Here is a 72,089-nt window from a genome sequence, read left to right as displayed (position 1 = left end):
TGTACAACATATGTTCAGTGTGTAGGAGCACGTTCACACTATGTTTATTTCACAAGAAAAAAACATGAAAAAAACAAAATTAGCATGTACCTTATAGGAAGAAAATGGTAATAGTACATGTAAATAACATAAGGAACTTGGTTAACGCTATTTTGATTAAAAAGTGTAAAAGCCTTCCAACCTTGATAAGGTGTGCCCAATCAGGACGGTCCTATTCTGTCTCTGGTATTAAAACCTCACCATGTGTCAGCCGACCTCATTGTGAATCATGGCAGAGATGGAAAGGGCCCAGACTGTTCAGCCACCTGTCTATAGGAAGCTACATAGGTGAAATCCCTAGCTCAAAAAGAGGAAGCTACACCCCTGTTTGTACAAAGTACAAGAAACTACATCAAAACCAAAGAAATGAGCCAGAACATAATTCGGTGTACGTGCAATGTAAAAGAGCGCGTTCACACTGTGGTCATTTCACAGAGAAAACTCAAGTGAAATAGCAAAATCAAAATATACTATGTAGTAAGTGAATAGTAATAGTGTGGCAACCTAGGAGTCCGGTTGCCACAGAAGCATTGCCTCCCTGACAGGGGGTGATGCCATACCTAGAAGCAAGAAAGGATTCCTCTAGCAGGTATGCTTGCATACAACATCTTTCCTGACTCCAGTCCAGAAGGGGGAGCTCTAAACCCAGTTTCAGGGTAGCTTCCCTATAAGTTCTGGCCTGGAGGTGGGGTTAGAGAGTTTAGTGTGAGACAGTGAAGGGAGAAGAAGCATGTGAGGAGAACCTGGGAGTGGAGCTGCGACTGAGCTCACCCCAGGATTAAGCGCAACTGGGAGCGAACATCGAAATCCGTGGTTGTGTGGGAACTACAGGCTCCGCAGCCAAATCCAGAGGACAGGAGATTGCAGGTCTCCTGGCCACAACTGACACCCGAAGGCAAAGCCGCATCAGAGCCCGGAGTCACCACGAGGGAGTGACACCTGCAAAAGGCTCAAGCTGCCTGCCATGCGGGTAACATTTCACTACAGTAAGTGGACAGGCAGAGAGAGACTTGAGGAGAACTACAAGCATCAGGAACTCAGAGAGGAGTGCAGTAGGGAGGCTTCCAACCCCACTTGGCTAGTGGAATTCTGAGCTGCTTCCTTGCTGCCCGGATCTCTAATACCACCTGTTACCTGTAAAGGTAAAGAAACTACAGTCCCTGTGTCCTCCAATTATTCTTGCACCCCAATGTCCACAATCCCTCACAGACTGTTCTGGTGGCCCTGGGGCACTGCTCCACCTGTGGGCAGTCAAACTATCTCAGCTGCAACACCACCGGCCCCAGCGGTCTGCTTAAGCAGCGCCGGCCATGTCTAGCTGAACACCACTAGGTGGGGTCACGAACAATCCCCTACAAACATTTCCCTCAGTCCTTTTATTGCACGCCCAGGGCCACGGGTTTTAAGAGCCGTCCGACCCGGTTCCGAGTACCCCACGGCCCTAGCGGCTGTTGCAATAGTACATCTAAATAATATAGGGTACTAGGTTAACACTATTGTTATAAAAAAGCATAAAAGCCATTCCACTGCAACAAGGTGTACCCATTGGTATGCTCCTATTTTCTAGTATGAAAATCTCATATTGTGTCAGCCCACCTCAATGTAGATAAGGGCAGAGCAGAACAAGAGCTCTACTGTACTACATTGGTGCTACCTGTGTATAGGGACTTGCTGAAATGTTACAGTATTTGTATATATCTAGAGTTAATTGTAGCTAAGCAAATTCATTTCAAATTTCCAGGAAAATTTGGATTCTCTAGTCAGCAATTTGTTTGACTACCTACTTTTTTCTTCAGGTCTCAAGCACTTCCATTCTTTGCTTGGCTCTATGTTGTCACATGGGGCACAGTGCATGTTAATAATTGAAGGATGTCTCTAAAAAGATAACAGCAAATATGACAGCAGAAATATGCCAGAAAAATAACCCCCTGCTATGGATGCTTCATTATTATTATTATTATTATTATTATTATTACTATGTTTCGTTATTGCTATCAATCTGACAATTGATCTACTTCATCCTCAGGTATGTCTGCTGGCTGCACCCCAATCCCATCACCATCACCCAACTTTCCTGATATTCCTCACCCTGCTATTCCTGGTATGTCCGCTGGCTGCGCCCCAATCCCATCAACATCACCCATCTTTCCTAATCTTCCTCACCCTGCTATTCCTGGTATGTCCGCTGGCTGCACCCCCAATCCCATCACCATCACCCAACTTTCCTGATCTTCCTCACACTGCTATTCCTGGTATGTCTGCTGGCTGCACCTCCAATCCCATCACCCAACTTTCCTGATCTTCCTCACCCTGCTATTCCTGGTATGTCCACTGGATGCACCCCCAATCCCATCACCATCACCCAACATTCCTGATCTTCCTCACCCTGCTATTCCTGGTATGTCCGCTGGCTGCACCCCCAATCCCATCACCATCACCCAACTTTCCTGATCTTCCTCACACTGCTATTCCTGGTATGTCCGCTGGCTGCACTTCCAATCCCATCACCCAACTTTCCTGATCTTCCTCACCCTGCTATTCCTGGTATGTCCACTGGATGCACCCCCAATCCCATCACCATCACCCAACATTCCTGATCTTCCTCACCCTGCTATTCCTGGTATGTCCGCTGGCTGCAACCCCAATCCCATCACCATCACCCAAATTTCCTGATCTTCCTCACCCTGCTATTCCTGGTAGGACTTCTGGCTGATACTACTATTTTTTTTTTCCTTCCCCTGCATGTTTTCTCATTTTAATTCCTTGATGCCAATACACAGTTGACTTTATCTTTCCATTTGTGTCTATTTCCCCTTGCATTTTCCCTTATGACTTCTAATTAATCCCCTCCTGTGTCTGTGACCAGTCTCCCTGCTGCTCCTCCTCCTGATCACACCTGGCCCATTTCATGTGCACTACTTAACTTGTTACAAATTCAGAGACACAGGTCTGTCTGGACCGTGGTCTGTCTCTAGAAGGATGTCTCTAAAAGGATAACAGCAAATATGACAGCAGAAATATGCCAGAAAGGATGGCTCTAAAAGGATGACAGCAAATATGACAGCAGAAATATGCCAGAAATGAACCAGAAGTGAACAGAAGGTAAGACCACTGTTAATAAATGTACTAAATTTCTTTCTCTTTCCAACACACTTACTCGTCATGCTGACATATGCTCTAACAGTTTTGGCTCCATTACTCCTCAGCCTCCTTCGCTATCCCAAAACCCAAGAACCCTCTAACCAAGTAATAATCTCTCCTTCCCTCTTGACTCCCCACCTGACCTGCTCTGCTGACCTGCTCCTCAACCTCAGATCTCTCCTAATAAAACACAAAACAAGCCGCCCACTCTCCTTCTCCCACCTGCTCTGTCTCTCTCTGTCACTCCTCACTGCTGGCGACATATCTCCCAATCCTGGACCCCCACAGCTGATACCTCCCATTACTACCCCCTCCTGCCACTCCCAACCCAATATAAATGCCCAAAATCTTCCCCACCTTAAATCCGGGCCCATGACGCCCACCCCCCTGCACCCTCTCTCTGGATCACTATGGAATGCCCACCCCATCTGCAATAAACTCCATGTGATTCACGACCTCTTTACCTCTCATAATCTTTTCATTCTGGGCATCACCAAAACATGGCTGACATCCTCTGACACAGCCTCCCCCGCTGCAAAATGTTCCGGTGGCCTCCACTTCACCCACACTCCTCGCCCTGGCAATAAACATGGTGGAGGAGTGGGCCTTCTCCTTTCTTCCAACTGTACCTTTAACCCAATCCCACCTCTACCCTCCCTTATCCTCCCTTCTTTTGAAGTCCACACTGTCTACTCCCCCTACAACCATCAAATGGCCATCATATAGCGACCTCCGGGCCCGATCACTGCCTTTTTTGACCAATTCTCCACCTGGCTCCTTCGCTTTCTCTCTGCTGACATTACCACCATCATCATGGGTGATTTCAACATCCCCATTGACACCCACCAGTCAGCAGGCTCCAAACTCCTGTTCCTTTTCTTCATCCTTTGGACTTACTCAGTGATCCTCCTCAGCCACCCACACAGACAGACACACATTAGACCTTGTCTTCACCTGTTTCTGTTCCCTATCTAAATTCACAACCTCACCTCTCCCTCTATCTGACCACCATCTACTCACTTTCTCATCCCTGTCCTCCTCACCTGTCACCCATGTCCAGCAACATGTTCACCCATGCAGGAACCTCACACACCTAGACACCCACACACTCTCTCACTCATCCTACCACTAGCATTCATATCCTTACTCCATGACACAGACACTGCCACTGCTTTCTACAATGCCACTCGTATCAGCTATTGACATGGTCGCCCCTGTCATGCATAGCAGAGTGCGACAAGCCAATAGACAACCATGGCACAATAACATCACTAAAAAGCTTCAGCAAGTATCCAGAATTGCAGAATGTCGTTGGAAGAAAACACATTCGCAAGATGATTTCACTGCACTCAAACAAGCAACACTCACATTCAAATCAGCTCTCACCTCTGCTAAACAGGCCTACTTCACAACCCTCGTATCTTCCTTATTCTACAACCCCAAACAGATGTTTAACACTTTTAACTCCCTCCTCCGCCCACCACTGCCCCCTCCGACTTCCCTAATTGTTGCCGAGGACTTTTCCACGCACTTCAAAAATAAGATCGACCAAACAAGGCAAATCTTTGTCGTCAAACTACCACAACCCTTTTGTATACCAGACCAATGCCCAAACCCCATAACTTCCCTCTCCAAAATCACTGAAGGGGAGCTTGCTCATCTTCTCTCCAAATCACACCTCACCACTTGTGCACTTGACCCCATCCCACCTCCTCCCCAACCTCACCACCACACTAATCCCATCCCTAACCCATCTCTTCAACCTATCACTAACTTCTGGTACCTTCCCCACTGCTTTCAAACATGCCACAATCACCCCTATCCTCAAAAAGCCATCCCTTAACCCAAGTGCTTTGTCCAGCTATCGCCCCATATCTTTGCTCCCATTTGCATCCAAACTCCTTGATCAGCACGTCCATGCTGAACTTTCCTCTCACTTTGCATCTAACTCTCTCTTGGACAACCTACAATCTGGCTTCTGTCCCCACCATTCCACTGAGACTGCCCTGACCAAAATTACTAATGACTTAGGGTACTGTCACACAGTGCCATTTTGATCGCTACGACGGTACGATTCATGACGTTCTAGCGATATCGTTACGATATCGCAGTGTCTGACACGCAGCAGCGATCAGGGACCCTGCTGAGAATCGTACGTCGTAGCAGATCGTATGGAACTTTCTTTCGTCGCTTGATCACCCGCTGACATCGCTGGATCGTTGTGTGTGACAGCGATCCAGCGATGTGTTCGCTTGTAACCACGGTAAACATCGGGTAACTAAGCGCAGGGCCGTGCTTAGTAACCCGATGTTTACCGTGGTTACCAGCGTAAACGTAAAAAAAACAAACAGTACATACTTACATTCCGGTGTCTGTCCTCCGGCGTCTCAGCTTCTCTGCACTGTCAGCGCCGGCCGGAAAGCGAGCACAGCGGTGACGTCTGACGTCACCGCTCTGCTTTCCGGACGCTGTGCTTACACAGTGCAGAGAAGCTGAGACGCCGGAGGACAGACACCGGAATGTGAGTATGTACTGTTTGTTTTTTTTACTTTTACGCTGGTAACCAGGGTAAACATCGGGTTACTAAGCGCGGCCCTGCGCTTAGTAACCCGATGTTTACCCTGGTTACCCGGGGACTTCGGCATCGCTCCAGCGCTGTGATTGCAACGTGTGACCGCAGTCTACGACGCTGGAGCGATAATCATACGATCGCTGCAACGTCACGGATCGTGCCGTCGTAGCGATCAAAATGGCACTGTGTGACAGTACCCTTACTTACAGCCAAAGCTAACAGACAATTCTCTATACTGCTCCTTCCAGACCTGTCCTCTGCCTTCAACACAGTTGACCACTCCCTCCTACTACAGATCCTCTCTTCCTTTGGGGTCAAAGACCTCGCCCTATCTTGGATCTCCTCATACCTTACCAACTGCACATTTAGCGTTTCCTACTCCCATACTACCTCTTCATCTCGCCCCCTCTCTGTTAGTGTCCCTCAAGGCTCTGTCCTTGGGCCCTTACTCTTCTCAATCTATATACTCGGCCTGGGACAACTCATAAGGTCCTATGGCTTCCAGTACCATCTATATGCTGATGACATGCAGATCTGCATCTCTGGCCCAGATGTCACCTGTCTGCTCTCCAGAATCCCATAGTGTCTTTCAGCCATATCCTCCTTCTCCTCTCTCTTCCTCAAGCTCAATGCGGACAAACCTGAACTAATTGTATTTCCTCCATCACGCATATCTTCCCTACCTGATCTATCTATCAAAATAAATGAAATCACACTTTCCCCTGTCCCCAAAATCCGCTGCCTCAGAGTAACCCTGGATTCTGCCCTGTCCTTCAAACTGCACATCCAAGCTCTCGCCACCTCCTTTCGCCTCCAGCTCAAAAATATTTCCAGAATCCGTCCTCAACCCTCACTCTACCAAAATGCTTGTACATGCCCTAATCATCTCCCACCTCGACTACTGCAACATCCTCCTCTGTGGCCTACCTTCTAACACTCTCACACCCCTCCAGTCCATCCTTAACTCTGATGCCTGACTAATTAATCTCTCTCCTCGCTACACTCCTGCTTCCCCTCTTTGAAAATCCCTTCACTGGCTCCCAATTTCCCAGCGTATCCAGTTTAAACTACTAACACTGACCTACAAAGCTATCCATAACCTTTCTCCTCCGTATATTTCCAAACTAATCTCTCAATATCTTCCCTCACATAATCTATGGTCCTCCCAAGACCTCCTTCTCTCCTCCACGCTTAATCGCTCCTACCCAAACGCCTCCAAGACTTCTCCTGAATATCCCCCATCCTCTGGAATTCTGTGCCCCAACAGGTCAGGTTATCCACCACATTTGGATCCTTCAAAAGAAACCTGAAAACTCACCTCTTCAAAGAAGCTTACAACCTGTAATGACCACACAGCCACCTCAACACTATCTGAGCTACTGCAACCCTGGACCTACTGTCTCCTTCCCCATAATCCTGTAGAATGTAAGCCCGCAAGGGCAGGGTCCTCTTCCCTCTGTACCAGTCTGTCATTGTTAGTTTTGTTTACTGTAAGTGATATTTGTATTTTGATGTAACCCCTTCTCATGTACAGCACCATGGAAATAATGGTGCTATATAAATATATAATAATAATATATCATGATTCACTGCGCACCACATGTCAATGAGATTAATTATAGGCATCAAGCCCTACATAATGCTGTGAGGCCTAAAGAAAGGTGGCCACTGGAGACCTAGAAAGAGAAGAAGAGAGAAAGCAAAGCAGAGCTGATCAGAGGAAAACAGCAGGGGAAAGCGGAGTATGAGAGGATATTTTTAACCGCATTTCAAAAAATCTACACTGATTTTATTAAACGAGTATTGAATTTCCTGACTGAATTTAAGTAAATCTTCCTAATTTAAATGTTGCCATATTTACTATTGATGAGTGAACGTGCTCGCCACTACTCGGTACTCGCCCGAGTATTACTGTGCTTGGTGTACTCGGCGAGCACCGAGCATTTCCAGGATTATTCGTCTGGAACTCGGGTCTCCTCCTTAATTTTTTTAGAGCGCCAATCAATATGCAAGGATTGTCTGCCATGCACTGTAATACCGCAAGCATCTTTGTTGTGATATTACAGTGATTGGCTGGCCGCACAGCGTCATCAGGTCTATAAGAGACCTGGCGCCACCCTGCTCGCTGCATTCTGCTCTGGACTCAGCTAGTGTAGGGAGAGCTGCTGCTGAGATAGGGTCAGATTCTTACTTTTATTAGCTAGTTTGGGTCTACTAGTGTTCTGTTACACCTGGTCCGGTCTCTGTACCTTTGCGGGGTCCCCGTCTTGACTCCCACTCTGTGCTGGCTCCACGCTGTCAGGATGCAGCTTCTGCCTCTCCTTCCTCTCCTCCTTCCTGGCATGCTGCCAGCAGGTTCTCAGGCAGAGTGCTTAGGCCACACGTGTGCTCGCTCCCGGTTCCGGTCTCATGTCATCTACTTTCGCCCAGGGTCACGCAATACCCTTGGTGATGCTCGCCAAACCTGTGACCGTTCGAGTGGTAAATGGGTCGACACTACCCTCACAGATTACACATCAGACCATTCCATTCACTGTTTCTATGTCTCCATCACATCAGGAGATTATCTCCCTATTAGTCATTCCTGAGGGAATTGATAAGGTCCTGTTGAAGATACCATGGCTTCGCTATCATTCTCCTCATATAGAGTGGTCCACAGGGAAAATTTTCGGATGGAGTAAATCATGTGAGGGTAGATAGCAGAGGGAGTGCTTTAAGGTTGCTTCTACAGAGGTACCCGCAGATCTTTCCTCTCTCCTCAAGCACTATTGGTCCTATGCGGACGTGTTCTCCAAAAGGGCTGCGGAGACCCTTCCGCCTCACCGCCCCTATGACTGTCCTATTGACCTCTTGCCTGGTGCTGAGCCTCCCCGGGGTTGAGTCCATCTGTTATCTCTCCTGGAGATGGAGGCAATGTCCCAGTACATTCAAGAGAATCTGGCAAGAAGATTCATTAGGAAGTCAGTGTCACCTGCAGGGGCTGGGTTCTTCTTCGTGCAGAAGAAGAATGGAGAACTACGTCCATGCATAGACTACAGGGGTCTTAACACCATCACCGTTAAGAATAAATACCCACTACCCCTGATATCTGAGCTTTCTGATAGGGTACGGGGAGCAAGGGTATTTACTAAGTTAGATCAGGGGGGTGCTTACAACCTGAATCGCATCTGTGGGGGGGATGAATGGAAGATGGCTTTTAACACCAGAGATGGGCTCTATAAATATCTGATGATGCCCTTCGGGCTCTGTAATGCCCCAGCCGTTTTCCAAGACTTTGCGAACGACATCTTCCGGGAGATGCTCACCAACTTGGTCGTAGTCTATCTGGATGATATTCTCATCTACTCTCCAGATATTGACTCTCATCGGAGAGATGTTCGCAAAGTCTTCGACCTCTTATGGGCAATCTCCCTCTACGCCAAATTGGAGAAGTGTGTGTTTGAGCAGGAGTCCTTGCCTTTCCTTGGCTATATCATCTCTGCCCAGGGATTGGCTATGGATCCTGCCAAGCTACAGGCTGGTATGGACTGGCAAGAACCCCATTCTCTTAAAGCGGTGCAGTGCTTTATGGGGTTCATTAATTACTATCACCAGTTCATTCCACACTTCTCAACTTTGGTAGCTCCCTTGGTTGCCCTCACCAGGAAGGGAGCAAATCCCAAGTTGTGGTCGGAGGAGGTCTCCAAGGCCTTTCTCTCGATTAAGTCACACTTCACTAGCGCTCCCATACTGCATCGCCCCGATGTAGATAAGCCATTTATTATGGAGGTGGATGCCTCATCCATTGGTGCTGGAGCAGTCCTCTTCCAAAAAGGATGCTCAAGGTCGGAAGTATCCTTGCTTCTTCTTCTCCAAGACCTTCACACCAGCGGAGAGGAATTATTCCATTGGGGACAGGGAGTTGCTAGCCATGAAGTTGGCTTTCTCAGAGTGGAGACACTTCTTGGAGGGAGCTCGCTTTCCCTTCCAAGTGTTCACAGACCACAAGAACTTGGTGTACTTACAGACGGCCCAGCGGCTGAATTCTCGCCAGGCTAGATGGTCCCTGTTTTTCTCTGGGTTCCATTTTACTCTTCATTTTCTCTCCGGGGAGAAGAACATTCGTGCCGATGCTCTCTCTCACTCCGTAGTGTCATCTGAGGAGGAGGAGCCTCAGCTTAATGTCCCTTCTGAGAGCCTGAGAACTGTGGCTCCAGTTTCGCTAGAGTCTGTGCCCCCAGGCAAGACTTTTGTTCCATCTAATTTGTGACTGGAGGTTCTCTCTTGGGCTCATTCGTCCAGGGTGGGTGGACATTTTGGGACCAAGAGGACATCTGAGCTTTTGGTGAGGACGTACTGGTGGCCGCATATGGCCCGTGAAGTCGGGGACTATATTCGGGTGTGTGTCTCCTGCGCCAAGAATCGGTCTCCTCGACAATGGCCTGATGGGCAACTTTACCCCCTGCAGGTGGCAGACAGGCCCTGGGAGATGGTCGGGATGGACTTCGTGGTGGGCTTACCCAAGTCTCGTAACTACACTGTTATCTGGGTTGTCACCGATCATTTCTCTAAGATGGTGCACTTGGTGCTGCTTCCACGGTTACCTTCTGCATGGGCCTTTGCAGCGTTGTTCATTAAACATATTTTCCGTTTACATGGCATGCCTGATAAAATTGTCAGTGACCGAGGTCCCCAGTTCGCGTCTCAGTTTTGGAGAGAGCTCTGTCGTTTACTCAGCATAGAACTAAATCTATCCTCTGCATATCATCTCGAGACGAATGGGTTGGTAGAGAGTGCCAATCAGACTCTGGTGACATATTTGCAACATTTTGTCTCTGCTAGGCAGGATGACTGGGCATCTTTGCTACCTTGGGCAGAATTTGCTCTAAACAACGCCGTAGCCGATTTCACTGGGCAGACTCCTTTTCTCCTTAATTATGGCCAGCATCCGCGTGTCCCTGTGCCCATGCCCGTGTCATCCACTGATTCCAGGGTGGCAGACTGGGCAGTGGAGGCACATGACATTTGGGACCACACACAGGATGCCATTCAGGGTTCCAAGGAGAAAATGAGGGTTTCTGCCGATGTTCACCGGCGCACCGCTCCGACCTTTGCTCCTGGAGACTTAGTGTAGCTCTCTGCCCGTAACATCAGGCTGCGAGTTGAGTCCACTAAGTTTGCACCTCGCTACATTGGTCCTTTCAAGGTTCTGGAACAGGTTAACCCTGTAGTCTACCATTTGGCTATTCCTCCGCTTCTTGGTATCACCGACATCTTCCACGTTTCCCTCTTAAAGCCTGTCTATATGTCCAGGTTTTCTGAGTCATCTGCCGGGACATCGGGTTCGTCCACGGATGAGTACGAGGTGAATGCTATCTTGGGGTGCAAGGTAGTACATGGCAAAAAATACTATCTGGTGGACTGGAAGGGCCACGGCCCTGAGGACAGAACCTGGGAACCTGTAGAGCACATTGTAGAGCACATTTGGGCTCCGCTGCTCATTGAAGCCTTTGAGCGTAGCGAGGCCCAAGGGGGGAGGGGCCCTAGGGGGGGGGTAATGTTAGGAGTCGAGTTCCCGCCGCTGCACAGGGGGAATATCGAACCATGTCTGCTGCGGTCTCTCATTCTGCATCAGCCGCAGTGGAGCCTGCTCAGCGGAGACGTCGGTCCCAGTGTCTCGCTCAGTCTAATTCTGTGCAAAGGGTTACTGCTGCCTTTCCAGGCTCTGCCATTGTAGCCTGTAGTGATCAGCGGTGAGCAGACATCTCTGAGACTAAGTCCTGTTTTTCCCCTTCTGGGCATGCTCAAAGGAAGACCTCTCGGTGGAGGTCTGGTGTCACATGCTCAGGTACTGCAGTAGCTTCTATTGGTCCTCTAGGAACGTCCTGAAGTTGCTCAGTTACTTTAGCAGTTCTCATTGGTCCTCGAGGAAGGTCCAGAACTTGCTGCAGATATAAAAGGTTCGTATGGCCGCAGGGCCATGCGCTAGTATACACTTGTTTACGTGTGTATGTTGTGAGTGAAAGTTGCTCTTTAATCATCCCCTCCCTTGTGTTTGAATGCTTGCGTAAGGAGGATGATTGTAATCTAGTGCCCAACTTGTTACCAACACAAGTACACAAACAGTGTCTATTGCTGTGACTGCCAGTGCGGCGCCGTGCGCTATCACGGCGCTTTCCAAACCCAAGTCTGTGTGGTTAGTGGCGTCCTCCAGTGTGGCACCGCATGCACTCTCATGCTACTTTATTATTTCTGTTACGTGTGGTACTGCGGCCCTGTGACACAACAGGGTTCGCTTCTTTCACACAGGGTTAAGCTAACCCGTGTGTGTATCCTCATTGTACCACCATATAGTCCGTCATTGCTTAGCAGCAGGTTCCATCTCTGCGCGGTGGACCCGGGCTGCGAACGCACCATATTCCTTTTCTCTAATTATTTGGTGCATTCCGCTAGCCCTAACATCCCCCTTGGGGAAATGTTTGTCAGGCCATAGGCACTTAGTGTATGGGCATTACAAATGTAGGAGACACAATCCTTTACATTGGGCTTAGCTTTGTAATGAGGCCTTCAGCAATGTTTCCTCATTCTCCACCACTAGATCACTAGGGTTCACATGTTCTGTGCTGCTACAGACAGTCAATTTTTTGGCAAGTGTGTCTCTGATCCACATTAAATATTTTTAAAAAATGTACCCCCCCATGAGCAAATGCTTGTCAGGCCAGGCACTCCATTACAATTGTCAGAGACCCACACCCCTACATTGGGCCTACTTCTTAACTCTGTCTCCTGCAATGTCTCTTCTTTACCTGCCACTAGATCACCAGGGTGAACGTGCTCTGTACAGTGAATTTTTGGGCAAGGGGCTGTGATGGCACTATTTTTTTAGTAAAAAAAAGGACCCCACATTGGGGAATTGGGCCTTACATTACATTGGGCCTATTTCTTAACTCTGTCTCCTGCAATGTGTCCTTTAACTGCCACTAGATCACCAGGGTGAACGTGCTCTGTACGGTGAATTTTGGGCAAGGGGGCTGTGATGGCACTATTTTATTTAGTAAAAAAAGGACCCCACATTGGGAAATTGTTTGCCAGCAAATGCCCTCCATTACAAGTCTCAGAGACCCACACCCCTAAATTGGGCCTACTTCTTAACTCTGTTTCCTGCAATGTCTCTTCCTTATCTCCAATGACATAACCTGGGAGAACGTGTTATGTACTTTTATAGGCCACAGAATTTTGAGCAAGGGGGCCTGTGATGGCAATAGTATATTTTTTAAAAAGGTAACCCCCCTTTGGTGAAACCACATAACCACATCCTTGTTGGCAAAGACTTCATAACATTTGTGTACCTTAAAGAGCTCACTTGAAAAGCTCTTTTTTGTGTTGCCTGGTTGCTCACATTGGACACAATACACTTCATATAAATTTGATAATGCAATGCTGTTAGTTTGGCTCAGTAGTTCATTACAAATATTTCTTTGTCGACTATATTAGTCTCTCTCCTTGAGAGTGATAACTTTGGCTGCCTAAAATGTACAAATGGCGAATATACAAATGGCTTGGAATCCAGATTAAAATACTGTATACCGAATGCATTCAGACAATCACATAGCTGCATTTCTTGTAAAACATTTATAGATGAGACAAAAAATGCGCATAGTGACACAATCTTGAGAAATGTTTGTTTGTTTATTCACTTCACAAACAGCTCTTAGCCTCTATATATTTGCTGTTTGTCATTGTAAAACATTAAGGTTTACTGAAACTCTGCCTGTGGTTGTTTGATCTAAATCCTTGTGGCTTTTATTTTCTAGGGGTTTATGGCCCCTTGTCTGATGACTCCATGATATCTCAGTTTCATACAACCTTGAAAGCTGGCCACTTGAAGGTCTGGGTGAAACTAGAGTTACTGCATAATGTAAATCACTATATAAGACCAGAGAAACATGACTAAGACAGATGCCAAAACTGGGGTACCTGTACATGTACAGTGTGCTGATACTTGCATAATTGGGGACCCCCATGCAGTGCAGGTAATCTCCCAGGGGTTCTCTGTCTTGGTGTTGCTTCTCTGATATTCCAGACGGATGATGTTTAAAAGCCTCTTGCGGATGATGTTTGCGGATGATGTCAGTATACTGTATGTAGTTAATCTTCATATATACGTAATCACTATATGTATTTAATCCTTATATGTACTTATTAACCTTTGTATGTTAACATATACAAAAGTGTACGCACTCACACTATTCAATCATACTATTCCTTGAATTTTATAGTTTGCAATAAAATTGTTTTGTATTGCAAGTAATAGCCTTATTTATAGCCGTATCTGAAACTTAGTTTTAAAAACATGGCAAATAAAATTGCCAAATTCTCCTGTAAATAATTCTGCAAAGAGGGGACCATCATGCCATTAAAAAATACGAGTGGATTTTCATGGGCCCATCCAGTATGTGGGTTCCAAGGCATAATGGGGTGCATATGACTATGCAGCAGGGCTTGCCTTACTGCCAATGTGTAAAACAAAGGAGAATGGGAGTACAAAATGAATATTGTGAAGTGGATTTTCAGGGGCCCATCCAATATGTGGGTTACAAGGCGTAATGGGGTGCATATGACTGACTATGCAGCAGGGCTGGCCTTGCTGCCAATGTGTAAAACAAAGGAGTATGGGAGTACAAAATGCATATTGTGAAGTGGATTTTCAGGGGCCCATCCAGTATGTGGGTTCAAAGGCTTATTGGGGTGCATATGAATTGGTAGCAGGGCAGGCCTTGAATTCAATGCTACACTTTTTCAGGAGTCCCCCCTGGACATCTTATGAAAGGGGTATTGTGGTGCGTCATAATTCTTGGCAGCCCATCCACTCACAGCATAGGCTACAACAGCTTAGGAGACCCACTGTTTAATAATGGCCCTTTAAGAAGATTAATGCTGCCTGATGCACCAGTAAAAGTAGGCTCTGTGACTTTAAGAGTCCCTCCTTCATAAATGAAACAAGATGGGTCTGCTTATGTGTCACACACCACATGGCCAGCTAGGGTTGTTAAATGTTACAATGACATTTCCCAGTGAATGCATTTGTAATGGTTGAAAGCAATGTTAAAGTTGAAGAACGCTTCAAAAACGCTGTGTCTGAACTAAGCCTAAGTGGGGGAGGAAATTTTCGGTCATGGGTTAATTATTTGGCCTTACAGGCAAGTCATTAACCTGCAAAGGATGTACCTTTGCATAAATCTCGGAAAAAAAGTTTACAGCTGTGAACTAGGAATCAGGAATGCTTCCAGGGGCGATCCCCATGATGTCCATGTGTCATTTGAGCAGTGTTTCCATCATTTTCAGACGTTTTTAGACCTTAAATGGACCCCAGGGGGATCGCGGGAAAAATACTCGGGTCTCCCATGACTTACATTGGGCTCGTTGTTCTGGCCGGGTACCCGAATATACCAATCTGCTCGACCTGAGCAACGAGCACCCGACCATTTTAGTGCTCGCTCATCACTAGTCTCCTTTATTATGTATATTTCCATCCCTTATTACACAGTGCCGACTCTTGTTATGTACAGCACCGTCCCTTATATATCGGATTACATAGAGCCATGTTGTATATTACATACTGTCCTCTCTTGTTAGATGTATATTGATATATGTATATTTGTATATATAATCATGGCTGATGGAGCATGGGAAACCTTCTTTTCTATTGGAAAAGCTGATGGACTAATCGTCTGGTCACAACTGCTCCATCAGAAGTAATTTTATATCTAACAAGAGAGGGGACTATGTAACAAAAGCGGGTGGTAGGAATAACAAGAATAAACTATGTAAGAGACAGCACTGTACATAACAGCAGAGGAAGCTCTAACATAAGGGACAGGACCATATATAACTAGAGAGGATGGTATATAATAAGGGACGAAGTTATACATAGTAAAAGAGGAAACTATGTATCTATGGACGGCACTATACATAATAAGTGAGTACACTATATACTAAGGGACTGTGCTGTGCTACACATATGTGAGTACACAATACATTAAGTGACTGTGCTATACATAATAAGTAAGTACACTATATACTAAAGGACTGTCTTATACATAATAAGTGAGTACACTATGTACTAAAGGACTGTGCAATACATAAGTGAGTACACTATATACTAAGGGACTGTGCTATACATAAATGAGTACACTATATACTAAGGGACTGTGCTATACATGATAAGTGAGTACACTATATACTAAATGACTGTGCAATACTTAAGTGAGTACACTATATACTAAGGGACTGTGCTATACATAAGTGAGTACACTATATACTAAGGGACTATGCTATGCATAATAAGAGTACACTATATGCTAAGTGACTGTGCTATTCATAATTAGGGAGTGCACTATATAGTAAGGGATTGTGCTATACATAATAAGTGAGTACACTATATATTAAAGGACTGTGCAATACATAAGTGAGTACACTATATACTAAGGGACTGTGCTATGCATGATAAGTGAGTACACAATATACTAAAGGACTGTGCAATACATAAGTGAGTACACTATATACTAAGTGACTGCGTTATACATAAGTTAGTACACTATACACTAAGGGACTGTGCTATCCATAATAAGTAAGAATGCTATATACTAAGGGACTGTGCTATACATAATAAGTGAGTACTATATAAACTAAGGGACTGTGCTATACATAATGACTTGTAGTGTTGAGCGATACCGTCCGATACTTGAAAGTATCGGTATCGGATAGTATCGGCCGATACCCGAAAAGTATCGGATATCGCCGATACCGATACCCGATACCAATACAAGTCAATGGGACAAGTGGATAAGTATCGGAAGGTATCCTGATGGTTCCCAGGGTCTGAAGGAGAGGAAACTCTCCTTCAGGCCCTGGGATCCATATTAATGTGTAAAATAAAGAATTAAAATAAAAAATATTGATATACTCACCTCTCCGGAGGCCCCTGCACCTCACCACTGTTAACCGGCAGCCTTCTATGCTTAAAATGAGCGCGTTTAGGGCCTTCCATGACATCACGGCTTCTGATTGGTCGCGTGCCGCTCATGTGAACGCCACGCGACCAATCACAAGCCGTGACGTCATTCTCAGGTCCTAAATTCCTAGAAAACATTATCAATCTATGTCACACAATGCAGACACAGAATAATATTTACTTCCAGGCACTTAGTGCTGACATCTCATCTGATTAGAGACGCTTTCTCCTGTTCTCCTCTATCTGGTCAGACCTTCATGTCTACATCTCCCAGCCACAACTCGTCTTGTCACAATGATTAGTGTTGAGCATTCCGATACCGCAAGTATCGGGTATCGGCCGATACTTGCAGTATCGGAATTCCGATACCAAGATCCGATACTTTTGTGGTATCGGGAATCGGTATCGGATCCATATTACTGTGTAAAATAAAGAATTAAAATAAAAAATATTGATATACTCACCTCTCCGGAGGCCCCTGGACATCACCGCTGGTAACCGGCAGCCTTCTTTGCTTAAAATGAGCGCGTTTAGGGCCTTCCATGATGTCACGGCTTCTGATTGGTCGCGTGCCGCTCATGTGACCGCCACGCGACCAATCACAAGCCGTGACGTCATTCTCAGGCCCTAAACTCCTCATTCTAGGAATTTAGGACCTGAGAATGATGTCGCGGCTTGTGATTGGTCGCGTGGCGGTCACATGAGCGGCACACGACCAATCAGAAGCCGTGACATCATGGAAGGCCCTAAACGCGCTCATTTTAAGCAAAGAAGGCTGCCGGTTACCAGCGTGATGTCCAGGGGCCTCCGGAGAGGTGAGTATATCAATATTTTTTGTTTTAATTCTTTATTTTACACAGTAATATGGATCCCAGGGCCTGAAGGAGAGTTTCCTCTCCTTCAGACCCTGGGAACCATCAGGATACCTTCCGATACTTGGTGTCCCATTGACTTGTATTGGTATCGGGCATCGGTATCGGCGATATCGGATACTTTTTGGGTATCGGCCGATACTATCCGATACCGATACTTTCAAGTATCAACACTAACAATGATCTTTGCAGCCCTGAAAATAACAAGGTCACATAGATTGTATACAAACTTGAGTCTGCCCCCGAATACAAATATGGACCACACCATTAATATACTATTAGCCACCCACCAATATAAATATAAAGTGATAAGCAGCACTGTGTGCCCCCCATTAACTATAATATTTGTAACCCAATAATATAAATAATTGATTCTGTGACTCTTCCCAATTAACTGTAATGCTATGTGCGCACAGAAACTACACAACGTTTTACAGTACAGGAACAGTGAATGAGATCCCTGAAGTCTCATACACACACTGCTTAGTTTTTCCTTGTAGATTTGCAGCAGATTAATATCTGCATAATCTCAATTCTTGCAGCGTATTTCTCCCGTACTAATGGGGAAAAATACATAACAAAAGCATGGCAAAAATGTGGAAAAAAAATAAATTTCTTCCTGCCAACACATTAGGATATGCAGCAGATTTTTCTCCTGCAAATCCTGAACGAGTGCACATAGCCTTAGTCATTGTCCTGTTTCCCCATTATTCACTATAAGTACTTGATAGCGTCTTCTCCCAACCCCAAATTCATTATGATGCTATCAGGTACTGAGCATCCTCCGCCACCTCTCAATTCATTACAAGTCCCTGACAGCGTCTTCTCCCACATTTCAATTCATTATATAGGGTCCTATGCAACTTACCCCCTCCTCTCCCACTCCCGAATAAATTTTAAGTCCCTGATAGCATCACAATGAATTGTGAGATGGGGGAAGATGCTATCAGGGGCTTGGCACCTTCCTCCACCACTCAATTCATTTAACACCCATATCTAAGATCTTACTCCACCTCCCCCTTTTTGAAAGTCCATTAAAAGTCCCCCTTCATCCCATCCCAATCCCCAACATTCCTCATTGTCCTCCCCCCACTTCCATCATTAATATCTCCATCACCTCCTTGATTGCAATCTCCACCACGCCATCATTGGCCCTCTCCACCACCTCCATCATTGCCCTCTCCACCATCCCAATCTTTGCCCTCCCATCACCTCCATCATTGTCCACTCCACCACTTCCATCATTACCCTCTCCACCACCTTCATCATTGTCTTCCTCATTCCATCCCATCATTGTCCTCTCCACCACCTCCATCATTGCGTTCTTCCCTCTACCCCATCAATGCCCTTTCCACCACCTTCATCATTGCCTTCTCACCAACCACCCCATCATTGCTCTTTCCACCATGCTTATCATTGCTTTCTCCCCCACCACCCCATCATTGCCCTCTCTACCACCCCATCATTGCCCTTTCCAACACCTCTATCGTTGCTTTCTCCCCCACATCATTGCTTTTTCCATCACCACCATCATTGCCTTCTCCCCACCACCCCATCATTGCCCTTTCCACCATATCCATCATTGCTTTCTCCCCCACCACCCCATCATTGTCCTCTCCATCACCACCATCTTTGCCTTCTCCCCCACCATCCCATCATTGACCTTTCCACCCCCTCTATCATTGCTTTCTACCCCAACAACTCTATCATTGTCCTCTTCACCTCCTCCATCATTGCCTTCTCCCCCACAACCCCCATCAATGTCCTTTTCACCAACTCTATCATTGCTTCTCCATCACCCCCATCATTGCCCTCTACACCACCTACACACACATAACACACAGCACCACTCACCTCTCTGCAAATTCCCCGGCAGCCGCAGCGCATGCATGCACATGCAACACACACGCGCAGACAGACAAACAGGCAGACAAACACAAACATACACACGCACCACTCACCTCCTCGCATGTTCCCCAGCAGCAGCAGCATCTTTGTCACTAGCAGCTTCCTCTCTGACATAGCCGTGTGCTGAATGATGACATCATCCCGCTGCGCTGCTGTGTAAGACAGAAAGCGCAGGCAGGAAACAGGACAGGGATCGCTCCTTGCCCTCCACACATGAGGGCAATCTGGCCAGAGGCTCCCAGAGACTCGGGGCTGGATAAACAGGCCAGATTGCCCTCAGTGTTAGCTACCCTGCAGGTGCCCCCTCTACATTTGGGTCTCGGTTCAGCCCCTGTAGCAGCCATAAGGATAGGCAATTTTCTTAATGTGCTATTGTCCTAAATTGACTGAAGAATAAACAGTATTCTCATGGCTAGAATGGCTTATTTCAGAGTACAATAGATTATACAACCAGGGAAAGGCTATACATTAGGATTAATGTCCCTTTAAGTAGTATTTTCAATTTTCTCTAGATGAGATCCCATACATATTCATTAATGCACATACATGTTCTAAGCTTCTAATGCACTTGAATCCCTGTTGCTCAGTGTTCAGTACAGCACAACACATTTCTTTAAAAAAAATGCATATCCCTTAATAGCATGTCACTATAGTAGATTGTGCCCTATGTGGAAATTTAATGGACAATTTAACAAACTTTCGAGCTAGGCCTAATGACTTCTATGAAGAAACTGTATTCTTTTTTGTGTTGATTGCTTTTTTATGATGCAATATTTCTTACTGTAAAACTCCCCATAAAACATTTACTACCATGATCCGTTCCCTGGGCAGAATTACTATGCCACTGTTAAATCCTCCCAAGTTTCAGCTAGATTTTAAGCATGAAAAATATGCAAAAATAGGAGTTATTTTCACCAAAGTCATTGCAGCGTAGCTGAAGCCATAAAGTAATCCATGAATTGCAGACATAGTGTGCCCTATATTTTATATTAGTGCCTCCATCCTCTGCAACATCTCAGGCTCATCCATCAACTCCATTCCTGAACGATCCAGACATGTAACAGGCATTTAAAAGACATTGTGTTTCCCCTGGTCCCGAAAGATGCAGTACTGCTTTGCTAATGAAACTGCAGCTTAATTTCAATGGGATTAGTGTTTGCAGACATACATGTCAGCTATTGGAAAAGACGCTGCGTAATCAGGGGTGCAGTAAAATCTAATAGCCCTGCAGTGCTAAAACACGGCCTTACTGGATGTGTATGGGATATGTGACTGTGTCGTAATATTTACCCATTTATATTACGGCACAGAAAACAAATCCGATATAAAAGCCAAAACAGCAGATGCTTTCGTTAGCAATTATGTGTTGACAGGTTTCTCTACAGTGCATTTTGCCATGTTTCGTGCAGTCACGGATGCTACGTCAAACCATATTGAACAAACACAAAAAAAGAAAAAGTGAAAACAAGACAGTCTGGTCTGTAAATAACCAAGGTGTAATAAATGAGATTGTTTTTTCCAATCATCTTGGCTAGGGTTAATGCCGAAGATGGGCACTGTATATCTGGATGCTGCAGGTATTGACCGAAAAGATGTGGTCCTCATGCATCCATTCTGAACACGTACACACTGAGCCGTGGTTACTATGGAAACGGGTGCCATAGGAAACATTTCCAGCTACTAAAATCCCCCTACAGCACCCCCTCATCCCCCGCCCACGCTTGGGCTGCTTCAGCAACCAGGGCTAACGAGCCAGACTCTGGCTCAGAAGGCAATTAACCCCTCCATTACAGAGGCTGCATTCAACGACCACAGATTCTGATTCCCGACAGACCCCAGCATCTTCATCACATGGCTGAATGTACCTTGCATTTAGGGCTGATCTTGGGTTGCTAAGAGTTTAGAATAGATCTAGATATTGAAGAAATAATGAAAAGCGAGCTGTATACAGATCAGTAAGTAACCCCGTACCTATAAGTGTTCTGCTAGATGTATACGGATCCTATATATTGTTACAGGATATATACACTAGATTCCTTGATAGGGCGTAGATCCAGGGAACTAGTCTGATTGCCGTATGTTTAGTCAGGAAGGAATGTTTTTCCCCAATGTGGAGCTTACTGTTTGCCATATGGGTTTTTTTTTTGCCTTCCTCTGGATCAACATGTTAGGGCATGTTAGGTTAGGATATGGGTTGAACTAGATGGACTTAAGTCTTCCTTCAACCTTAAAAACTATGTTACTATAAACTGCCACTAACCATGGGTGGAAATGGAGCTGATTAACTGTGATAGGAAAGACTCTACAATTTATTTTGCTCATATCTAAATATTATGTGCCTTTTTAATTGAATTAAACCTGTTGATTATTTACAAATAGCTGAGGAGGACATTTTGCTTTTGGTGAGAGCCAAACCCCTACTGTACAGTTACGTAACACCGATACTATATGATGAGTTTGTTGGACATTGAATTCCATAACCATGGGCATTAATAGAGTTAGGCTTCTTTAGCAGCTATAGGGGAATGTGCACATGACGCTTATAACACCGGTGTGGCGGCATCATAATTTAAAATGAAAAGATGCTTTAGGAAAATACAAGTAGTCTTGTAGCAGCTTTCTGACATCTGTTTGGACATCTATTGTGTTGGCTTTCCTTTTGTAGTTTGTTCTTTAATTCTATAAGTAACATGGTGGCAGGTTCGAAGCGGAAAACGCCAGAAGAATGGACCAGTCACTTCTTGCAACTTATGAAGCTTGAAATTGTTAAAATAAAACCCAAGAGGAAGACAAAATGAGCATATATCCAAGAGTAAGTAAATGTTAATAGTACATGTAAATAACATAGGGTACTTAGTTAACACTGTTTTGATCGAAAAAGTGGAAAAGCCATCCCACCACAACAAGGTGTACTCAATCGGGATGGTCCTATCCAGCCTCTAGCATTAAAACCTCACCATGTATCAGTTTTCCTCAATGTGAATAAGGACAGAGGAGGATATAAGCCTGACTGATCAGACACCTGTTCATTGGAAGCTAAATTGATGAAATGTCTAGTTCAGAAAGTGGGAGCCACACCCTTGTGTGTACATAGCACTAGAAACTACAGCAAAAAAAAATGAGCAGAAGCTAGTCAATGTGCAACTTTTGCTCCTGCTCATTTTTTTCTGGGCTAAAATACCGTATTTTTAAGACTATAAAAATTTGGGGGGCAAATGGGGTTGCATCTTATAGTTGGAATATACTTACAATTAGTGTGGTGGCAGCAGGAGTCGGGCGGTTCTGCGGCTGTCCGACGCTGCAGGGTGATGTTCACACTCCCATCCCAGGCTAGTGCAGCAGATTTGGCGGTGTTCTGTGGGGCAGGGGGCTCAGCCGGCATTTTGTGAAAGCCCAGAGCCCCTCAGACATCCATTACTGCGATGCAGTGACCCCCTGGAAAATGGCCGTCGGGGGCGGTGCATGATCAGATTGAGATTTCGGCAATGATCTTCAGGTGAAATGATTTTTTTATGCAGCATAAAAGATGATTGTTTTAAGCAATGCATCATCCAATGTAAACAGGACTCTCACAATTGCAGCCACACCGTACTGATATATATAGATCGCTCAGTGAGCATTGTTTACAAGTGTTACAATACTGTCGCCTTACTGAAAGCATGGCTAAATAAATCGAGGGAGCTCATAAGTAGGGATGAGCGGACCTGTGGAAGTTCGGGTTCTGGTTCCTGACCGAACTGTAGCCCAAAATTTGGTTCGGGTATTAGGACTGCATCCGAACCTGAGCCTCTGCCTCTCCTCCTTTTCCTTCTCCTTCTTCTCCTTTTTGCGTTCTCTCATCTCTACTTATAACCTCCTGGGAGCTGCTGGCTTTTAGTCATAGGGGCCCGTGAGGGGCTGTTATAATCACTCAACACATTTTAACAGCTCGCTCTGCAAAGATGTACTGCAGAGAGTTCTGTCAATCAAGTGCTAAGGCATCCTTTCAGCCCCTATGAATGAAAACCACAAGCTGTAGGGAAGAAATAAGTTCATTGTCTACCAGTAGCCACACTTTAACAAGGCGACCAGCATTCAGCGGTCATGTTTTGTGAGTTTTGGTAATCTATTACTTTTTTTTTTTTTTTTTTTGGGGGGGGGGCTGAAAAGTTATTACTCTAAAATTTAGTAGATCACAAGTTTCACAAACTAGACCAGTAATCCTTCCACCAAGAAGACTTTCCTGAGAATTCTTTTAGATTCCCAAGAGCAGAACTCTTTCCCACCAAAAAACAAACAAATACAGTCAAGATCAAAAGCTTATACTCTGAAGAACCGGAAGATGGTCTCTGTAAAGTTTTCTATGTCGGTCCTGGGATCCATGACATTCTGCATTCCTTGGTCTCAGGCCCATACAAGAATCCTGCAGAGCTTTATTCTTTCTTTTTTCATGGGACAGATCTTCGGGTTCTCTTAACAACAGAATCCACCTGCAGTACCAAGTAAAAATGATGTCCCTAAACTGGTGGCTCTGACCAGAGAATTTGGCAAAAGGAACACAATGGATTCAGCATCCTCTTACATCAATTTTACGCCAGTAAAAGAGTTTGGGGAGCCTCAATCTCCCAAGTAGCATTCTATGGAACATGGTCACAAGAGATTGCCAGTCAGTCCTCAAATTTCAGAGAGTTTAAGACAGTAGAGGAGGCCCTCAAAGCAAAGCAGCAATATCTCTGTTTTAAGGGCCTCACATCAGACTTTATTCGGAAACAATGAATACAGTGGCCCACCTGATATATCAAGGGAGCATGAGAGATGAGAATCTGCAGGAAATCTCAGCAATAATCTTTGTCTGGGAAGAACATCACCTCCTGTCTTTTCCAACTCTCCACTTAAGAGGGTCCAGAATCATACAAGCAGATTTTTTAAGCAAAAGGGATATACATCCAGGCGAATGGAGTCTGAATACAGATATCTTCCAGATGATTATGAGAAAATGGGGTTATCCAGAGGTAGATCTGTTTGCATATCATAAAAATGCAAACATAAAACCATACTTTTCCCTGTATCCCAAAGACACTTCAGCAACAGTAAATGCATTCACCCACACTTGGTAGGTCAAACTTGCTTATGCCTTTCCTCATATCCCCTTGTTGATAAGAACACTACAGAAAATCAGGGAGGAAGGTGTCAAGACTATTCTCATAGTCAAAAAGGGGATGATTCGAGATGCTGAAGAGTATGAAGCTAGAGAGTTCACTAGTCCTTCCTCTGGTCCACGACCTGCTCCATCAAGGTCCGATCTATCATCTGATCCCCCAGGACCTATGTTTGGCTGCTTGACTTCTGATGCCTCAACCTTAAGAGCTGGTGGCCTCTCAGAAGCAATAATCCAAGCTCCGCAAACCATTTCAGAGACAATATCCTTTTCCAAAAGTTCAATTTTACTGATCAGTAGGGTTTTCATCACAAATGTAGCACATACACAGAGTGGTATTTCTCATGCTTTCCCTGCCTTCTGGCAATTGCTGCCTTGCTTCTAGCAATCACTGCCTCGCTTCCAGACAATTTCTGTCCCGTCCATGCCTTCAAGCCCACCAGCTTTCTGCCATTCCACTGGTCCAGCTTCAAGTTATAGGGCAATGGGCTTGCCGTCTCAGCTGCCCCCTAGTCACTGCCGTAAGCTTCAGATCCTTCCTTGGAATGAATGTCTGAGCTGGTGACTGCCTGCATGACACTCAGCCTGGGCCCCTTCCTGCCTTAGCAGCCTTATCCCCAGACTAGCTAGCAGACTGTCTTTTTTCACTGCTGCATCCTCACTAACTACCAAATAGGAAGTGCCTCACTATATCCCACTGCTCTATGCTGCACTACCCTATAGCTCCCAACTGACAAACCCCTAAGCTCACTATACCTACTCTAAGACTCTGATTCCTTATCACTAAGGTGCCCCACTAATCTAAACCCACTATTATCTTATGCTAACTTCTATCCTATACCTAAGCATACAAACTGTACATATCAAATACATACAGAACAACATTACATGAACACATTAACATTAATAAACAACAAGGTACTGCACATGGTTCATGTGCACAGTGTCCAAAGAGAAGGAGGCATGTGACGGCCTTGGTGACCTCCTTACACAACAAGGGAAGAAGATCTCAAAAAATGCATTAACAAACTGGATTAAGAAAGCCATCTGCGAATCATATAAGAGCCAGAATCTATCTCCTCCAGAATCACTGAAAGCTCATTCCCACAGAGCCATGTCTGTTTCCTGGACCAAGAGGGCTAGTGTCTCCATAGAGCAGATCTGCAGAACTGCTATCTGGTCCTCGATTTATACCTTCTCAGAACATTATAGGCCAGATTTGATGTCAAATAGGGATTTAGCCTTTGGAAAGTCCAGGCTGAAGCCCTGCTCTGTGTAGCACAAGTGATCGGATGATCGCAGCTTCTAGTCTCCCATGGAGACTATGGAAGCAAGTGTAAAGTAATAAAGAAATGTTTTATAAAATATTAAAAAGCTAAAAAAAATAGTTCAAATCACCTCCCATCGCCACATTCAGAATCGCCCGATCTATCAATATATCAGCCGGGGGTGGCACATGTGTAGATGTAGATCTCAGTACCAAGATGTTTTTTATTTAAAAAGTTTTTTTCCTATTTTTCTCCTCAAAATTTGGGGTGCATCTTATAATCCCCAAAATACGGTAAATAAAAAAGAGCCTTTACATGTTTGGTATGCAGAGCTCATAATGACCTGGAGAATCATAATGACAGGTCATTTTTACCACTTAGTGAACTCGGTAAAAAAACAGAACAGAAAACAAAACAATTGCGCTTTTTTTTGCAATTTCACCACACTTTGAATTTTGTTCCCATTTTCCAGTATACTATGTAGCAAAACCAATGGGTTATTCAAATTTACAACTCATCCCAAAAAAGCAATCCCTAAAATGGCCATATTGATGGACAAGTAAAAAAGTTATGGCTCTGGGAAAAGGGGAGCAAAAAATGGAAACTCAAAAATGGTAAAAACCCAAGGTGGAGAAAGGGTTGAGTAATTCTCCTGCTGTGTCTAAAAAAAATGTTTTGAATTACATTTTAAGATATATTTTTAGTCAATTGGTGGTGGTCTATCTTGAAGGTAGTCTTATTTATTCATTTTACTATTACGTTAGCCATGTACATACTGAGGTACAGAAATGTAGTTAATAATCTGTTAAAATTAAAAATTGTGTTTTCTGTGTGCAGAAAATGAATTTTATATGTTATGTTTCATCTGCCAGAGAATTTCAGATGGACCCCTCTAAGATAAAATGCTTTGCATGATACTAAACTACCTTTCAGCGGATCTTTTCTTAAAGAACACAACCCCTATTATTTAAGGCAAATGTATAATAGTTAAAAAATAGAGGATGATTAAGTCTATTCACTAAGTTTGAAATTTGTGATTTCCAAATCAATGTGTTAATTTTTAGCTTTAGGACAGACTACTCTAATTTTCATTTTAACAAACTAAGTGGTTCATTTAACGCAGTGGTTAAAGATGCTCTAATTATTACATTTACGTTAGACATGTTATAATCTATTGATATTCAGCAGAGGAGTATTGATAAATATTTTAATCTAAGATACCATTTTCTGAAGTCAAGATTAAATTTTAGTAGCAACGTTAATGATTCTATACAATGCCTTCAAAAACTATTAATACCCCATGATCACTTCCACATTTTTTTTACATTACACTCTCAAATTTAATTGTATTTTATTGGATTTGCATGTGACATGCCAACGCAAAATAGCAAAACATTTGTGAAGTGTAATGGAATGATACATGGTTTTCTAAATATTTAAAAAACATATATCTATAAATTGTGAAGCACATTTGTATTCAGCCCCACTGAGTCAATACTTTGTAGCACCACCCTTCGCTGCAATTACTGCTACAAATCTTTCAAGCTACATCTATACTAGCTTTGTACGTCTAGAGACTGAAATGTTTTCCCATTAAACTTAACAAACTAGTTCTAGCTCAGTGGGATTGGAAAGAGGGCATCTGTAAACAGCAATCTTCAAGTTTTTCAAGTCTTGTAACAGATTCTCAATGTGATTTAGGTCTAGATTGTGGCTGGTCTGTTCACACACATGAATATGCTTTGATGTAAACTATCCATTGTAGCTTTGGAAGTAAGTTTAGGGTTATCATAGAATGTTAGAGTTGGAAGGAACCTCAAGGGTCATCATGTCCAATCCCTTGATCAATGCAGGATTCACTAAACCATCTCAGACGCATGTCTGTCCAGCTTCTGTTTGAAGGCTTCCATTGTAGGAGAACTCAGTACCTCTCGTGGCAGCCGGCTCCACTCATTGATCACCCTCAATGTCAAAAAAATTTTTCTAATATCTAATCTGTATATTCTCCCTTTCAGTTTCATTCCATTGCTTCTCGTGTTTCCATGTGCAAATGATAATAATGATGATTCCTCTACACTGGGACATCAATTCAGATATTTGCAGACAGCTATTAAGTCTCCTCTTATCCTTCTTTTTTGCAAACATTCCCATATCATTTAACTGTTCCTCCTAGGACTTACTTTGCAGTCTGCTTACCATCTTGGTAGCTCTTCTCTGAACTTGCTTCAGTTTTTCAATGTCTTTTTCAAAATGTGGTGCCCAGAACTGTAAACAGTATTCCAGTTGAGGCCTGACCATGGAGGAGCACAGGGGAATAATTACTTCATGTCATCTAGACTGTATGCTTCTCTTAATACATCCTAGTAAAGTTGAGCGACTTTTACTTTTTTTGGATCAAGTCGGGTTTCGCGAAACCCAACTTTGTCAAAAGTTGGGTCGGGTGAAATCGGCCGATTATTGCCAAAAGTCGGGGGCCGACTGAAACACGAAATCCAATGCAAGTCAATGGGGAATCAAAGTCGGCAGTGAGTGGAGGACAGGAAAACACCTATAGTGCCATTTTTAATGCCAAAAACATAAATTCTTATTACTTAACCCTAGAACGCATACCTGGGGCCTCGCAGGCCTGCCAGGTTACTTGTTTTCTATTTTCTGTAAAAGTACTTTAGTTAGAATTTTGAAAATCTAGGTAATCCTCAGGTATATAGTCGTTAGTAATTTCCAGTTATTCATATATTTTTATGTTACAGACATTTCGGTATAACAACCTTTTTTTGGGACTACCCCATATTCACACACCTGGGGCCTTTTAGGCCTGTACTAGGTTTACATGTGATACTCAGTCTTTTTGTCTGTATGGTTGCTGAGGAAGAACTTTTATGACTCTGCTATTGCTGGGAAGAGTGTGGATTCTGCATGACAACATAAAAATAAGAAAAATAAGAAAAATAAGAAAAAAAAAGAATAAAAATATTACAATGGATAATTACTTTACCAATTTTGAAATGGCCAACTTTTTGCTTCAAAAGCAACTTACACTTGTTGGTACTATGAGGCCAAACCGCCGCAAAATTCCTCCAATCATGAAGCACAATGCACAGCGAACAATCTACGAGAGTGTATTCGGTTTCTGCAATGAAAGAAAAATCCGTGATATTACTGAGTACAATGTATCATGATGGAAGTATTGACACCAATGACAGGAAAAAAAACCCTGAAATCATACTGCATTATAATAAGACAAAAGGAGGTGTCGACAAGATGGACGAAATGATTGGAGAGTATTCGTGCAAAAGGCCGACTAAACGTTGGCCTGTTGCCCTTTTTTCCAATATCCTTGATGTGTCAGCCCTCAATAGCTACATTGTTTATTGTCAAACTAATCCAGAATTCCATGCCAACAGGAAAGACAAGAGACGTCTATTTTTTACAGAACTTTGTTATGAACTTTTGATTCCTACTATGATGGAGAGAAGCAGCATGATATGCTTATCAAGGCAAATTACGGAGGCAATGATCCGATGTGGAATACGCTTTCTGGAACATCCAGAGCAAAGAGAAAAAAAAAGAAAGCGCTGCTATATTTGTCCAGCAAAAAAGGAAAAAAAATCGGAGCGTTTCTGTTCTACTTGCAGACAAAATGTATGCAAGGAACATTCAGCCGAAAAAATAATATGCGAGAATTGTCGGGGGAATATGTAAAGTTACAAATAAATATTCCTGCACCAAGTTTGCTACAACCAAAAAATGTTTTCATAAAAAAATTGCATATAGAATGCCTATATTTGGCGTGCCCGTTTACTTACTTTTTTGTTTTATGCACATAATTATGTTTTGAAATATACACATCTTAGGCTGTGTTCCCAGTAGCGCCGGGGTTCGCCAGAAGGGGATCCATAATGGATCTGACCTCCTAGTAACTCCAGCTAAGGCTGCTGGAATGGCGGGATTCCGCCAGCCTTAGCTGGGGTCACCAGGAGGTCAGATCCATTACGAATCCCCTCCTGGCGGACCCCAGCGCTAGTTGGAATGCATCCTTACCTTGCAATTGTAAAATAAATTTTGAAAAGTATTTTTATTTGAGTTATTCCGTGTTATTTCCACCACACAGGCCTAAAAGGCCCCAGGTGTGTGAATATGGGGTAGTCCCAAAAAAAGGTTGTTATACTGAAATGCCTATAACATAAAAATATATGAACAACTGGAAATTACTAACAACTATATACCTGAGGAATACCAAGAGTTTCAAAATTCTAACTAAAGTAATTTTACAGAAAATAGAAAACAAGTAACCTGGCAGGCCTGCGAGGCCCCAGGTATGCATCCGCCAGCCATAGGTGGGGTCACCAGGAGGTCAGATCCATTACGGAATCCCGTCCTGGCGGACCCCTGCACTAGTGGGAATGCATCCTTACTTTTCAATAAACTTTGAAAAGTATTTTTATTTGAGTTATTCCATGATAATTATAAATAGGCCCCAGGTGCGTGAATGTGTAGATTTCTATGGGTATGCGTTCTAGGGTTAAGCTTGTCATTTTTTATTCACTTTATGATAATAGTTAGGCATTGACAACTGGGGGACATTTGGCTAAAGTTGTGGGGGGTAGGGCTGGCTCAAGATTTTCGTGGGCCCAGGAAATGCGGAATATGTCACGGCGGTGGAGCAGGGAGAGGTAAGTATTTCAACTTTGCAAGTGCTGTGATCCTGAACAAGCAGGGGGGACCCACTCATTGGCACTGGCACAGGGACCCTCATAGTATGGCGGTGTGTTTGATGGCAGGTGGCGCCTCCCACTGGCAGAGACACTTTTGCGTACTATGAGGGGCCCTGTGCCATTGACGTCGCCAACGAGTATGCCCCCCCACCTGATGAAGGAACCTGCACTTTCATCTGCACCTTCCTCTTTGTCCCCGTGTAAGGTGGTATAGTATGCGGGAAGGGGAACCTGACTTTCAGCAGGGTCAGATTCTGGCTGTGTAGAGTGCAAGGGGAATGTAGTGGTCTGGGTCAATGTACCAGCAGACTCATCTAGCAGTGGCTGGGCAATGGGCAGGATGAGCAGGAAACACAGATATAGGCCCAAATAATTAAGTAGGCTAAATGCAGTTCAAATGTGGTAACAGGACTAAACAGGCGGCATTGCTTTGTTCAGTGGAGGAAAACTGTAATGAGTGGCAGACACAGTTAGTAGGCCCAAATAATAAAGTATGCTAAATGCAGTTCAAAATTGGTAACAAGACTAAATAGGTGGCATTGCTTTGTTCAGTGGAGGAAAACTGTAATGAGTGGCAGACACGGTTAGTAGGCCCAAATAATAAAGTGGGCTAAATGTCTGCCAAAAAGTTGTTCATAAATAAACAGGCGACATTGCATTGCTCAGTGTCAGAAAATTGTAATGAGTAGCAGACTAAGTTAGTAGGCCCAAATAATAAAGTGGGCTAAATGTCTGCCAATAAATTGTTCATAAATAAACAGGTGGCATAGCTAGGTACAGGGTGGGCTCCTCTGCTGAGTAGCAGACAGTGGTAGTAGGCGCAAAGTATTAACTGGTCTAAATGGAGGCCAGGGCCCCTGTTTATTTTAACTATCATCTATCATTTCAACAAATTTGTATTGGCAGTGCCATTGAAGGATTTAACAGCACAGACTACACAGTGGTGGAGCAGGGAGAGGTAAGTATTGCAAGTGGTAGAGCACTGTTCGAGCTGGGGGGAACACTCTCTCGTGGGCAGCAGTGCTGGCACAGGGCCCCTCATATTACGACGGTGTGTCTGACGTTTGTTGTGCACCACCACCATCAGAGACACTTCATTGTACTTTGAGGGACCCTGTGCCAGTGCCGTCGCCAAAGAGTGGGCACACCCACCTGTCCAGGCAAACGGCACTCACACGGGTGCTTGCATCAGGTAGTGACCACGGCCCTGTGGGGGGAGTCAGCCCATTTATGGAGGTAAAAAAATGGCCTATGGTGGACATTCAGCAGCTGCAAATGGAGGAAATGGAGCAGTCAGTAAGAGGAGTCCAAAAGCAAGACATTTTTCAGGCAAGCTACGTGTCAGCAGGGGAAGGTGGGGCGAAATAATTTGAAATCCATGATTGGTTCATTTTAATGAAGGTTAGATCATCAACATTTTGGGTAGCCAGACGTGTCCTTTTTTCAGTCAGTATTGAACCAGCAGCACTGAAGACTCTTTCTGATAGCACACTAGCAGCAGGGCAAGCAATCTCCTGTAATGCATATTCTGCCAATTCAGGCCAGGTGTCTATTTTAGATGCCCAGTAATCAAAGGGGAATGACCTGTGAGGGAGAACATCGATAACGATAAGGGAGGAAAAGTAGTTCGTAACCATACTGGACAAATGCTGTCTCCTGTCACTTTGAATCGATGCAGCAGTACCTGTCTTGTCAGCGGTAGTGTTGAGCATACCGATACCGCAAGTATCGGGTATCGGCCGATACTTGCGGTATCGGAATTCCGATACCGAGTTCCGATATTTTTGTGATATCGGAAATCGGAATCGGAAGTTCCCAGTGTATGGTTCCCAGGGTCTGGAGGAGAGGAGACTCTCCTTCAGGCCCTGGGATCCATATTCATGTAAAAAATAAAGAATTAAAATAAAAAATATGGATATACTCACCCCTCCGGCGGACCCTGGACCTTACCGATGTAACCGACAGCCTCCGTTCCTAAGAATGAGGAGTTTAGGACCTGCGATGACGTTGCGGCTTGTGATTGGTCGCGTGAGCGGTCACATGAGCGGTCACGCGACCAATCACAAGCCGCGACGTCATCGAAGGTCCTAAACTCCTCATTCTTAGGAACGGAGGCTGCCGGTTACATCGGTAAGGTCCAGGGGCCGCCCGAGGGGTGAGTATATCCATATTTTTTATTTTAATTCTTTATTTTTTACATGAATATGGATCCCAGGGCCTGAAGGAGAGTTTCCTCTCCTTCAGACCCTGGGAACCATCCAGGATATCTTCCGATACTTGTGTCCCATTGACTTGTATTGGTATCGGGTATCGGTATCGGCGATATCCGATATTTTTCGGGTATCGGCCGATACTATCCGATACCGATACTTTCAAGTATCGGAAGGTATCGCTCAACACTAGTCAGCGGTCATTTTAAAATCACTCCACAACCTGGTCACAAAACCCCTCTGTCCAACGCCACTTCGGATTTGTGCACCTCTAACACCTCTGCTATGTTGCCCCCTACAGCTCGTGTGAGAACCATCACCGCCGCTGTGTGCTGGGAATGGTCTACAAGAGTTGCTTGCTTGGTAGCCAATATTTGCTCAAGGTTCTCATGTGGCAAGATATTTTGTAATTTTCCTTTATATCATGGATCCAAGAGACAGGCCAACCAGTAATCGTCATCGGTCATCATTTTGATGCCACCAGTTTCTATTGCCCCCTGAGAAGCATCCTCCTCCCATAAATATTCATCCCCATCATCCTCCTCCTCCTCCTCTTCGTCTGCCACCTCGTCCAGGAGGGTTCCCTGAGCAGACAATGGCTGACTGTCTTTAAGGCTTCCCTCCTCCTCGGCTGCAGATGCCTGCTCCTTAATGTGCGTCAAACTTTGCATCAGCAGACGCACTAGTGGGATGCTCATGCTTATGATGGCGTCGTCTGCGCTTACCAGCTGTGTGCATTCCTCAAAACACTGAAGGACTTGACAGACCGTGGGCTAGGCAGAACTGTCCCACTATGGCTGTCCCCTGTGGACCCTGCATCCACCACATTAACCCAGTGCACCGTGATGGACACATAACGTCCCTGGCCATGCTTACTGGTCCATGCATCTGTTGTGAGGTGCACCTTTCCACTGACTAATTGCCTCAGTGCATGGACAATGCGGTCTTTGACATGCTGGAGGAGGGCTGGGATGGCTTTTCTCGCAAAGAAGTGCCGACTGGGTAGGTCATAGCGTGGTACTGAATAGGCCATCACAGGTCTTTGAAAGCTTCGCTTTCAACCAACCGGTAGGGCATCATCTCTAATGAGATTAGTATAGCAATGTGGGCATTCAAACCCTGTGTACGTGGATGAGAGGATGAGTACTTTCTTTTCCTAACGAGAGTCTCTTGTAGGGTGAGCTGGACTGGAGAGCTGCATATCGTGGAACTAGTGGTGGTGGTGATGGACATGGCGGATTGAGAGAGGGTTGGTGATGGTATTCTTGATGTTGGCCTACATACAGTATTTCTTACCAATAACCTTGTGATTCCCTGACTGCTTTTGCCTTGCGACGATACCTCCACATTTGCTGCTGGTGGTGTCCTAACCAGTGGGCTTACAGTGAGGGAAGCAATGTATCGTTGCTGACTACCTTCATTCTGAGCAGGTGCACCAACGGTACGGGACATTTGGTAGTTAGTCCAGGCTTGCAAGTGCATGCTGGTTAAATGTTTAAGCATGCACGTTGTATTTAAATTTTGAAGATTCTTCCCTCTGCTAAAAGTCTTTGAGCATTTCTTACAGGTAACTTTTGACTAGTGTTGAGCATTCCGATACTGCAAATATCGGGTATCGGCCGATATTCGCTGTATCGGAATTCCGATACCGAGTTCCGATATTTTTGTGATATCGGAAATCGGAATCGGAAGTTCCTATAAGCTCCCAGGCGTGTGCGGTGCGTATGGTTCCCAGGGTCTGGAGGAGAGGAGACTCTCCTTCAGGCCCTGGGATTCATATTCATGTAAAAAATAAAGAATAAAAATAAAAAATATGGTATACTCACCCTCGGACGGCCCCTGGACCTCAGCGGTGCAACCGGCAGCCTCCGTTCCTAAGAATGCAGTGAGTGTAGGACCTGCGATGACGTCGCGGCTTGTGATTGGTCGCGTGAGCGGTCACATGAGCGGTCACGCGACCAATCACAAGCCACGACGTCATCGAAGGTCCTTCACTCTGCATTCTTAGGAAAGGAGGCAGACGCTTGCAGCGGTGACAGCCAGGGCTCGTCCGAGGGTGAGTATATCCATATTTTTCATTTTTATTCTTTATTTTTTACATGAATATGGATCCCAGGGCCTGAAGGAGAGTTTCCTCTCCTTCAGACCCTGGGAACCATCCAGGATCACTTCCGATATTTGTGTCCCATTGACTTGTATGGGTATCGGGTATTGGTATCGGCGATATGCGATATTTTTTGGATATCGGCCGATCCAATCCAATACCGATACTTTCAAATATCGGAAGGTATCGCTCAACACTACTTTTGACTGATCATTCGGATCTTGGTTAGAAAATTTCCATACTACACTCTTCCTACTATGGAATACCTTTTCAGGCATTGCATGCTGTGCTACTTTCACCGGATGGCCACGCTGTCCTAAAACTGTTTTTGTTTTTGACAAATGTTTTTGGCCTGATACGGGCCTGCCAGATGACAGCTGTTACAATGTAGATGGCTGCTGCGGATCATCCTCCTCCGCTTCTGAGCTACTGGCAGCGGAACCCTCTTCCCCCAATGGCTGCCAATCTGGGTCAACAACTGGGTCATCTATCACCTCCTCTTCAATGTCATGTGCACCTTCCTCTGTGTCACCTTGTAAGGTGCTATAGCATTCGGGACGGGGCACCATAGTCTCATCAGGGTCAGATTCTGGCTCAGTAAACTGCGAGGGCAATGTAGTGATCTGAGTCAATGGAACAGCATAATAATATAGCTGTGGCTGTGCATCAGTGCACTCCATGTCCGATTCATGTTGTTATGGGCAGTTAACAATTTCCCTTTCTAACCCAGGCACGGTATGTGTAAAGAGCTCCATGGAGTAACCTGTAGTGTCACCTGACGCATCCTTCACTTTTGGTTTGGGTGAAGGACACAAGGAAACATCTTGTTCCTGACCAGGAGCATCCACTGATGACTTGCTGCTTTTATATTTTGAACTTTCTGAAGAGGAGGCGAAAGAGCTAGAGGCTGAGTCAGCAAGGAAAGCCAAAACTTTTTCCTGCTATTCTGGCTTTAAAAGATGTTTTCCTAGGACTGAAGTATATCCACTTTGTGAGAATTTGAATCTCACTTTTTTTGGGGGGAGACTGAACCAAAACTCAGGCCCAGTGCATAAAACAACACAATGTAAGTGGCAGAAAGTAGCTGGAAGATATATGAAAAAATAGAAGGACTGTAGTACAATTTCAATCTCCCTACAATGATCTCAGGACAAGTATGGCAGCAATAAAAAGGACTGCTGCACACAAAAGTGTGGACAAATAAACAAGATAACTGTGCAGAAAGGAGCAACAGGATTTTTGTTTTTAAAAAAGCAGTTGGTTTGCACAGCAGCGTGCAAACAGCAATGTAGCTATCAGGGAGCCTTATAAGGCAGCCTAATAAGCAACAGAGCTGATGCACAAAAATATAGCCTCCACCGTCCCTGCAAAAAAAGGTGGTGTTGGACAGTGGAAATCGCTACAGCACAAGCAGTTTGGGGGTTAATCTTCCCTCCCTAACTATATCCCTTCTTCTGATGAAGCTGCAGCAACCTCTCCCTTTGCTAAGATCGACAGAAGTAAGATGGCGGTCGGCGTGCACGCCCCTTTATAGCCCCTGTGATGCCGCAGAAAGCAAGCCAATCATTGTCATGCCCTTCTCTAAGATGGTGGGGACCGTGACCTATGCCATCATGCTGTCCACACTCTGCATCCTCCTTCATTGGCTGAAAAATGGCACTGAAAGCATCATATGAAACGCGACTTTTGCACGCAGATCAGCGACCTCATGGCCGATCCCACACTAGGATCGGGTCGGGTTTCATGAAACCCGACTTTACCGAAAGTCGGCGATTTTTGAATTTGTCCAATCCGTTTTGCTCAACCCTACATCCTAGAACTGTGTTTGCCTTTTTTGCTGCTGCATCACACTGTTGACTCATGTGCAGTCTGTGATCTTTTTTACATGTGCTATTGCTTAGTTCTATTCCTCCCATTCTATAGATGTAATTATTGTTTTTATTGCCCAGGTGTAGCATCTTGCATTTCTGTCTCTCAAATACCATTCTATTAGTCTCTCCCCATTGTTCAAAATTATCTAGATCCTTCTTGTCAGGATACGACTGGAGAGTAAACTGGGACCAGGGGCACATTTCCTGGCCCTAGAATTAGGGGGCACCCTAGCTCGCCCTCTTCCCCAGTATACCTCAGAGGGCGAGGATGCTGGGGCCTCCACCCTTGCCCTGTCTCCTAGCTGCAGCCCTGCATCTTTCCCCTTTCCCAACCCGGGGAGGAGAGTCGCTACCTTGTCCAGCAGTACACCAACCTGACAGACGGGAACAAAGACAAGGGTAAAAGAAAATTCCACTCACACAAAATATACTCTCACAAATAACAGAGGTATTCACCAGGGTGTGAAGGATGGGGTTAAGAAAATAAGGCAGGTAAGGATGAGGAATTTCCAAGCATACAAACCAAGCAACACTCGTATAATAAACTCCAACAGCTCTCCAAACACCAGCTCCTCACTCTCCAGATCTATGTAACAAGTGGTAACTCAGACAAGGACCTGGCCAGAAGGCCTAGCTTTTATAGGAGAGAGGAGTGGCTAACCAAGCAAAGCTGAATGCAGGGATTTCCATATGGCCGATTAACCCCTGTCCTGCTGAAAGAAAACAAACACATTTAACACACTAGAGAAGTGCTCCTTCTCAGTGGCGAAGCAGGAGCCATCAGACGTTGCAGTCTTCTGGCAGCCTTCTGCGAGGGACCTCCAGAACCTCAGGGCCTGGTTTATCTGGGTGTGCCACATAAAAGGCTCAAACCAGTCTGGCATCATGGACATCAGAAGCTGGAACCCACATCCTCTCCCCAGGCCCGTACCCCTTTCAATGTACCATGTATTGAATTGACCAACGAACAAGACCTAAGACTAAGTCTAAGACCTTTGCTATCTAGAACTCCAGATTACCATTGACAACGACAGGAGAAGGTGGCAGAGGTGAAGGTCCTGCAGATGCCACGTACATCTTGAGAAGTGAAGGGTGAAAAACATTATCTATTTTAAAAGTAGGTGGCAGAGCAAGGTGAAATGCTACCGGATGATTGATGACGGCTAAGATTTTATAAGGACCAATAAACCCGGCATCCAATTTCCAAGACGGAACCTTTAGCTTAATGTTCCTTGAGGACAGCCATACCAAGTCACCAACACACAGGTTCGGACCCACCAAACATCTCCGATCAGCCACACTCTTATATTTGGAACCCATCCAAATTATTAATCAACCCCTGCCATATAGTAGATATAGAGGAAGAAAATCGTTCCTCCTCCGGTAAACCAGAAGGGCGATCACCATTGAACAAACTAAACTGCGGATGGAACCCATATGGCCCAAAAAACGGGGACTTAGCGGTTGATTCCTGACAACGATTATTAACTGCAAATTCAGCCAATGGTAACTAGGTCATCCAGTCTGATTCTCAGACACAAAACATCTAAGATATGTCTCTAAAATCTGATTAACCAGTTCAGTCTGCCCGTTAGTGATGTTCACTGAGGATTCTAAGACGGAGATTGACCGGTACAAACAGTTTACCAAGTGGACAGGTAGCATGGGCGTCCCCCTGAGAGACAGCAACCTCTCTCTCTCTCAAGATTGGACATATATACACCATCACTACCCCTTTTTGTAAAATAGGTACCAGTTTGCACTAGTTGCCTTCCCCAGGAAAGCAACGGAACAAAGCATCGGCCTTAACACTTTTGCTCCCTGGCCTAAAAGTGACAAAGAAGTTTAACCTAGTAAAGAATAATGCCCATCTTGCCTGACGAGGTGTAAGACATTTTGCCGACTCCAAGTATACCAGATTCTTATGCTCAGTGATCACCATCACTGGGTGAACCACCCCCTCCAAAAAATGATGCCACTCCTCAAATTCCCATCTGATAGCTAAGAGTTCCCTATAACCAATATCATAGTTTCTCTCAGCTGGCGAAAGTTTATTTGAAAAGTACTCACATGGTTGCCATTGACCAGGAGACGCACGCTGCAACAATACAGCCCCCACTCCCACCTCGGATGCATCCACCTCCTCAATGAAAGGCTGAGTGACATGAGGCTGAATAAGAATCGGTGCAGAAGTAAATCACCTTTTCAATGTATCAAATGCCTCTCTGGCAGTACTGGTCCACCTGGAGAAGTCCATCCCCTTCTTAGTCATATCAGTGAGAGGTTTGGCTACTACCGAAAAGTTTTTTATGAATTTACAGTAGTAATGGGTGAAACCCACTCCAATACCACCCGGACTTTCGCCGGATCCATGTGAAAACCAGTGGCAGATAATACATATCCAAGGAAAGGGATCTCCTCAACCAAGAACAAGCACTTCTTGGGTTTGACATACAATTTATTGTCACGTAGTATGTGTAGGACTTGTCTGACATGTCGCTGGTGTGACTCAAGGTCAGGTGAATAAACAAGAATATCATCCAGGTAGATAGTAACAAACCTGCCTACTAGGTGACTAAAGATGTCATTAATAAAGTGCTGCAAGATGGCGGGCACGTTCGTCAACCCAAAAGGCATCACCAGATAGTGTCCTTCTGGCGTATTGAACGCAGTCTTCCACTCATCCCCCTCCTTAATATGGATGAGGTTGTATGCCCCCTAAGGTCCATCTTAGAGAACCATTTTGCCCCAACAATTTCATTAAAGAGGTCAGGGGTCAGAGGTAGCGGATATGGATGACGCACAGTGATCACATTAAGTTCCCGGAAATCCAGGCAAGGACATAACCCCCATCCTTATTCTTGATGACAAAGAACCCCACAACAAGGGGAAAAGAGGATGGTCGGATATGAGCCTTAGCAAGACTTTCCATAATATAGTCCTTCATGGCCTGCCTTTCTGGACCTGAGATGTTATAGAGTCTGCTCTTGGGCAGCTTGGCGCCAGGAACCAGATTAATGGCACAATCATAGGGATGATGAGGGGGAAGCTCCTGGCTCCCCTACTCAGAAAACTCATCCTCGAAGTCTGACAGGTAATGGGGCACAGACTGGATATTCACCCTTGCCAACTGGGTACCCAGTGTCCTTGGCAGTATGTAGTCCACTTTACCACTTCCTGTGTCTGCCAATCAATTACCAGATTGTGCAGAGTGAGCCAAGGAAGTCCCAGTACCACAGGTGAGGACAGGCCCTCAAGAATGTAGCAGTTTAACACCACAGAGTGTATGGTCCCCACCTGTAGCCATAAGTCACGGAACACTTGCATGAAGTGCCCCTGTTTTAGAGGGCTGGAATCGATAGCTATAATGGGTATTGGTCTGGACAAGGTATGTGGGACAAGGCCTTGGTCGCGAATGAAGCTTGCATAGACCAAATTAAACCCCGCCCCACTGTCCAAGAAGGCTGAAACGTCCACCTTATTTTCACCCACGTATAAAGTAGCTTTGTCTTTCCCACCGAGGTTATGAGTACACCCAAGTTGCCAACCTCACAGCAACTCGGGCCCTCTAGTTTTCCGGCGGTTGTTTAAACAAGTGACGGGTAGGACATGTGCTCACAAAATGACCATTCTTGTCACAACAGAAACACACTCCCCCTTTACGCCACACTAATGCAAGTTTGCTAGGTTGGGATGCCGCACCCACCTGCATGGGTTTCACAGTAGAATCACTACTGACCACGCTCAAACTTGGACCTCCCCAGAGGTGACTCCCTATGTCTCTGGCGAAGATGGCGATCAACCCGAATTGCCAGAGACATGGCCGCCTCAAGGGAGTCAGGAGTCTCATAGAGAGCTAACGCATCCCTTACTCTCACAGAGAGACCCTCGCAGAACTGACTACGGAGGGCCGGGTAATTCCACCTAGTGTTGGTGGCCTGCCGCCAGAACTCGGAGCAGTATTCCTCCACCAGATGGTCTCTTTGCTGAAGTTGGTGCAGAGATGACTCAGCCAAGGAGACGCAATCAGGGTCATCATACACCAAGCCCAAAGCCTGAAAGAAGCCCTCTATTGTCTGGAGTGACTGTGAGTCAGAGGTGAGAGAAAATGCTCATGTTTCTGGGTCCCCCTGCAGGAGTGAGTTAACAATCCCCACCCGTTGCTCCTCTGTACCAGAGGATTCCGGACGCAGCCAGAAATATTGTTTACAGGCCTCACAGAACACAACAAACTTGTCCGCCCACCAGAGAACCTGTCTGGCAGTGTGAACTTGGGCTCCACAATGGTTTGCCTGGGGGGCAAGTTCCCCAAGCCATATATAACAGGGTGCTGTGAAACCATCGTGCATAAATCTGCCTCCTCCAAACTGAGCTTCTGCAACTGCCCTGTCAGCTCTGTGATAGGATCCATCATGGATCAGAAAAAAGGCTTTCGGTCTGCATTAATGTCACAATAGGACTGGAGAGTAAACTGGGACCAGGGGCACCTTTCCTGGCCCTAGCACTAGGGGGTGCCCTATCTCACCCTGTTCCCTGGGATACCTCAGATGACAAGGATGCAGGGGCCTCTGCCCTTGCCCTGCCTCCTAGCTGCAGCCCTACGTCTGTCTCCTTCCACGACCTGGTGAAGAGAGGTGCTACCGTTTACTGCAGTACTCCAACCCGACAGACATGGGAACAAAGATAAGGGTAAAAGAAAATTCCACTCACACAAAATATACTCTCACAAATAACAGAGGTATTCACCATGGTGTGAAGGACAGGGGAAGAAAATAAGGCAGGTAAGGATGAGGAATTTCCAAGCGGACAAACTAAGCAACAATCGCACAATAAACTCCTCCAGCTCTCCAAACACCAGCTCCTCTCTCTCCAGATCTATGTAGCAAGTGATAACTTAGACAAGGACCTGGCCAGAAGGCCTAGTTTTTATAGGAGAGATGAGTGGCTAAACGAGCACAGCTGAATGCAGGGATTTCCACATGGCCGATTAACCCCTGTCCTGCTGAAAGAAAACAAACACATTTAATACACTGGAGAAGTGCTTCGACTCAGTTGCGAAGCAGGAGCCATCAGATGTTGCGGTCTTCTGGCACTGGTCTGTAACAGGTTACTCCGTGACACTTCTGAATCCTTTCTCTGTATTTTCTAGTGTTATCTATCCCTCTTAGCTTTGCATCATATGCAAATTTGATTAGTTTACCTTCAGTTCCTTTATCTAGATCCTTTATAAAAATGATAAACATCACTTAGGCCAGGACAAAGCCTTGTGGTACCCCACTTGAAGCACTTTTCCAACTGGATGTGGAACCATTTATTAGCACACTTTGAGTACAATCACTGAGCCAGTTATGAATCCACCTAACCATATCCTTGTCAATCCCATACTTGGTCATTTTCTCAATACGGAAAGTATGAGATACTTTATTAAATGCTTTGCTGAAGTCGAGATATACTATGTCAACTGCATTTCCCGTATCCACCCAGTCAGTGATTCCATCATAGAAGGAAATAAGATTAGTCTGGCATGACTTGTTTGCTACAAACCCTTGCTGGCTCTGGTTAACTACTGTATTCTTATCCAAGTACTTCCATACATGGTGTTTAATAATTTGTTCAAATATCTTTCTTGGTATAGAATTCAGGCTCACTGGCCTGTAATTTCCTGGCTCCATTTTTTTTTCCTTTTTTGAAAGTAGGGACAACATTTGCCCTTCTCAAATCTTCAGGGACTTCTCCTGTTTTCCATGATTTTTTAAATATTCTGGCTAGTGGTTCTGCAATTTCCTCTGCTAACTATTTCAGTACCATAGTGTGTAATTCATCTGGACCAGGAGATTTAATTTAATTTAAATTAGCTAAGTGTTCCCTCACCATCTCTCTGTTTATGGATAGAAGGGATTATTTTATTACTTTGATGGCACCGCAAAGATCAGTTGATGTTCCATCTGCTTTCTCAACATAATTTTTTACCACTTCACCCTTTTCATCTTGCAAAAATCCTATAACATCTTTGACATTTCTGTTGCTTTTGACATACCCCTAAAATCCTTTTTTGCTGCTTTTGGTCTCCCTTGTAAGCCCTACTTCATTACTGGCTTTAGCTCTCATAACTCTTGCCTTCTATTCCCTGAAAACAGCATTATGTTCTTCTTTAGATATGTCCCCCTCATTCTATTTGATATACATTTCTGTTTTCCTTTTTAACAAGTGACTAAGTTGTGTTCATGCACCCTGGTCATTTTAAATGCTTCCAAATCTTCCTTCTTTTCGGGATTGTTACCGATTGTGCAATGATCATTTCATTTAACAAAATCTCCCATCTTTCTTGGGCATTTCTATTTTTTAGAACATCTAGCCATTGGACCTTTCCTGCCCTCTTTATGAGTCCATTAAAATCTGTCTTTCTGAGGTCCAACCTTAAAGAGCTGCTCTTCCTCCTCTTGTAATCCGAAATTCTAGGATAGCATAATCACTGCCTCCTAAATTCCCAGCCACCTTATCTTCTTCAACCATTTCCTCCTTTGAAAGATAAAGTTGTCAGCAAGAGAAGATAAGAATTTTCTGGACCAAGTACTTTTGCCTGAGAGAGATTCAGGGTATGTGCACACGTCCGGATTTCTTGCAGAAATTTCCTGAAGAAAACCGGAAATTTTCTTCAAGAAATCCGCATATTTTTTTTGCGTTTTTTTTTTCGTTTTTTTCACGTTTTTTTTAGCATTCTGCAAGCGTAATTAGCTTGCAGAATGCTAAAGTTTTCCAAGCGATCTGTAGCATCGCTTGGAAAACTGACTGACAGGTTGGTCACACTTGTCAAACATAGCGTTTGACAAGTGTGACCAACTTTTTACTATAGATGCTGCTTATGCGGCATCTATAGTAAAAGATAGAATGTTTAAAAATAATAAAAAAAATAAAAAAAATGCTTATACTCACCCGCAGACAGCTGATCTCCTCACCGGCGTCCGTTCCATATAGATGGTGTGTGCGCGCAGGACCTTCCATGACGTCGCGGTCACGTGAGCGGTCACATGACCGGTCTCGACCAATCACAAGATGGCGATGTCATCGGCAGGTCCTTCACCGCACACCAGCTACAGGAACCGAAGCGACAGCGTGCAGTGGAGAGGTGGGAAGACATCGAAGGTGAGTATAGGACTATTTTTTATTTTAATTCTTTTTTTTGACCAATTATATGGTGCCCAGTCCATGGAGGAGAGTCTCCTCTCCTCCACCCTGGGTACCAACCGCACATAATCTGCTTACTTCCCGCATGGTGTGCACAGCCCCGTGCGGGAAGTAAGCAGATCAATGGACTCCCAGGTGTGCGGAATCCCCTACAATTCCGCATTTTAATGAACATGTTGCTTTTTTTTCCGCGATGCGATTTTTTCGCGGAAAAAAAGGCTACATTTGCACAAAAAATGCAGAATACACTGAAAATAATGGGAGGCATATGTAAGCGTTTTTTTCGCGTTTTTATCACGTTTTTATAGCGAAAAAACGCGAAAAAAACGCGAAAAATACTGAACGTGTGCACATGGCCTCACAACAAATATCTGGATAGTTAAAATCTCCCATGATCACTATGTCGTACTTTTTTTTGAACAGAGACCACTGATGTTAAAAGAGTTCATCCATATATTCAGTTTGTCCAGGTGGCCAATAGTAAATACCTACAATAGTGTCCTTTCTGTTCTTCTCACCATGAATTGTTATCCAAACAGTTTCTTCAGAGCTACCAGTCTCTGAAGTTTGGATCTCTATTGAGATATACGTTTTCATAACAAACAATGAAACACCTCCTCCCGTCTTATTAATCATGTTTCTAATAAATAAGTTGTAGCATTCACGGTTTGAATTCCAAGCATGTGTATCATCCCACCAAGTTTCAGTGATGCCTATGACATCATATCTCTTTTCCTGTGTTAGCAGCTCCAATTATTCTTGTTTTTATCCCATGCTATGTGCATATGTATAGACACATTTTATTTTGCAGTCTGCTTCTCTGGTTCCTCTATTTTCATTCACCGTTTGTTGTTTTTCTTCTTCCTTTCCGCTTCTAATTGCAGGGTTTTCAAAAGAATTAATTAGCTGCATATTTCTTCCTGGCCGTATATTTCACATCCCATACTGCTCTAGTTTAAAGCCCTCCAGAAGAGTGTAGCAAAATGTCTACACAATATGTGTTTTCCTGTTTAGGTAACATGCAACCCATCTATAGAAAGGAGTCCATCATACAGGTAATTCACTCCATGATAAAGAAAACCAAAATGTTGCTCACAGCACCATCAATGTAGCCAGTTGTTCATCTGAAGAATCTTGTTCAGTCTCCTTAGATCATGGACCACTGGGAGAATTGATGAGAAGGCAACCTACATTCCCAGTTCCTTCACTTTCTGGTCTAGGTCATCAAAGTCTTTGCCTATAGTTTCCAGGTCCTTTAGTGATGTGTCATTTGTTCCTATGTGTACTAATAGACATAGGCAGTCATATTTAGCACTGAAGAGTCTTGATACCCTATCAGACACATCTTTGATTTGGGCACCTGGAAGTCAGCACACTTCTCATGAAGTTAAGTCCTGTCTTAGATAGTGGATTCTGTTCCTCTCAGTGGGGAAAACCCCTTGACCACCACTCTCCTTTTTTTCTTCACCACAATACTTCTTTTTCTCCCTTCAAGAAGCTTCTGATTTCTTATTGGGGTGTTCTTTGTGGTCAAAGCACTTTTTCGATGTACATTTTCATAGTTGTCCTGCATGAGAGCTTTTTAGCGGTTCTTCAGTGGTATGGGTGCTGACTACCTCCTCATCCTCCTGCTTCTTGGGGTCACATGCCTCCAATTTTCTTCTTCTGCAAGTACACTGAAAGGTGATTCTCTGTTAAGGCTAGTGGAATGCACTGAGAAAATATAGTTTTTTATTGTTATTGATGCGTTCGCAGCCCGGGGTCCTCCGTGCAGGAAAACCTGCTGCTAGCAAATGGCAGCACTATATGGCGGTATTGGCTAGCTCTGTTAACTCACAGAGCAGCCATGAAAGCAAAGCTCTGGGCCCTGTTAGACTTCACAGGAGCACAGGCTAACTGCCCAACAGAGAGCAGTCAGTGGTCAAGCATGCACACAAAACTCCTCGCCGGAGGTGCCAGCATTCTAGGGGCTTATTTCAGCCAGGTCCCTGAATACACACAAACACACAAACTCCTCGCCGGAGGTGCCAGCATTCTAGGGGCTTATTTTAGCCGGGTCCCTGAACACAATCTTACATGACCAGACTGGCGCAAAGCACATAACTTAGAAAGATACTAGCACATGGCTGTGCGGCCATGCAAGCCTTTTATAGCTGCAACCAGAACAAGACCTTCCTAGAAGGACCAATGAGAAGCTGGACAAAGCCTGAGCACCTTCAGGACCTTCCTGGAGGACCAATGGGCTTTGCTGCAGTATCCAAGCATGTGACCCTCGATCTCCAATGAGAGATCTTACCCTGGGCATGCTCAGAAGGAGAAAAGCAGAACTTGGTCCCAAAAGCGTCTGCTTGCCGCTGCCCAGCACTGACTTCAATGGCAGAAGCTGGAAAAGCAGCAATAATCCTCCTCACAGAGTCAGATTGAGTGAGATGCTGGGACCGACATCTCCGCTGAGCAGCTTCCACTGTGGCAGGAGAAGAATGGGAGACTGCAGCAGAGATGGCCCGAGATTCCCCCTGTGCAGAGGCGGGAACTCGACCCCCAACATTCTCTCCAAACATTCTGATTACATTATTCTAGTCTGTCATTATCTTCTGCAGGAACACTGAAACGTTCTTCTCTTGGAACATTCTGAAGAGATTCTTCTGCTCTGTCAAGGACATCCTCATCTTCAGTGTAGCTATTCTCTTCTGAAGACTTTGCACAGATTCACAAGTTTGCATTTCTGGCATGTAAAGTTTGTATCCTCTGGCATGTCTGTAAACATATAGCACACATTGCAGCACACCATATGGGTAATCTCCTTCTCCATATTGAAAAAAATGAATTTCTGTAGAATCATTGATGATTTTTTTCCAAGCAGCTCGAACCAGGTACAACCAAAGATCCTCAGACCCGCAGCGACTGTTTACTCATCCCAGAATGCACCAGGAATATGCAAATTATCTCCCATGAGCTTCAATTCCTGGTTAGACGATTTCCTCTAAGCAGCTAAATCCAGCTGCACCAAGAGATCCTCAGTCTCGCGGCGAGTCTTCAATTCCTGGTTGTTGTCCTGCTGGAAGGTGAATCTATACACCAGTCTCAAGTCTTTTGCGGTCTCTAACAGGTTTTTCTCTAGGATTTCCTGGTATTTAGCTCCTTCCATTTTCTAATAAACTTTGACCAGCTTCCCTGCTGAAGAAAAGCCTCCCCACAGCATAATGCTGCTACCACCAGGTTTGACAGTGTTCATTTTCCGATACACATAGCATTTTGTATTTCACCCCAAAAGTTCTACTTTGGTTTCATCTGACCAGAGCATCTTCTTTCATGTGCTAGCTGTGTGCCCTAAATGACTTTTTGCAAGCTGCAAGCGAGACTTCTTAAGGCTTGCTTTGAAAAATATCTTATTTCCTGCCAGTCTTCCATAAAGGCGAATATGTAAAAAAATAGGACTAATAGTTTTCCTGTGGACAGATTCTTTGCTTGAGCTATAGATCGTTGCAGCTCATCCAGAGTGACCATAGGATGTCAGTTTAGATGGATGGATATGTCTTGATTGGTTTGCAGTTGTGCCATTCTCCTTGAATTTTTGGATGATGGATTGAACAGTAGTGTTGAGCATTCCGATACCGCAAGTATCGGGTATCGGCCGATACTTGCGGTATCGGAATTCCGATACCGAGATCCGATACTTTTGTGGTAACGGGAATCGGTATCGGGATTAATATCAATGTGTAAAAGAAAGAATTAAAATAAAAAATAGGGATATACTCACCTCTCCGGCGGCCCCTGGACTTTACCGCCGTAACCGGGAGCCGTTGTACCTAAGAATTCGCGCTTGAAGGGCCTTAGATGACGTTACGGCGCTCTGATTGGTCCGTAGCGGTCGCGTGACCGCTACGCGACCAATCACAAAGCCGTGACGTCACCTAAGGTTTTTCAAGCGCTTGAAAGACCTTAGGTGACATCACGGCTTTGTGATTGGTCGCGTAGCGGTCACGCGACCGCTATGCGACCAATCAGAAGCTGCGGACGTCTTCTAAGGTATTTCAAGCACTTGAAAGACCTTAGGTGACGTCACGGCTTTGTGATTGGTCGCGTAGCGGTCACGCGACCGCTACGGACCAATCAGAGCGCCGTGACGTCATCTAAGGCCCTTCAAGCGCGCATTCTTAGGTACAACGGCTCCCGGTTACGGCGGTAAAGTCCAGGGCGCGTCAGAGGGTGAGTATATCCCTATTTTTTATTTTAATTCTTTCTTTTACACATTGATATGGATCCTAGGGCCTGAAGGAGAGTTTCCTCTCCTTCAGACCCTGGGAACCATACAGGATACCGTCCGATACTTGGTGTCCCATTGACTTGTATTGGTATCGGGTATCGGTATCGGATTAGATCCGATACTTTGCCGGTATCGGCCGATACTTTCCGATACCGATACTTTCAAGTATCGGACGGTATCGCTCAACACTATTGAACAGTTCTCCGTGAGATGTTCAGACATTGGGCTATTTTTTAAACTAAAAACGATAAAGACTAAGTGTGATGCACAAACATATATAATTAAAATTAACTTTATTACAACATGATTTAAAAGAGTATAAAAAATATATGAGACACAAGACACTCATAGCTGAGGTAGATGGCCAAAATACCTCACCCTCAGTCCACAAGATCTCCTCCCTGGGGCCGGTAGTCCCACTTCCACCGTACCAGGTGATACTCACTGTCTCTCAACTTTTGGTTGGCCCACAGATTTTGTATCTCCCTCCACTATAGTCTGTAGTAACAGCCCAGGCTCCTCCAGATGACAAAAAAGACAGCCAACATCCATGAATCAAGGACCAACAATTCTTAGAAAAGTTTGTGAAATCCAGACAATAAATCCCTCAACCATAGCAGGGGGATTCATCCCAGCCGGCAAACAATCTCCAAAACTCAATAGACCATACATCCAAGGCTCCATAAATTCAGCCTAGATCCTCTCCCCTCAACTTCATTCCAACAACTGCCTGACTAAAACATGTGTCTTCTTTTCCTCCCTACACCTTACACATTTGCTTTTAGCTCAAAAAAATAAAGAATATTTCATCAGCCCATCACCTGGGACTGTATTTGAGACCACAGTAGTGATAGCTCTCCTGGGTTTACTAACCCCATGTCATGATCCAGGACGGGGTTTTGCTTCTTTCCCTTCCTGGTCAGGTCTGGGTTAATTTTATCCACCTCTCTTTGGTTCTATGGCTGCTATTTAGAGCTGTTTTTGCCTGGGTCCAGTGTTGGTTATAGTTCCGGTCCCTCGGCTGGAGCAGCTGACCTAGGTTTAGCCATGTGATTCTCCTGTCCCCTTTCCTCCCTGTTTGCTGTCTGCACCACTTTCCCTGTGCCCCTGTACTACGTCCTTGTTTATACTTGGCTTCCACGTGCATGACCCGGCTCGATATACTGACTTGTCTTCTCATCTTCTGATTTTGTACCTCCCTGTCCTCTCTGGCTTCTGACCCTCTGCTCGTTCCTGATGTTGCTTTCCGCCTCATCCTTTTGTATCTCCACTCCCAGCTGGTTCCCGACCCCTGGCTAGTTACGGACCTCTCTTCCATCTCTTCCTCTCGGCGGTCACGCACCTTTGCAGGTCTCAGGTGGCTTGGTTCTGGTTGGGAGCGCTCTCGTTCCCTGGTTCAGATCCAAGGCATTGGAGCTCTCCTCACCGACTGGGTCGTGCTGCACGCCAGCATCATCGACCCTGCTCCTTTCCAGGTCCTCGCTCTGTAGACTCATCCATCAGGCGCCTCTGCGCCACCTAGTGGTCACTGTCATATCGTATCCTGTGAACTGCGACATTATAACTGACCCTCAAATTTGTTTCGGGAAATTTGCCCACAGCTGCAGTAATGGATTCGCTCCACGCTTTGTCCGATCAGGTAACCAATCTGACCTAGATGATGCAAAATTTGTCTGTGTATCAGAGAGCTTTGGTGGCGTCCCACCAACAGGTCTTAAGAGATTTGGCTGAAACAGTCAAGTCTATTAGGACTGCGTCTCCATCGGCGGTCAGTAAAAATGTTGGTGATTCTGATATTTCCTTACCCTCCCATGAGCCCACTGTCAAACTCCCTGACACCTTTTCTGGTTGAAACAGTCAAGTCTACTAGGACTGCGTCTCCGTCGGCGGGCAGTAAAAATGTTGGTGATTCTGATGTTTCCTTACCCTCCCATGAGCCCACTGTCAAACTCCCTGACACCTTTTCTGGGGAAAAGGAGAAATTTTGGGTATTTAGGGAGGGTTGTAAACTATTGTTTTCACTACGTTCTTGTTCCTCGGGTGATGAGATTTCGAGGGTGGGGATAGTCATGTCTTTGCTTCGGGAGGGTCCGCAGTCTTGGGCTTTCTCACTACCCTCCACCTCCCCTAAGAGAATGTCTGTTGATCTGTTCTTTGAAGCTCTGGGGCTCATTTATGATGAACCTGATTGTATGGCATTGGCAGAGGATGCGATTATGAGTCTTTCTCAGGGGAAGCTCTCAGCCGAGTGGTACTGTTACAAGTTTAGGCGATGGTCCCCAGAGGTGTCTTGGAATGACTCTGCACTAAGGTGTCTGTTTCGGAAGGGATTATTCTAGCATTTAAAGGATGCTCTGGCCTTGCACCCGCTACCCGATTTTCTGGAAGTGGCGATGACACAGGCAGTCCGCATGGATCGTCGACTGCGGGAAAGAGGAATGGTACAATGGCAGGCACCCTTGTTTCTGGCTAAACATGAGTCTTTACCACCATCGAGCCCATGGAAGTGGGGACCACCTCCATTAAGGAAAGAGAGAGGAGACGCCGAAGGGAGAATCGGCTATGTTTTTACTGTGGTGCCCCGGGTCATTGGAAGAAGGACTGTCCCACCTGTCCATCTGTTTCCAAGGTGTCAGGAAATGCCTAGGTCTGGGTAACTGTCGAGTAAGTTACCCAGACCCCCAGGTACATTTTTACTCAGTTTTCAAATTATTGCTCAAAGTGGATCTTGGTGTTAAAAACTGTTTTTTCTCCTCTTGGTCTTTTGTGGATTGTTGCTCCTCAGTGAATCTAATTGACTCTAAATTGAAGGCTCATTGTAAGATAGGGACAGTCAGGTTAGAGACACCCATAAAGGTTGTGGCAATAGACTCTACAACTCTCGCTAAGGATGGGATTGATTTTGTGTCTGAGGAGTTTGTTCTCAGGGTGGGTTCTGTTCATATGTATTTGTCTATATTTGCCCCGTATTTCACATGTAAAGCGCCATGGAATAAATGGCGCTATAAAAATGAATAATAATAATAATAATAATAATAATAATAATATGGAGCATATATCATGTTTTGTTTTGGACAATCTCCATGCGGGGCTGGTACTAGGGTTCCTTTGGTTACAGGTTTATAATCCAGTTATTGACTGGGAAACCTGAGAGATTGTTAATGGGGCCCTAATTGTGTGAAAAAATGTTTATTTTGTGCATCTGTGTCGTCCGTCAGTCTGGAAGGTGTTCTGGAGTACCTGAAGGACTTCGAGGACGTGTCCTCCGAAATTGTGGCCGAGGTTTTACCACCACACCGCGCATTTGATTGTGCCATTGACCTGATGCCAGGCATCAAATTGCCCAAAGCCCACCTGTTTAATCTTTCCGGTCCTGAGTGGGACGCCATGAAAGAGTATGTTGCCGAGAGTCTCCGCAAGGGGCATATTCACCCCTCTGTTTCTCCTGTGGCGGTAGTTTTTTTTGTAAAAAAAATAGACGGTGGCCTTCGTCCATGCCTCGATTTTCGAGAACTCAATAAGATTACTGTGAGAAACACATACCCTCTCCCACTCATTCCCAATTTATTTAACCAGTTATCTGGGGCCAAATGGTTTTCTAAGTTGGATTTAAGGGGAGCATACAATCTCATTCGGGTGTGAGAGGGGGATCAATGGAAGACTGTGCTTCTCACTTCTGAAGGGGTTGTTTGAAAACCTGGTCATACCCTTCGGTTTGACTAATGCTCCAGCAGTCTTTCAGAATTTCATCAATTATGCGTTCTCTGATTTCACTGGGCATTTTTTGGTTGTGTATTTAGACGACATACTCATCTACTCGGCTGATAAACAGACTCATATAACTCATCTCCGTGCTGTTCTCCAGAGACTCTGGGAGAACTTGCTTTTTGCTAAGTTAGAGAAATTTGTAAAAGCGAAAACACTGGCGCTCCTAAATAGGAATGAAAATTTATTGGAATAAGAAAGGTAGTCCTTTATGTAGAATGCTGCTGGTAATTGGTACAGGTTCTGTGTGCACCTGTCAAAATAAATAAGAGTAATTTTCACCTGCGCTAACTACAATAGGGTGGAAATGTGGAAATAAGATAAGGGTTCGAAACCACTTACAATTTTTTAATGTTGGAAAAATATGGATAGACTCCGGATCCTGTTTGGTGCCCGTTGCAGGTGGCGTTGTATGTTATTGGTGCCAATATGGGTGCTGTGCCACTTGCAGATGCTCAGGTGTTTGAGAATGTTCGCTCTTGTATCTTTTTACGGTTCCCCCTGAGGGATAAATATACACCTTTTAAATTATTATTTCACTAGTCCATATAAAGCCTAGAAATGTGGGTTTGGGTGTACTCATTCTTGATGGGCAGTCAGAATGCTGATAATCATCAGCTAGTGGGAGACGTTTAGAGCAGGGTATATGTCCTGTGTAATTGAGTTTTGGAGGATCGGCTCCCTGATAGAGTGAATGTGCCAATATAACATACAGGTCAACATGCACACATGATTATAGTGCCCACTGCAATGACGAATACTCACTGATTCCCCATGCTGCAGGGCTTGGAAATCGTGCAGATTGCAAGCGGGTCACCGCTGTGATTTGTGAAATAGATTGCGAGTGAAGTTGCGGCGAGTGAAGCTGTGGCGAGAGCCGCAGGACCGCGAAAGCCTCGCATGCCCCAGCCAGAAGCAACGCAGAGGTAGCGGATGAGAGGGGTGGGTGGAGCTAGGGGTGAGGTCACCGAGCTACGTAGGACAGGTGTGCTGTGGACAGCCAACCAACGTGTTTCAAGGGCTCTAGCCCTCTTCGTCAGGGTAATGACTGTCTGCGCCCAGACCTGATATTATATATAAGGTCAGGTCTGGGCGCAGACAGTCATTACCCTGATAAAGAGGGCTAGAGTCCTTTAAATTAGTTGTTTGGCTGTCCACAGTGGATCGCCCCCACGTGTAGGGCAATGGGGTACTCGGTACCGGGTCTATCTCCCTCGGTTCTGGGGATGTCACGGTGGCCCGACCCGGTCCGTGGCCCTTCTGAGGGGCATCCAATTAAAGGTGTAGTTGGTTGTACGGTGTTCGTGACGCCACCTGTGGTATTTGGTAAGGGTGACCGACGCTGCTAGGGGTCCACTGGGGTGATGGAATGGCAGCTAGATGGTGTACCTTCCCATAGGTGAAGTATGTCCCCAGGGCTTCCCAGATGTGTAGGTGGTGATTGTGAACGTCTTAAGGCGCAATGAATAATGAGGACACAAAGGTTGCATTCTCTTTACCTTTTACTGAAGACTTCAGAGTCCACAGTCCAGAGTACTGTTCACAGGGCAGGCTGAGTCCGGCCGGTCCGAAGGCACATCCAGAGTTCCCTTATCCAAGTGATAATCAGTAGCCTTCCTACTAGCGCCTGTGTGTTGTAGTACCTCCCTGCTGAGCACCACGGGATAGTCCTCACAACTTTCGTGGATGGATGATATGGATAGGACAACCCGTGTGACGGGGTAGGCCTGGAGCTATTTTATAGGGACCCTAGTGACGCCCCTCTCCCACAATTTGCCTCCGTGTATTCATAGGTATTAAGGTCGGGCAGCCAACTTGGAGTCGACTGTCCTGTCAGTCTCTGAAGTAATGCGTAGAGCCTATCACTCCTTCAGTGTTCCGGCCACCGGCTATGCGCCTCAGAAGGAGGCTGTCGATCTTGGGGCAGAACTCCTCCCGGTATTATCTCCTTGTGCTGTGACTTCGTTTCTCACTCTCCACAATATACTACGCTTCGTGTCCTTTCTTAGGATGCTGCCGCAATGGAGTGCAGGCGCAGCTCCGTAACGTTCTATCTCGTGCTTGGTCTCTGCCAGGATCCCACCCCTGACAGGGACCCTCTGTCTGCAACTTACATGTTCCTCCTTTCCCCCTGTCTGCCTGACAGGTCCTCTCTGGGTCAAACCCAGGTAGCTTCTGCCTAACTTCCTATCCAACCCACCAGTTTTATCCGTGTGTGAGGAGTGGCCTGGTAGATTGTACCTTTGCTCCCCCTGGTGGACTGGAGTGTGAAGTGTAGTGTGTGACTGTGATACCTGGTCAGGTGAACTCCTTTAGTACCATCAGACGTAATATCACTCCCCCTGGTGGAAGAGCGACATTACTGCAATGACCAGGACTCTGGGGCGCTGCAACAGCACACCTGTCATACATAGCTCGGTGGCGTCACCCCTAGCTCCACCCACCCCTCTCGACCGCTACCTCGACATTGCTTCCTGCCGGGGCACGCGAGGCTTTCGCGGTCCTGCGGCTCTCGCCGCAGCTTCACTCGCAATCTATCATACAAATCACAGCGGTGACCCACTTGCGATCTGCATGATTTCCAAGCCAGGCAGCACAGGGAATCAGTGAGTATTCGTCAGTGCAGTGGGCACTATAATCATGTGTGCATGTTGACCTCTATGTTATATTGGCACATTCACTCTATCAGGGAGATGATCCTCCAAAACTCAATTACACAGGACATATACCCTGCTCTAAGCGCCTCCCACTAGCTGATGAGCATCAGCATTCTGACCGCCCATCAAGAGTGAGTACACCCAAACCCACATTTCTAGGCTTTATATGGACTAGTGAAATCATAATTTAAAAGGTGTATATTTATCCCTCAGTGGGAACCGTAAGACGGCACAAGAGCAAACATTCTCAAACACCTGAGCATCTGCAAGTAGCACAGCACCCATATTGGCACCAATAACTTATAACGCCACCTGGATCGGGCACCAAACAGGATCCGGAGTCTATCCATATTTTTCCAACATTAAAAAATTGTAAGTGGTTTCGAACCCATATCTTATTTCCACATTTCCACCCTATTGCAGCTAGCGCAGATGAATATTACTCCTAATAAGTTAGAGAAATGTTCATTTTCATGCAGGAATTGCCTTTTCTGGGGTTTATTGTATCTGGTGACGGGTTTCGTATGGATCCTAAGATGGCCCAAGCCATTGTTGATTGGCTGCAGCCCGGAGATTTGAAAGGTCTCCAATGCTTCTTGGGGTTTCCCAATTATTATCAGAAGTTTATTAAGGGGTTCTCACAGGTGGTTAAACCTCTTACAGATCTGACTTAAAAAGGGGCTGATATCAAGAATAGGTCAGCCTCAGCTGTAGTGGTGTTTTTGTCATTAACGAATAGTGTTCAGCATTCCGATACCGCAAGTATCGGGTATCGGCCGATACTTGCGGGTATCGGAATTCCGATACCGAGATCCGATACTTTTGTGGTATCGGGAATCGGTATCGGGATTAATATCAATGTGTAAAAAAAATAATTAAAATAAAAAATAGGGATATACTCACCTCTCCGACGCAGCCTGGACTTTACCGCCGTAACCGGGAGCCGTTGTACCTAAAAATGCGCGCTTGAAGGGCCTTAGATGACATCACGGCGCTCTGATTGGTCCATAGCGGACCAATCAGCGGACCAATCACAAAGCAGTGACGTCACCTAAGGTCTTTCAAGCGCTTGAAAGACCTTAGGTGACGTCACTGCTTTGTGATTGGTCGCGTAGCGGTCACGCGACCGCTACGCGACCAATCAGAAGCTGCGGACGTCTTCTAAGGTATTTCAAGCGCTTGAAAGACCTTAGGTGACGTCACGGGTTTGTGATTGGTCGCGTAGCGGTCACGCGACTGCTACAGACCAATCAGAGCGCCGTGACCTCATCTAAGGCCCTTCAAGCGCGCATTCTTAGGTACAACGGCTCCCGGTTACGGCGGTAAAGTCCAGGCTGCGTCGGAGGGTGAGTATATCCCTATTTTTTATTTTAATTCTTTCTTTTACACATTGATATGGATCCCAGGGCCTGAAGGAGAGTTTCCTCTCCTTCAGACCCTGGGAACCATACAGGATATCGTCCGATACTTGGTGTCCCATTGACTTGTATTGGTATCGGGTATCGGTATCGGATTAGATCCGATACTTTGCCGGTATCGGCCGATACTTTCCAATACCGATACTTTCAAGTATCGGATGGTATCGCTAAACACTATTAACGAAACCTTTCATGTCCGCTCCGGTTCTGATTCAGCCAAATCCGTCCAAACCTTTTATCGTTGAGGTGGATGCATCAGAGGTGAGGGCAGTGTTGTCACAGGGGCCCGCCACTTTGACCAACTTGAGACCCTGTGCCTTTTTCTATAGGAAATTGGAAATTTTCTTCTGCAGAAAGGAACTATAATGTTGATAATAGTGAACTTCTGCCCATTAAACTGGCATTTGAGGAATGGAGGCATTTTTTGGAGGGGGAAGTTCATCCCATTACTGTGGTTACTGACCACAAAAACCTGGCTTACATTGAGTCTGCCAAGAGGTTGACACCGAGACAGGCTAGGTGGTCACTTTTCTTTTCTCGGTTTCAGTTCTTGATGACTTTTCGTCCAGGTTCCAAAAATATTAAGGCTGATGCCTTGTCCCGTAGTCTGGATCCAGAGTCTTTCCCCGAACCTCCTTCCTCCATTCTTCAACTGGGGGTAGGGGTGGCTGACGTTTCATCCGGTTTGGAGCGGGAGATTCGGGAACCTCAGTCTCGGGCTCCCCCGTCCAAACCTGTGAATAAGTTGTACCCATTCAGTTGCGCGTCAGGGTCCTCCGGGAATTCCACAACTCTGCCCTTAGTGGGCATCCTAGGATTTTGGCTAACCATAGGGCTGTTGCCAGGGTATTCTGGTGGTCTTCGCTTTCCTCAGATGTGGGGAGGTTTGTGTCTGCCTGTGAGGTTTGTGCCCGCGCTAAAAGTTCTCATGGCCGGCCGGGGAATTGATGCCTTTGGCAATTCCTGAAAGACCATGGACTCATTTGTCCTTGGACTTTATCAGCAATCTTCCTCCTTCTAAGGGTATAATACTGTCATTTGGGTGGTAGCGGACAGGTTTAGTAAGCAGGAACATTTTGTACCTTTAATGGCATTGCCCTCTGCAGAAACATTGTCCAGATTGTTTGTGGAACATGTGATGCGATTGCATGGGGTACCCTTGAATGTGATGTCCTCTCTGGCTTCTGACCCTCTGCTCGTTCCTGATGTTGCTTTCCGCCTCATCCTCTTGTACCTCCGCTCCCAGATGATTCCTGACCCCTGGCTAGTTACTTATCTCTCTTCCGTCTCTTCCTCTCGGCGGTCGCGCACCTCCGCAGGTCTCAGGTGGCTTGGTTCTGGTTGGGTGCGCTCTCGTTCCCCAGTTCAGATCCTGGGCATCAGCGCTCTCATCACTAGCTGGGTCGTGCTGCACGCCTGCAGCATCGTCCCTGCTCCCTGCCAGGTCCTAGTTCCGTAGACTCATCTGTCAGGCGCCACTGCGCCACCTAATGGTCACTACCATATTGTGTCCTGTGAGATGTGACACCCCATAAAAACAATGGTCGTATTTGCTGTGATCATAATGGCATGAGACTCTGAGTTACTTATGAGATTAATAGAATGATTGCTTTACATTTACCTTTAGCAATCTCCTGTCTGGCATTATGTAAACATAAGATCCAGCCTGCACATCTTCCTCTGTTTAAGGTTGATGAATGGAAACATTGATTCCTGAGGCTGAACTGACAAGCAAGGAAATCTCTAATAAAGCAAAGTAATAATACAGATATAACTGGTGCTTTGAGCTGGAAAAAGTCTGCAACCCATTGAATTGCGGAATCCGCTCTATATGTATTGGTCTTTAGTCCATTTGTCAGCTACTCACAACGCCATATCAGAACATGGTCATGCATAGGGGTTATAATCCAAATCAAATATCATAGACAAAACTAGATGCGAAATGAGCACCAAATGCGTTCTTTCATGGACTGGTGAGATTATTTTTCCGTTAGCCACCGTGTGTTACTATACTCCATATTTATGGGCTTACACTTTCTTTACCTTATGATATTTGATTTGGATTATAACCCTTATACATGAACCTGCCCTAATATAGTGCCTTTTTCATATTGATATCTAGGTAAAACAAGCTCTAGAGGCAGAGTTATTTTCCAGGCACCATCCTCACCAAAGCCTGAAAGAGGTCATTTATATAAAGTGAAAAGATGATTTCTCAGCAACAAGGCATCTGATATGAGAAACACAGGAAGGAGTTTTTTTCAGCATTCTAAAACCTATATTCCCATATTAATAGATAAAATGTGGTGACAGATTCCCTTTAATGGTTTCCATAGTCTTTAAAATTATAGATAGATTAAAAAGTGAAAGGTCTGCAGCTAATTGCACAGCTTTGTCTCATAATACATAGAAAGTAAATGTTTTAATGTTAAAGAAAAATTAATGATGAAAGATCTAACTTGCAGTTCACAAGTTGGTATGAAGCCAATTAGTCAGCCATTCTTAGATCTAGACTAATTCCTTTCCTGTTTTGATGTGTGTATGTATAGGTGGTAATACGCATTCCTCAACATGAATTTGCAACACCAAGAAGGAAAAATTGTGGAATTATGAAAATCACATGATCGATGGACAAGTTAATGTTATGCAAATGATGAAAAAGTGGAAGCAGATGGGACAAAAGTATTGCTGACTATTTTTTAATGAAAAGAACAATTAACTACAACAGCACTGTGCTAACAATTCCTAGATTAACCAATTATGTTAGGTGTATCTTTTCAAATTGCTAATACGCTACTGTTAAGCAATGATTCATCAAGCAGTTTTTGTCACTTTGGAATAGAACAGCTTGCAATGTCTCCAAAATTTTACTCAACTCGTAATTGTGCAACATTTTGCAACTTTTGTTATGTTTATAGCTAGCTCTGCTAACTTTTTCAAATTTAGATGGATTAGTCAACATGGTCGTGATAACGAGTGACCACCAAAATCATCGCAACTTATGCCAAAAATGTGATATTAATTATAACTGAAATTGAGTCCTGTATCCGAGAGGAGTACATTCCTTTCGGATGTACACTCACCGGCCACTTTATTAGGTACACCTGTCCAACTTCTTGTTAACACTTAATTTCTAATCAGCCAATCACATGGCGGCAACTCAGTGCATTTAGGCATGTAGACATGGTCAAGACAATCTCCTGCAGTTCAAACCGAGCATCAGTATGGGGAAGAAAGGTGATTTGAGTGCCTTTGAACGTGGCATGGTTGTTGGTGCCAGAAGGGCTGGTCTGAGTATTTCAGAAACTGCTGATCTACTGGGATTTTCACGCACAACCATCTCTAGGGTTTACAGAGAATGGTCCGAAAAAGAAAAAAAATCCAGTGAGCGGCAGTTCTGTGGGCGGAAATGCCTTGTTGATGCCAGAGGTCAGAGGAGAATGGGCAGACTGTTTCGAGCTGATAGAAAGGCAACAGTGACTCAAATCGCCACCCGTTACAACCAAGGTAGGCCTAAGAGCATCTCTGAACGCACAGTGCGTCGAACTTTGAGGCAGATGGGCTACAGCAGCAGAAGACCACACCGGGTACCACTCCTTTCAGCTAAGAACAGGAAACTGAGGCTACAATTTGTACAAGCTCATCGAAATTGGACAGTAGAAGATTGGAAAAACGTTGCTTGGTCTGATGTCTCAATTTCTGCTGCGACATTCGGATGGTAGGGTCAGAATTTGGCGTAAACAACATGAAAGCATGGATCCATCCTGCCTTGTATGGAGCATCTTTGGGATGTGCAGCCGACAAATCTGCGGCAACTGTGTGATGCCATCATGTCAATATGGACCAAAATCTCTGAGGAATGCTTCCAGCACCTTGTTGAATCTATGCCACGAAAAATTGAGGCAGTTCTGAAGGCAAAAGGGGGTCCAACCCGTTACTAGCATGGTGTACCTAATAAAGTGGCCGGTGAGTGTACATGATAGCTGAAAAATTTGCATCCTACTGCAGTGCACTTTTCATCAAGACTATTGATAAATCTGGGCCTAAGTGTAATTTAACCCCTTTCTTCCATTAGATGTACTATTCCGTCCATGTGGGGTGGGCCCTACATAACTTGGACGGAATATTATGTCATAGGCGATCGGCCACGCTCATGGGGGGAGCGTGGCTGATTATTACAGCTGACATCCCCACTATGTGCCAGGAGCGGTCACAGACCGCTCCCGGCACATTAACCCCCGGAACACTGGGATCAAACATGATCGCAGTGTTCCGGCGGCATAGGGAAGCATCGCGCTGGGATGGGGATTCCTGCGTGCTTCCCCTTCCAGGCTCTGCAGGGAGGTGGCTTGCCAGCTCCTGCTCAGAGCAGGCGCTGGCAAGCCTCCTGCAGTGCCTATCAGATCACTGATCTGATAATATATAGTGATGTCCCCCTTTGGGACAATGTAAAAAAAAATATTTACATGTGTAAAAAAAAACAAATTCCTAAATAATGAAAAAAAATCTATATATTGTTCAAATAAATACATTTCTTTATCTAAATTAAAAAAACAATAAAAGTACACAAATTTAGTATCGCCGCATCCGTAACTACCCGACCTATAAAACTGTCCCACTAGTTAATCCCTTCAGTGATCGAGGCAAAAAACAAAGCTTTACTATCATACCACCAAACAAAAAGTGGAATAACACGCGATCAAAAAGACGGATATAAATAAGCATGTTACCACTGAAAACGTCATCGGCAATAGCAAAAAACGAGCCACCATACAGCATCAGCAGCAAAAAAAATAAAAAAGTCACATTTCCGAACATGGTACCAATAAAAATGTCAACTCGTCGCGCAAAAAACAAGACCTCACATGATTCTGTGGACCAAAATATGGAAAAATTATAGCTCTCAAAATGTGGAGACGCAAAAACTATTTTTTGCAATAAAAAGCATCTTGTAGTGTGTGACAGCTGCCAATCATACAAATAAGCTAATAAATCCCCTATAAAAGTAAATCAACCCCCCCTTCATCACCCCCTTAGTTAGAGAAATATAATAAAATTTAAAAAATTTATTTATTTCCATTTTCCCATTAGGGTTAGGGTTAGGGTCGAGGCTAAAGTTAGGGTTAGGGTTGGAGCTAAAGTTAGGGTTAGGGTTGGGGTTAAAGATAGGGTTAGGGTTGGGGCTAAAATTAGGGTTAGAGCTACAGTTAGGGATGGGACTATAGTTAGGGTGAGAGTTTGGCTACAGTTAGGGTTAGGGCTACAGTTAGGGTTGGGGCTAAAGTTAGGGTTAGGGTTGGGGCTAAAGTTAAGGTTAGGGTTGTGTTGTGAATTCCGCTCTTGGGCTCCCTCTGGTGGTTGTAAGTGGCACTTTTGTGAGTTCTGCTCTTGGGCTCCCTCCGGTGGATTTAAGTGGAACTGCTGCTCCTTGGATTTAGCAGTCAGCAGCTGCTTCCACTGATCGTCTATTCTGGCTCGGCTGTTTATCCTGGCTCTATCCTTCAGCTAGTGCCAGTTGTCAATGGTTCCTGCTTGGATTCACATCTCTCTTGGATTTCCCTGATGTTCTAACCAGTTCAGCAAAGTTAAGTCCTTGCTTTGTTCTTTGCAGTCCACATTTTGTGGACTTTATCGTTCAGCACTTTCTATGTTTTTTCTTGTCCAGCTTGTCAGTATGGATTTATTCAGTTAAGCTGGAAGCTCTGGGAAGCAGATTTACCCTCCACACATTTAGTCAGGTGTGGAGGTTTTTGTAAACTCTGTGGTGGATTTTTCTAGTTTTTAATACTGACCGCACAGTATTCTGTCCTATTCTATCTATCTAGCTAGAGTGGCCTCCTTTGCTTCATCCTGGTTTCATTCTGCGTATGTCATTTCCCTCTCCACTCACAGTCAATATTTGTGGGGGGCTGTCTTCCTTTGGGGATTTTCTCTGAGGCAGGATAGCTTTCCTGTTTCTATCTTTAGGGGTAGTTAGTTCTCCGGCTGTGATGAGGTGTCTAGGGAGTGACAGGAACATCCCACGGCTACTTCTAGTGTTGTGTTAAGATCAGGAACTGTGGTCAGTACAGGTACCACCTCCTCCAGAGCTCGTCCCATGTTGCTCCTAAACCACCAGTTCATAACAGGGTTGGGGCTAAAGTAAGGGTTCGGGTTAAGGCTAAAGTTAGGGTTAGGGTTGGGGCTAAAGTTAGGGTTAGGGTTGGGGCAAAAGTTAGGGTTAGGGTTTGGATTACAATTACGGTTGGGATTAGGGTTGGGATTAAGGTAAGGGGTGTGTCAGGGTTTGAGGTGTGGTTAGGGTTATTGTTGGGATTAGGGTTAGGGGTATGTTGGAGTTAGGGGTGTGGTTAGGATTAGGGTTAGGGGCATGTTTGGGTTAGGGGTGTGGTTATGGTTATGGTAAGGGTTGGGATTAGGGTTAGGGGTGTGTTTGGTTATGGTTTCAGTTAGAATTTGGGGGTTTCCACTGTTTAGGCACATCAGAGGCTCTCCAAACGCAACATGGCGTCCGATCACAATTCCAGCCAATTCTGCGTTGAAAGAGTAAAGCAGTGCTCCTTCCCTTCCGAGCTCTTCCGTGCGCCGAAACCGGGGTTAACCCCAACATATGGGGTATCAGCATACTCAGGACAAACTGGACAACAACGTTTTTGGTCCAATTTCTCTAGTTACCCTTGGGAAAATAAAATTTGGGGGGCTAAAAAAATCATTTTTTGTGGGGAAAAATGATTTTTATTTTCACGGCTCTGCGTTATAAACTGTAGTGAAACACTTGAGGGTTCAAAGTTCTCAAAACAAATCTAGATAAGTTCCTTAGGGGGTCTAGTTTCCAATATGGGGTCACTTGTGGGGGGTTTCTACTGTTTAGGTACATCAGGGGCTCTGCAAATGCAATGTGACGCCTGCAGACCATTCCATCTAAGTTTGCATTCCAAACAGCGCTCCTTCCCTTCCGAGCTCTGCCATGCGCCCAAACGATGGTTCCCACCCACATATGGGGTATCAGCGTGCTCAGGACAAATTGGACAACAATGCTTGGGGTCCAATTTCTCCTGTTACCCTTGATAAAATAAAACAAATTGGAGCTAAAGTAAATTTATTGTTAAAAAAAGTTAAATGTTCATTCTTTTTTAAACATTCCAAAAATTCCTGTGAATTACCTGAAGTGTTAATAAACTTCTTGAGGGGTGCAGTTTTTAGAATGGTGTCACACTTGGGTATTTTCTATCATATAGACTCCTCAAAATGACTTCAAATGTGATGTAGTCCCCCCAAAAAAAAAACGGTGTTGTAAAAATGAGAATTGCTGGTCCATTTTTTTCACAAATAAACACAGGTAATATCAAAGAAATGTTACCACTAACATGAAGTACAGTTTGTCATGAGAAAACAAAGTCAGAATCACTGGGATCCATTGAAGTGTTCCAGACTTATAACCTTATTGTACTTTATTATAGTGGTAACATTTCTTTGATATTACCAGCGTTTATTTGTGAAAAAAATGGAAATTTGGCGAAAATTTTGAAAATTTCGCAATTTTCCAACTTTTAATTTTTATACAATTAAATCACAGAGATATGTCTCACAAAATACTTAATAAGTAACATTTCCCACATATCTACTTTACATCAGCACAATTTTGGAACCAAATTTTTTTTGTTAGGGAGTTATAAGGGTTAAAAGTTGACTAGCAATTTCTCATTTTTACAACACCTTTTTTTTAGGGACCACATCTCATTTGAAGTCATTTTGAGGGGTCTATATGATGGAAAATACCCAAGTGTGACACCATTCTAAAAACTGCACCCCTCAAGGTGCTCAAAACCACATTCAGGTGTTTCACAGGAATTTTTGGAATGTTTAAATAAAAATGAACATTTAACTTTTTTACACAAAAAATTTACTTCAGCTCCAATTTGTTCTATTTTACAAAGGGTAACAGGAGAAAGTGGACCAAAAAAGTTGTAGTACAATTTGTCCTGAGTACGCCGAAACCCCATATGTGGGGGTAAACCATTGTTTGGGCGCATGGCAGAGCTCGGAAGCGAAGGAGCGCCATTTGACTTTTCAATGCAAAATTGACTGAAATTCAGATGGGACGTCATGTTGCTTTTGGAGAGCCCCTGATGTGACTAAACATTGAAACCCCCCACAAGTGACACCATTTTGGAAAGTAGACCCCCTAAGGAACTTATCTAGATGTGTGGTGAGCACTTTGACCCATTAAGTGATTCACAGAAGTTTATAATGCAGAGCCGTAAAAATAAAAAATCATATTTTTTCACAAAAATGATCTTTTCGCCCCCAATTTTTTATTTTCCCAAGGGTAAGAGAAGAATTTGGACTCCAAAAGTTGTTGTACAATTGGTCCTGAGTATGCTGATACCCCATATGGGGGGTAAACCACTGTTTGGGTGCAAGTGAGAGCTTGGAAGGGAAGGAGCGCCGTTTGACTTTTCAATGCAAAATTGACTGGAATTGAGATGGGACGCCATGTTGCATTTGGAGAGTCACTGATGTGCCTAAACATTGAAACCCCCCACAAGTGACACCATTTTGGAAAGTAGACCCCCTAAGGAACTCATCTAGATGTGTTGTGAGAGCTTTGAACAACCAAGTGTTTCACTACAGTTTATAACGCAGAGCCGTGAAAATAAAAATTCTTTTTTTCCCCACAAAAATTCTATTTTAGCCCCCAGTTTTGTATTTTCCCAAGGGTAACAGGAGAGATTGGACCCCAAAAGTTGTTGTCCAATTTCTCCTGAGTACGCTGATACCCCATATGTGGGGGGATCCACCGATTGGGCACATGGGAGAGCTCGGAAGGGAAGGAGAGCCATTTGGAATGCAGACTTAGATGGAATGGTCTGCAGGCGTCACGTTGCATTTGCAGATCCCCTAATGTACCTAAACCGTAGAAACCCCCCACAAGTGACCCCATATTGGAAACTAGACCCCACAAGGAACTTATCTAGATGTGTTGTGAGAACTTGGAACCCCCAAGTGTTTCACTACAGTTTATAACGCAGAGCCGTGAAAATAAAAAAATATTTTTTTTACAGAAAAATTATTTTTTAGCCCCCAATTTTGTATTTTCCCAAGAGTAACAGGAGAAATTAGACCTCAAAAGTTGTTGTCCAATGTGTCCTGATACCCCATTTGTTGGGGTAAACCCCTGTTTGTGCGCACGGTAGAGCTCGGAAGGGAAGGAGCACTGTTTTACTTTTTCAACGCAGAATTGGCTGGAATTGTGATCGGACGCAATGTCGCGTTTGGAGAGCCCCTGATGTGCCTAAACAGTGGAAACCCCCCAATTATAACTGAAACCCTAATCCAAACACACCCCTAACCCTAATCTCAACTGTAACCCTAACCACACCCCTAACCCTGACACACCCCTAACCCAACTGTAAATGTAATCCTAACCCTAACTTTAGCCCCAACCCTAACTTTAGCCTCAACCCTAACTTTCGCCCCAACCCTAACCCTAACTGTAGCCTTAACCCTAGCCCCAACCCTAACCCTAGACCTAGCCCTAACCCTAGCCCTAACCCTAGCCCTAACCCTAACCCTAGCCCTAGCCCTAACCCTAGCCCTAACTCTAGCCCTAACCCTAGCCCTAACCCTAATGGGAAAATGGAAATAGATACATTTTTTTAATTTTTTAATTTTTCGTAACTAAGGGGGTGATGAAGGGGGGTTGATTTACTATTTATAGCGGGTTTTCTAGCAGATTTTAGCTTTTTATTGCAAAAAATGTTTTTTGCGTTACCACATTTTGAGTGCTATAATTTTTCCATATTTTGGTCCACAGAGTCATGTGAGGTCTCGTTTTTTGTGGGACGAGTTGATGTTTTTATTGGTAACATTTTCGGGCACGTGACATTTTTTGATCGCTTTTTATTCCGATTTTTGTGAGGCAGAATGACCAAAAACCAGCTATTCATGAATTTCTTTGGGGGGGGGCGCTTATACCGTTCCATGTTTGGTAAAATGGATAAAGCAGTTATATTCTCTTGGTCAGTACGATTACAGGGATACCTCATTTATATCAGTTTTTTATGTTTTGGCGCTTTTATACAATAAAAACTATTTTATAGAAAAAATAATTATTTTTGCATTGCTTTATTCTGAGGACTATAACTTTTTTATTTTTTCGCTGATGATGCTGTATGCCAGCTCATTTTTTGCGGGACAAGATGTCGTTTTCAGCGGTACCATGTTTATTTACATCCGTCTTTTTGGTCGCATGTTATTCCACTTTTTGTTCGGCGGTATGATAATAAAGCGTTGTTTTTTGCCTCGTTTTTTTTTTTTATGGTGTTAACTGAAGGGGTTAACTAGTGGGACAGTTTTATCGGTCGGGTCGTTACGGACGCGGCGATACTAAATATGTGTACTTTTATTGTCCCTGCAGGACCCGGATGCAGCCCAGCGGCCATTTTGGATCCCGGGCTTGCAGAGAGGAGACGCTCGGTACAAGGGGAGCACATCGCCTTGTACCGATCGTCTCAGGGAAGCATGCAGGGAGCCCCCTCCCTGCACGATGCTTCCCTGCACCGCCGGAACACTGCGATCATGTTTGATCGCAGTGTGCCGGGGGTTAATGTGCCGGGGGCGGTCCGTGACCGCTCCTGGCACATAGTGCCGGATGTCAGCTGCGATAGTCAGCTGACACCCGGCCGTGATCGGCCGCACTCCCCCCGTGAGCGCGGCCGATCGCGCTGGAAGTACTATTCCGTCCTTGGGAAGTAGGGCCCACCCCACATGGACAGAATAGTATGTCCAATGACAGAAAGGGGTTAATGAGTAAGGTTTGAAGTATTATCTGTATACTAGCAGTGCTCCCAGCCCTATATATCTGGATTTCTGTCTCTGATCACTTGCATTCTGACCACTGTGCATGTTTCCTTTGTGATTTTTTTCAATAAAATATATATTTTTTATCTTCAAATAACATGGACATTCGGTTCTCCGCTTTTCTATTGATAAATCTGGGTCTAAGTGTCATTTAAAAAATTGTGGTGGGTATAATGCATTATTTATTTTTGAGTATTATATCTACAATTAAATTTGTATCAAATCGATTTGCTCATTTCTAATATGAAGTATAGGTTATACTTCTTGGCTTTTAAATATTGCATAAATGTAATTAATTTGCTGCTGTTTTTTCTAGAAACTTCTAATGAAAGATGGGGTGATGAATAAAAATAATTGAAGTACTGAGTTGGTGAAAACACATCAACATCTATCAGAATGCAGATGATCTTGTTCCCAAACCTAAAGATGAACAAAAATACGTTATAAGAAATGTTAAAGGGCAGAGTGGGAGGGTGGGAATTCAATTAAAAGGTTACGAAGAATTCTAAAGGTCTCTACAACAGAAAATGTAGCTAACTTTACCACTGATGGAGAAGTACACAACAGCTCTGCCTACAAGGATTAATTAACAAAAAAAGGATCTAGCAATCAAGAAATAAAAAGTTGACTGAGTCTTGAGAGCAAAGATGAGAAATCTGTGAAGGAAATGTAAATCTAAATATGTTTTTACATAAACAACAATTACAATTTTGTAAGATTTAGTGGGGTTTTTGTTTCAAAAACACAATGGATGGTAAAGAGGGTTTTTGTTTCAAAAACACAATGGATGGTAAAGACAGGGTAACATTTATGTTAAGCCCCCGTCTCACTAAGCGAGATCACTAGCGAGATCGCTGCTGAGTCACAAGTTTTGTGACGCAACAGCGACCTCAGTAGCGATCTCGCTATGTGTGACACGTAGCAGCGACCAGGCCCCTGCTGTGAGATCGCTGGTCGTGTCGGAATGGCCTGGACCTTTTTATGATCGTTGAGGTCCCGCTGGTTAGCACACATCGCTGTGTTTGACACCTTACCAACGACCTCGTTGACGACTCGGACACTGAATCGTCATAATAGCTCCCATGTGACATCGTTGTACAGGTCGCTACAGGTCGCTGGTGAGATGTCAAACAGTGAGATCGCAGTAGCGATCGTTGGAAGATCTCACTGTTTGACATCTCACCAGCGACCACATAGCGACTCAGCAACGATCCCTGACAGGTCGTATCGTTGTCGGGATCGCTTTAGTGTCGCTAAGTGTGACGGGGCCTTTACACAAATAGATTGTAAGCTCTTATTGGTAGCCTGCTCAGATCAGTAGTAGATTTCAATTTATGGTGCACAGAGTTCCCATGATTAGAGATGACCGAATATTTAAATGTTCGTTTTGGATTACGATCGCCAAATTTGCAATATTCGTCGAATCTTCAACGAATGCCATTACAGTCATTTGGAGGCAAAAAAAACTCTTGGGATGCACAACACCTTCAACCAGCCCCGAAAGCTGCCAAAACACATCAAATTAGGGGGAGACAACAGGAAAGTGGCCTTAATTCACCCACAGTACAAATTATAGCATGGCACGGCAGCAATCAGCTATGTATGAGGTATCGGGGTCTGGGCCAGCATTTACAGCTTTCAATTGAACTTCAAAATAAGACAAAGTGGGTAATGGATCGGTGTAGGCCTGCTGTGCTGGGAGCCCTGATATCACATGCAACAGCTCAACCTGCTTTTATGCTCAGCCACACTCAGGTGGCACAAATATCAGTTTCATAGAGAACTATTGTCAGAAAAATCTAAGGATAGTAGTAACATGGGTAGTTGCCTCAAAGGAAGTGGAGGCCTGATGGTCTCGGAGGCCTTCTGCTACAGGCAACATACATGAAGGAAACTCAACCAGGAGTGTTCACATTTACCAAAATTATTGGTAGACACCACTGAAGTGGCATCAATTTCACCAAAGTACAAATAGTATGATGGGCAACAATATCTCTTTCACTACAGCCAACTCAGCAAATGGAGATACACAATCAGGACTCTCCACATTTCTAAAAATTATTGGAAGACACCACCAAAGTGGCATCAATTTCACCACAGTAGAAATAGTATAATAGGGACCAACAGGTCTTCCAATACACCCAACCCAGAACATGAATACCTAACCAGCAGTGTTCACAGTTACAAAAATTAATGGCAGACACCGCCAAAGTGGCATCAATTTTACGGTAGTAGAAATAGTATAATAGGGATCACTATCTATGTCATTACAGCCAACCCATCTCATGGACACCCAACCAAGAGTGTTCACATTTTCAAAAATTAGAGCCTGACACCACTGAAGTGGCATCAATTTCATAAGAGTAGAAATAGTATCATAGCGACCGACACGTCTTCCACTACAGCCTACCCAGCAGATGTAGACCCAATCAGGAGTCTTCATATTTACAAAAATGAGGGCCTGACACCACCAAAGTGGCACAAATTTCACGAGAGTAGAAATAGTATAATAGGGACTGACACTTCCACTACAACCAACTCAGCAGATGTAGACTTACCATGACAGTTCACATTTCCACAATGTTGTGTTAACATCTGCAGCAGCAGCAACGGCAGGCACAGAAGCCACACTAAAGATATCACAGAGTGCAGTTACACAAGAGTAATGCAGCATACTGAAGAATGCAACAGCGCCTTGTTTGTACAGTCTGTGATTGTGGTGCAAAATTCTATTGAGATCCATGACTTGTTCATCTTGATGAAAGTTAGGAGGACTACACTTTCAGATGACAGCCGGCTACGCTTATCCATCAGGATACCACCAGCAGTGCTGATGACATGTTGTTAGGGCTAGCGGAACGCACCGAGTAAATATAGATGTTTATTATTATTGATGCAATAGCAGCCCAGGGTCCACTGTGCAGGGGAACCTGCTGCTAGTAAATGGTGGCACTATTTGGCAGTATATATTAGCTCTGTTACTTTACAGAGTAGCCATGAAAGGAAAGCACTGCGCCCTGTTAGACTTCACAGGAGCACAGGCTAACTGCCCATCAGAGAGCAGACAGTGGTCATGCAAACATACAATCTCCTCACCGGAGGAGCCGGTATTCTAGGGGCTTATTTCAGCCGAGTCCCTGAACACACATAAATGTGACCACACTGGCGCATGCACGTAACAGATTCAATACTAGCGCATGGCCGTGCGGTCATGAGAGCCTTAAATAGCTGCAGCAAGTACAAGACCTTCCTAGAAGGACCAATGAGAGGTTGCTACAGAGCCTGAGCACCTTCAGGACCAATGGATTTAGCTGCAGTATCTGAACATGTGACCCTCGATCTCCACTGAGAGATCTTAATCTGGGCATGCTCAGAACGAGAAAAGCAGGACTTAGTCCCAGAAGCATCTGCTCGCCGCTGCCCAGCACTGGCTTCAATGGCAGAAGCTGGAAAAGCAGCAGTAACCCTTTGTACAGAGTCAGACTGAGCGAGACACTGGGACTGACGTCTCTGCTGAGCAGGCTCCACTGCGGCAGGAGAAGAATGGGAGACCGCAGCGGAGATGGCCTGAGATTCCCCCCGTGCAGAGGTGGGAACTCGACACTAACACATGTTCTGAGAGAACACTGACTTCCGGGCATGATAAAACTTCAAAGGTATGTGAGGGGAGCTCAGGCCACTCATCTATCTTGGAAGGTTAAAATGTGAAAGTGTCCAATCCCTTCCTGATGGTATTGATATTCAGTTCTATGTACTCCTGCAGCATCCTCTCCATTCCTTCACCACATGTAAGACATGAACTCTGTTGTGCTTGTGCACGAGTCGGTCTAAAAAGAAGTGTCAAAGGACTCACAGAAATTGTTTCTTCCACTTACACTAATGCAGCTGCTGCTACTGCCACTGTTTTGGCATTGACAAACTGACATGCCGGAGGTTGGAAGTCTAGAACTGCGATGCGCACTGTGTGATCACTGCTGTATTTGGAGAAAATGTTGCGTAAAAGCATATTTCAATAGTCCAGCATCTGTGGATCCCTCTACAGGGCAGGAAGCATCTGGCAAAATTTGGGCTAATAATGTGGATCAAACAGAGTGGCAACCCAGTAGTCAGCACTATTTTGAATCATAACTATACGGGTATCATGTCGTAGATAGGGCAGCAAGATGTCACTCATATGCCGGGCTCTACCATGAGGTCCAAGCCCATGTTGTGTTGGTGGCTGGGTAACACTGATCCTTGTTTCCTCCGTCCCCTCCCGCCAACCACGAACAACATAGAGGGGATGATCACCCTCTTCAACTCCTGACAATTGCTCACCCATCACCTCTTCCTCCTCAATTTGTTCCTTGGCTCTTGCACCTTCACTAAAGGTTGTCTGTTATCACCAACTCCCCTAGATCACAGTAACCACCCTCCCTAAGCACCCCTGTGTGATGACAGTCTGCAACTTTGAGACAATGTTATCCCTTCCTCATCATCCTCTTCCTCCTCCACTTTCACTGGGATCAGAATCTCCTCCAGCAGGCTATTCAAAGGTTGCTCAAGCATATAGGTGACCCAAATAGTGATGCTGATGATGGCAGCATCAGGGCTTACCATCTTAGTAGCCATATCGAAACTGTGCAGAATGATGCAGAGGTACTTAATCTGTGCCCACTCTGTAAACGTGATATGCGACATGTCCATACTGCATTGGCCCAGGCTATACGACATGACACACTGCATCAGGGTGCATTTCTGCTACCACAGTCACTGCAACATGTGCAGAGTGGAATTCCACCATGTTGGCACATTGCATATTAACATTTTAACTGGCATGGACATAGACCTCTGTATCGATGCAAGTCGATTGCCTGAGTGGTGCAAATGGCAGAACTGTGCACACAGCTTCTGTGCTTTCTGCAGCAGGTCTCCCAGGCCAGGGAAATTGCAGAGAAAATGCTGTACCACCAGGTTGAGAACGTGAGCCATGCAACACATGTGTGTGAGCTTTCCTCTCTGTAGGGTCGCTACCAGGTTCGCACCATTATCGACACGGCCTTTCCTGGATGCTGGATCAGCAGAGACAGCCGTTGCTCAAACTCAGCCTGGAGAGCTATCCACC

At 44.8% G+C, this 72,089-nt stretch overlaps 1 long non-coding RNA gene across 1 annotated transcript; it reads left to right on the top strand.

The window, feature by feature from the left end:
* Positions 1 to 21,327: 21,327 nt before the first annotated feature.
* On the top strand, positions 21,328 to 58,997 carry LOC143813698 (uncharacterized). Its single transcript, XR_013223618.1, has 3 exons — positions 21,328 to 21,480; positions 22,226 to 22,337; positions 58,672 to 58,997. It is a non-coding gene; the product is annotated as an uncharacterized LOC143813698 (long non-coding RNA).
* The last annotated feature ends 13,092 nt before the right edge of the window (positions 58,998 to 72,089 follow it).

Source organism: Ranitomeya variabilis, chromosome 1 (assembly GCF_051348905.1).
Source record: "Ranitomeya variabilis isolate aRanVar5 chromosome 1, aRanVar5.hap1, whole genome shotgun sequence".
Classification (NCBI taxonomy): domain Eukaryota; kingdom Metazoa; phylum Chordata; class Amphibia; order Anura; family Dendrobatidae; genus Ranitomeya; species Ranitomeya variabilis.
This window is presented reverse-complemented; position numbering and strand designations above follow the sequence as displayed.